General features: G+C 30.7%; 3 protein-coding genes and 2 long non-coding RNA genes across 5 annotated transcripts; 3 read left to right on the forward strand and 2 right to left on the reverse strand.

Annotated features, from left to right (window-relative positions):
- Positions 1 to 3338: 3338 nt before the first annotated feature.
- On the forward strand, positions 3339 to 4446 carry LOC112796408 (uncharacterized). The gene is made up of 2 exons (XM_025838839.3): positions 3339 to 3649; positions 3735 to 4446. Exons 1-2 carry the CDS (start codon positions 3578 to 3580, stop codon positions 4218 to 4220), a joined length of 558 nt encoding a protein of 185 aa, XP_025694624.1. The 5' UTR covers positions 3339 to 3577; the 3' UTR covers positions 4221 to 4446.
- A 17483-nt stretch (positions 4447 to 21929) lies between these two features.
- LOC112796409 (protein GAMETE EXPRESSED 2-like) lies at positions 21930 to 27491 on the reverse strand. Its single transcript, XM_025838840.3, has 16 exons — positions 27356 to 27491; positions 26943 to 27266; positions 26418 to 26765; positions 25992 to 26318; positions 25675 to 25881; positions 25505 to 25593; positions 25237 to 25381; positions 24787 to 25095; positions 24483 to 24607; positions 24092 to 24309; positions 23779 to 24006; positions 23430 to 23659; positions 23038 to 23276; positions 22377 to 22533; positions 22147 to 22267; positions 21930 to 22065 (listed from the first exon to the last, which is right to left on the reverse strand). Exons 1-16 carry the CDS (start codon positions 27444 to 27446, stop codon positions 22002 to 22004), a joined length of 3222 nt encoding a protein of 1073 aa, XP_025694625.1. The 5' UTR covers positions 27447 to 27491; the 3' UTR covers positions 21930 to 22001.
- Positions 27492 to 30514: 3023 nt separating this feature from the next.
- LOC112796410 (uncharacterized) lies at positions 30515 to 32990 on the forward strand. Its single transcript, XR_003199152.3, has 4 exons — positions 30515 to 30708; positions 31029 to 31119; positions 31478 to 32567; positions 32758 to 32990. It is a non-coding gene; the product is annotated as an uncharacterized lncRNA (long non-coding RNA).
- Positions 32991 to 33216: 226 nt separating this feature from the next.
- LOC112796411 (uncharacterized) lies at positions 33217 to 34914 on the reverse strand. The gene is made up of 2 exons (XR_003199153.3): positions 34535 to 34914; positions 33217 to 33739 (listed from the first exon to the last, which is right to left on the reverse strand). It is a non-coding gene; the product is annotated as an uncharacterized lncRNA (long non-coding RNA).
- A 19030-nt stretch (positions 34915 to 53944) lies between these two features.
- LOC112796412 (protein DETOXIFICATION 55) lies at positions 53945 to 56693 on the forward strand. The gene is made up of 2 exons (XM_025838843.3): positions 53945 to 54217; positions 54938 to 56693. Exons 1-2 carry the CDS (start codon positions 54170 to 54172, stop codon positions 56492 to 56494), a joined length of 1605 nt encoding a protein of 534 aa, XP_025694628.1. The 5' UTR covers positions 53945 to 54169; the 3' UTR covers positions 56495 to 56693.
- The last annotated feature ends 15396 nt before the right edge of the window (positions 56694 to 72089 follow it).

A 72089-nucleotide genomic window follows, 5' to 3' on the forward strand; every position in this document is an offset into this window, starting at 1 on the left:
TTTGGTAGTTATACAAACGCGGGATCTTTGTATGGCGCGTGTAAGTGACGTAGGAGTTGCAGCGTGTTTTAGCGGATTAGGCGTTAATGAACTTGTAATAGTTACAAGCCCTAATCGCTTGTATACTAAGCTTTTCTCAAGAAAGAAAAAACAAATTAAATCATATATATTCTTTCAAGATCAAAATTAACATACATTATCTTTATTATGAACTATAAAAAAGTTGACCCTTATTAAATAAGAGAGAATAATATCGTTACTAAAATTAAGAGATAAAATACATATACACTATAATATAAGAGGAGTAATAAATTACAAAATTTTCAATAAATATCAATAATAATGCAAGTATCCTCGTCTTACTCGAAGAATTATGCCCTGGACAACATAATTGATAACATAGACATACATTATCACTTTTAATATATCTTGATTTAATTATGTTGATCCACAATTAGTATTCATTAAATGCTCATAACTTTAATAGTTTGATCAGTTACCTAAGGTATAAACAGTGACGGACCCATTCATTAAAGTCTTGGGGCATTTGCCCCCCATTAAGTTCTTAGATAATATATATATATATATATATATATATATATATATATATATATATATATATATATATATATATTGTAATGTATATGCATTTGCTCTTATATTTAAAAAAATTATTTATGCGTTAAAAAATTTTATATTATTAAATATTAACATAACAATAAAAATTATTGTATTATATAAATTTAATTTATTCGTATTCAAAAAATCAAATTTACTCATAATAAAAAACAAACAAACAATAATAATAATAATAATAATAATAATAATAATAATAATAATAATAATAATTGCCACTCTAGCCAATCATAAGTTAATTAAGTAAAGCTAAGTTTAACTTTTCAAATGTAAAAGATATTATTAGTATTTTTTTAAAAATTATTGATTTTTATTATTTTATTTAATTTAATTTTAGTCTTACGTATAATGTTATTTTTGTTGAAAAATTTTTTACCATAAATTTTATAGAGTATCAATTTTGTAATTAAATAATAAAAATTGAATGATTAATTAAAAAAAGCCATTTGATTATTTAGATCAAATTTAAAAAAATTATGATTGTTTGGTTTGAATTTTTGTTTTTTTATTATTATATTTTTTTATCTCTCACAATTATATATTGAGATTTGAGATGTAATATTCTTTTAAACATAATATATAATCTGGTTGGTACGAAATATTTGATAAGGTACTAATATTAAATATTAAATGTAATATTGTCAAAATATTGAAATAAGAAAAAAAATACTTCTTAATTAATATGCTTTTTGATATATTAATTAAAGTATTAGAATTTTGTTAATATACTTAATTTATGATATATAAATATATTTAACTTAATTTTTTATATACTAATTTTGTCCCATTAATAAGATTTTCTGGGTCCGTCACTAGTTATATACTTATATAAAAATATGTTTTAAGTAGATATTTAACCAAAGACCTCTCATTAAATACAAAAGATCTTTAGCCCATAAAAGAAGATCATTAATTGATAATTTAATACATGTTTTTTTTATATAAAAATCATATTTATTTTAAATTATTTGTATCTTTTTTATAATCCGCAGGTAGGATCGGATACCCACGGATAAAAAAAAGATAGAGTTAGAATTGAGATATTCTCAATCCACAAGTAGAGTAAGATTAAATTTATATAAAAATCTTAACTTGCGAGTAGAGATAGGGTTGGATCCAAACCCTACCCTATCTTATTTATTTATTTATTATTAATGATAGTGATTGTTCATGTGTGGACCTAAAAAATATAAGTCCAGTTCATATTTTTTTTGGCACGTAAGCTAAGTATGAAATTTGGCCGCTTAAAGTCAGCTTAATAGTTCCCCATTTAATCCATCCACATGAATCGGATTAATTTAAATAGGACTCTCTAAAACTACATCTAACCCGATTTGGAGAGCAAGTCAAACACTCTCCCACTACTTCGATTATCGCCATCTAAATGGTAACCAGCATAAAACATAGGATAATTTGAGAATAATCACTTATAATCTTCAAAGGTCATCTCTAAAAAAATAATTAAGTTCTATATTATTACTTTATAAATACCTTAACGCTTAAATATTTTTCAATTTAGTCTCACTAAAAAATTTGGTTAAACTCTTGTTAACTTAGCCATTAAAATATTTTGTAGACACTTTTATCACTGTTCAGATAAAAACATTGAATAAACTACCGTCCTAGCAAAAAAAGTCAAAATAAAACCTTTACTCATAAGAATTTGGACCTTATGTCTAAATCCAAATCAACCTTTGTTTTAGGTAATATCTGGGAACAATGATTATGTTTTTTTTTTTTTTGGACATGATGGTAATTATGTGTGATCGGTTAGAAAATTTTTTCTGTTTTTTTTTTTTGGGTTTGAAAAAATTCAGTTTTGTTGATACATGGCTTTTTTGGGTCAGAGTAGTTCGGTGTTTCAAATAGTAAACTAAGGAAATGGGTAGCAAATAGCAATGGAGACCCAATTAATCATGGGCCCAACCTGACTACGAGTATACCATCACATCTGTCAACTTTTATCATTGGCCTAAAAGTTTACCACAACTATTCTTTTATTTATTTATTTATTTATTAGAGAAATATTCAAGAATATGGGCAAATATTCCAGCAATTTTTTCAAGAGCAATATTATTATCTTTCTAAAAACAAAAGAGAGTGATATTACTTGTATATTATAGAGTAGGTATGATAATTACGAAAAAAATTTGTACTGAGTATGCCATATAGTTTGATACACATTTCTTCTTTTTTTTTGTGGGGGTAAAATTATGAGTATTATTAGACAAATTCATATACATGACTTCTTGATACGTGGCACAGGGGAAACTATTTGACACCAACAAGACTCTCTTGTAAATTTAAAGAATTTGTTTTTTTTAAGTTACGAGTCATAGTCGAACTCGCGACTTCTAGGTAAGTATGAAAACATTATGCTATTTGAACTATAACTCATTGGTAAAGAATTTGCTTATGGAATAAGCATAGTATCAAAATCTTATTAAAAAAACATTTTAATACACCAAATTCTCATGTATCATGTTAATACTTATTTAGTATTATTAACAATTCATGCAACATTTTTTTGGATAAACACCATTCCTGCTATCATAAAAGAAATAATTTGCATAGAAAAAATTTGTATTTGGCAATTTCTACGGATGAAATAACTTGTTGTGGATAGAAAAAATTGGTCATAACTGCTGTGAGAGAGTATTGTAAGAGGTATACGTATAGCATATTATATTAGTACTAGTTGTGGTGATTATTAATTATGGGCGTGACTCTCACATTTGTGGGATGAGAAAATTGACCCAAAGTTAGTAACACAGGGATTCACTACTTGCCCTGTGTTTCCGCGTAATGAACCTTATTCAATTCTAGGCACCAAATTTGTGAATGTGAACCCACCCCACCCATTATTAACTAATGCTTTTCTGTTCTCTTTTCTCTCTCTCCACTCTCCTTCCTCAGCTTCTGCTCATAACAAACAAACATAATGTCTAGCAAGTCCCCAGACCCTCAACATTTCAGTGACTATGGCTTTGACCCTCAAATCAACTATCTCCAAGTAAGCACTATCAAAATCTCTATTTTATTTTAACACCACAATGCAATAATTACTATTATTTTAATTTTTTTTTTAACTAAACCAGGTTTTGGAGGAAGCCATGAAGCACAAGCGTGACACATCTTCATCTTCGTCAAGATCCATAGACTCCATACACTTCAAGCTTCAAAAGCCCATTTCCAAGGATCATGACTCAAGGACCAGCAGGCTTCACAAGCCCGCCAAGAAGAAGCGCTGGTGGAGAAATGCCCTCTTCTTCTTCAAGTTCAGGTGGGCCCACTACCACCAAAACATCAACAACGTTAATGATGTTCACCAGGCCCGGGCCCGGGCCTTCCGGGCCTCAATGTCAGGCCCGGTGTACTTGACGGAGAGCAGAAGCGGGTCCTTCTCCCCTTACTACCGTACTGCCAGGCGGCCGTCCTCCGGGCCCCTGGCCGGAACCATGATGCCGCCGGCGAAGGGTGACGTGGAAACACCTTACCTGAGCCTGAGGGACCTGAACATGGAGCAGCAACAACTCCAACAGAGGGTGTCCACCTCAGCCAAGCCCATATACTTGGTCACGTAATAATTAATAATAATAACACACTAATTAGGTTGTTCTCCTTACAACTTTGAAATCTCATGTCTTAATAGTTAGCTAATATTAACGGGTAGGGTTTAGCTCTCTCGATTCTTGATGATGTCTCTTGCATTTATGTTAGTTTGGTATATTTTGGCTGAAATAATTGTGACATTTTTACTCACATTATTATTTCGTTTCCTATATGCATTATTGTCTCATTTTAGATCCATTTTTTTTTGTCTCTTAATCTGTATGTATGTATTGTATTCAAACTAACAAATGCATATTGAGTTAAATTAATATTCCAGAAAAGTGAATACAAAGATCATCTTTTATTTTGTTTTTATAAATTATCTTTTAATCTAACCGAAGGGGGTTTCAATTGTTTGGTTTGATACATTGGGGGAAAGGCCGAATCCTCCTTTTTGTGTTTGTGACACACTTTTATTAGGGGGAAAAAAGATTAAAAAATCAATATGCAAAGTGGAAAGGAAACTGACCTCTCGTGCTTTTGACCAAAAGTCCCACTTTCTTTTTTGTATTTTTCCTTTTCCTTTTTCTTAAGCTAGTATAGTAATCTAGTTTGTTAACTAATCTTGTTGGATCTGTTATGAAGTATAAAAATTGATTTTGTGAATTATATACATATATTTTTACCTGTTTCTACTCTCTTGTATCTTTGTCCTTAAAAAGAGGATCATGCCTATTGGATAGTTTAATATAGTTTGTTGGTAGCTGCACGTTACTAATATAGCGCCAAGGTTTGTGTCCGTTAATTTGGACCCATCTGGAAATCTTGGGAGTCTAGACAGAGACCGAGTTACACTGTCACAACCCCCAAGATCCAATCTAAGTTTAGCGTTGTTTTTTTTTTTTTTGGTTGCCCATGTTATTTTCCATTTCATGTTACAATGGATTAATATTTCGTATATTTGAATTTTATTTAAAAATTTATTATTAATTATAAATTATTACATATAAAAAACAGAATTTGATTATTAATACTTATTTAAATAGATGATTGAATTAATTAATTAATCAACTAAATTGAATTTTTTTTTTTTTGTTATACAACACATTTACACACACATCCCACATACACACTAACCTAACAACTATACTAGGATTCGAAGCTGGCGTGGCTTCATTTGAGTTTAGCCATTTAACTTTGCCTTGGGGCGCCGGGGTTCACCATAGGGCCCAAACGACAACGTTTAACAATGTGCACAAAAAGATGGGAAAGCTGCCACTAGCCCACAATTTATATTATTTCTATCTTGTATATTAAATTTACACGCCTTTTTTCATTGGATGAAATTGTGTTATACTTATATTCAATAAATCGTATAAGTTAGAAAAGAAACTGAAAAAATTCAACTACTAAAGAATCATGAAAAAAGAGAGAAAGATGGAGGATTCAAGAATGGTTTGTGTAGACGTGTAGTTCTTTTAATGTTTGAAATCTGAGTACGAGCTAATGTATTTATAGATTTCTTATTGAGTTATTGAATCACATGAGTTACTAAAGAAATTGAATGAGAAATTAATGCGCAAAATAAAAATAAAATTGCACTAAAATGGACGGTTATAAATTAGTACTTGAATAAGAAAAAATATAGGTAGATAATGAAAATACTAAATAAGGTGAATAATTAATATATTAGATGTTCGATTCACTAGATGTGCAGATGGTTATCTAATATTACGATTTAGGTAGGTAATTTGAAAGTATAGTGCATTTTTACTTTATTAGATTAATTTTAAAGTTTATTATTCACATTATTCACAAAATTCATTGTCTATCTAACAAAGTCTTTTTGAATAATGTTATAAGACCAACACAATATATTATTTTCAATAATAGGTAGCCAGTAATAATATTTAAAAATGTTGGTTAAAAAAATAGTGTTAAACTGTTAACTAAAGATATTAAACTACTATAAAAATATTGAATAATATAAATTAAAATTATTGGCTTTAAACTTCTTTTTATATGATATAAAAATATAAAATAATCCTAATTTAATGGTTAAGACTTAAAAGTTGTGTTTAAACTTCATAATTTAAATGTACTGGATTTTGCCTCCGCCGTAATAATCACTTTGGAGTTATTCATGGTCAGCTTAATTTATCTAAAGTTAGACCTAGTCATTATATATCTATAAAGTTGTCTTTAATATATATTTGGGATAAGTCCTAAAGTTGTTCTTAACATTTCAATCGTCCTATTTAAGTCTCCTGCCGTTAGAGATTCATTAACAGAATTGACAGCGGGACAAAATTGAGACGATTTTAAAACGTTGAGGATTTAAATAGGACAAAAATATTAGGGACAAAAATGATACATAAAAATAAGTTTTAATTTTATCTTTCAATAATATCAATTTTTTATTGTATATAATATTTAATTATTTTTTAATCACATCTAAGTAAATTACACTTAATCACATTACTTTAATTCAAAATAAAGTTATTTTTTTATAAATAAATAAATTTTACACTTTCATTCTAAATAATTAATATATTGTGATTAGAATGAAAGTGTAAAATTATAAAAAAAATAAATAATGTGATTAAGTAATGAAAGTAAAATTATATTATTTAGAATGAAAGTATAAAATTTATTTATTTATAAAAAATTACATTACTTTAAGTGTAAAATAATAAAAAAATTAATTTATTTAGAATGAAAGTGTAAACTTATAAAGAAATATAAGTAATGTGATTAAGTAATGAAAGTAAAATTATATTATTTAGAATGAAAATGTAAAAGTTATTTATTTATAAAAAAATTTACATTACTTTAAGTGTAAAATTATAAAAAAATTAATTTATTTAGAATGAAAGTGTAAAATTATAAAAAAAAATTATAAGTAATGTGATTAAATAATGAAAGTAAAATTACATTATTTAGAATGAAAGTGTAAAAGTTATTTATTTATAAAAAATTATATTACTTTAAGTTTAAAATTATAAAAAAAATTAATTTATTTAGAATGAAAGCGTAAAATTATAAGTAGAATGATTAAGTAATGGAAGTAAAATTTGAAAGTGTAAAATTTATTTATTTATAAAAAAATTATATTACTTTAAGGGTAAAATTATAAAAAAATTTAATTTATTTCGAATGAAAGTAATGTGATTAACTGTAATTTATTTAGATGTGATTAAAAAATAATTGAATACCATATATAGTAAAAAATTGATATTATTGAAGGATAAAATTAAAATTTATTTCTATGTATCGTTTTTGTCCCAAACGTTTTTGTCTTGTTTAAGTCTCTAACGTTTCAAAATCGTCTCGATTTTGTCCTACCGCCAATTTTGTTAACGGATTCTTAACGGTAGGACAACATTGAGTCAATTTTAAAACGTTAAACACTTAAATAGGACAGTTAAAATGTTAGGGATAATTTTAGGACTTACCCCAAACATTATAAACAAAAACGATACTTAAATCAAATATAAAATAGCCCTAATTTAATGGTTAAGACTTAAGACTTAAGAGTTGTGTTTAAACTTCATAATTTAAGCGCACTGGATTTTGCCTCCGCCATAATAACCACTTTGGAGTTATTCATAGTCAGCCTAATTTATCTAAAGTTAGACCTAGTCATTATATATCTATAAATTTATAGAATAAAAATAAATATAAAAATAAATTTAAAATAGTAAAAGAATACGTTTCATGAGCTATATATAATAAAAAATATTTTTAAAAAAATTATATATCAAAAATTTTCACATATCCCTATTATATGGCCTATATTTTCGCTTTTTATTTTTGATATGGAGAAGAGAATGTAATAATACAACATTGTGGAGAAAAGAGATGTTTTTCATATGTATGGTGTCAGCAGAAAACAGACCCTCCATTTTGAGTTTGGAAAAAAATAAAAAAAGTTAAAAATCCTAATCAAACGGTCCGATTTGTAATTTCGAAAATAAAAAAAATTAATATTAAAATCGGACTGTCCGATTTTCATTTTAACAAATAAAAAAATAAAAAATACAAATCGGATCCTCCGATTTGGTGTTTATTTTCTTCTTAAAGCAAATCGGACTCTTCGATTTGTAGTTTATTTTTTTCTTCAAACAAATCGGACTGTCCGATTTGAATAAAACACTATATAAAAAAAATACCTAATCTTCTAATATCAATGTATTACACATATATTTAACCAATATAAAAAAATAGCCCTATATTTCATTGTCAGAGAGAAATACAAAAGTAGTAAAAATAGGCAAAGTATTTGATGGAGCTTTATAAGAGAGTTCCATCAAATGAAATCATGCAAAATATTTATAAAATTGTTCTAATTTACTATATATAAAAAATATTTATAAAATTGTTCTAATTTACTATATATATATATATATATATATATATATATATATATATATATATATATATATATATATATATATATCTACCATAATTTTAACTCTGCACAACTTAACTTAAACACTACTACTACAAACTCATAATTCTCAATGTTATTTTCACTAACCATACATTCTCTCTCGACTAATGCAACTGTACAAATGTTATCTTCTTCTTTTATGTTCTCATAAGAAAATACGAAGACTCCTTTTTCTTTTTTCTATAACTTGAGGTCAATATTCAGATACTCAATGGTACTTATAGTGACTCTACCTCTACCCATTGTTCTCGACAGGCTCAACAAATTATTCTTAACATCGAAAGCTAATTTTTTTAGATTCAGTGTCACAAGAAAAAGCCGTTAAGCAACCACCACCTCCTCTAACCCTCCCCTTTTTTGACCTTTCTCTCTCTTCAACTTTCTCTCTACTACGCTGCATCCACCCTCTTTGCAAGTCTCAAATTCATAATTTAACTTTCCCAACCTCTTGAGACTAGAACCGCCTCTACCACTATTCTTATTTCTACAATGAGGACAATCTCGTCTGTGAGAAACTATCCTTCACTCCTTCTCGTTTTATTAAGGCAGATCAAACCCATACCCGCTTCAACCGGATCTTTCTACCTTGGTAACAAATATTTTTGGTAGTTCAATCAAATAATGTATAATACTAGGTTTTTTAGTTAATGTCTATGAGTCTCTATTCAAGCCATGTGTATGCTGGTTCTAGAAATTAAGTAGAAACGAATATTGTTATTTCGTTTAAAAGTTTCTTGTTGATAGAGGGGTTATTAAAATTATATAAAATATCTGTTGACAATGAGTGTATATAAAAATATAAACTGTTACACATCCAAGCATTATTGCTATCCAAGTTTAATCAAATAGATCCAACACTAACAAAAATTACTATCATTAAAAGAGCGCGATTAACGTGCAGGGCTTTACGATATTATCGTCGTCATCGTCGTCTTCTTCTTTTTTGCGTTCCACCTCCTCCTCCTCCTCCTTCTCCTCCTTTTCCTCTTTCTTCTTCGTGTTCCTTCTCTTTCGTATGTTTTTTTCATCGTTATTCTTTTGTTGTTGCTGTTGCTGTATTTTTTTCTTTTCTTCCTCCTCTCCTTAGTGATTTTACAGTATTATGTGTTTCTTCTTCTTTTTCTTTATTTGATTTTTCTTCTCTTTTTCTTGGTTTTATTCCTCTCTAGAGAATGAAACAAGAAGAATTATATCAAAATGAAATAAAAATAAGATAAAGAAAAAAAATAAAAAAGAAAAAGAAGAAAAAAAAGTAGAAGATGAGAAGAAAGAGTTTTGAATTGTGCAGAATAACAAGACCAAATGTACCTTAATTCACTCAGAAATGAACCGAAATTACATCCAAAATGAACCGAAAATTAAATTTTGAATGAATCAAAATTATTTAATGATGAGGATACACAATCAAACTCGTTTTAAAACAAGCACAGACCAAGTGCACCTTATTTAAATCCAGAATGAACCAAAATTATTTAATGATTGCGTTCAAAAACAAACATACAAACAAAATTGAATGATTAGAAATTTTCTCAGAAATGAACCAAAATTACATCTAGAATGAATCAAAAATTAAATTCAGAATGAACTGAAATTACTTAATGATAATGATACACAAATAAACTCGTTTCAAAACAAGCACAGACCAAGTGCACCTTATTTAAATCCAGAATGAACCAAAATTATTTAATGATTGCATTCGAAAACAAGCACACAAACAAAATTGAATCATGAACAAAAACACATCCAAATTCATCAAGTAATTTTGTAACATTATGCGTTTCTTTTTCTTTGTTTGATTTTTATCATGTTTTTATTATTGTTAAGAGGGTAAAACAGGAAGAATTATGAGAAGGAAAAACAAGTAGGAGAAGATGAATAAGACAAGAAGAAGAACATGATGAGGAGTTTTGAGAAATTTTTTTATTCTTATTTCTTCTTTTTTGTTTAATTTTTTTTCTCTTTTTCTTGGTTTTATTCCTCTTAAGAGAGGACGTGAGGAGGAAGAGTTTTGAATTATGCAGAACAAGGAGACCAAATAATACACCTTAATTCACTCAGAAATGAACCAAAATTGCATCTAGAATGAACCGAAAATTAAATTCCGAATAAACTGAAATTACTTAATGATGACGATACACAAACAAATTCGTTTCAAAACAAGTACAGACCAAATACACCTTATTTAAATCCAGAATGAACCGAAATTACTTAATGATTGTGTTCAAAAATAAACACACAAACAAAATTGAATGATCAGAAATTCACTCAGAAATGAATTGAAATTACATCCAAAATGAGCTAAAAATTAAATTCCGAATGAACTGAAATTACTTAATGATGATGATACACAAACAAACTCGTTTCAAAACAAGCACAGACTAAGTCAATTTTGAACAAAAATACATCCAAATCAATTTTGGATTAGACAATGTCATCAATATAGCAAAATTCGATGATAACAATAACAATAACGGTGATAACGATAATGACGATATGTATTAGAAGAAGATGACAATGACAATAATGATAATGATCATGATGACGATGATATGATGGAGGAGATGGATGAAAAGGAAGGAGGAAAAAAAGAAGAAGAAGAAGATGTAGCATCAAGAGTGAGTGAATTTAAAACAAGGAGAAGAAGCCCGTGAATCTAAAAGAGTTGATTGAACTTGGTTAATTAAATCACTTGAATGTGGAGCTTTATTAAAATACAAAGTAATAAAACGGGATAATTTTGTAAAATATTTTGTGTAACTCCATTGGATGGAACCCTCCTATGAAGCTCTTGGGATTATAGAAGAATAAGGCTTAGTGAGGTTGATTTAGTAAAAGTGAACTCTAATATAGTTGTTTAAATTGTAAGAGGCCTAGGGGTGGCAAACGGGCCTAAACCCGCCGGGCCGGCCCGCGTAACCCGCCAAAAAAGGCGGGCTGGGCTGGAAAATCGGGACCGCCGAAAAGCAAAAGCCCGCCTAACCCGCACCGCTTAAACCGCTGGTTTTGGCGGGCTTTGGCGGGGCGGGGCGGGCTTCCCCGCCGGGCTAAAGTTTTTATTAGTGAGGGAGTATTTTTGCAATTTTTTTGCCAAAACTTAACTTCCCCCAACCTAACTTACAAGAGTATGAAGATAAAAATTGAGTGTTTTGAATTATGTTTATGTTATTTTAGAGACAATATTTATAATTATGTTTTGGATTATATTTATTTTACTTTGGAGAGAATATTTATACTTATATTTTGAATGAAAATTTGGTTTATAATTATATTTATTAGATATTTATAATTACAAAGACTTTAATGTTTGTGAATATAAAAAATATAATTTTTTATACCATTAGAAATTATAAATTTATTAATATGATTGTAAAATTATATAATTACTTAGTAGTTAATAGTAAAAAAAAAAAGGAGCTTTGGCGGGCTTAGCCCGCCAGCCCGCCAGCCCGCAGTTAGGCGGGGCGGGCTAGGATTCTAGGACCACCTCACTAGGCGGGGCGGGGCGGGGCGGGCTTCCCCGCTTGCCACCCCTAAAGAGGCCCAATAGATGTGCTCAGAATAACAAAGAGAAGAGGTATGGTATGTATGGGCCAATACCAAACAAGCCCAACTAATGGAACTGAGCCTGGAGCCCTAGCGGGTTGGGTAATCACAACTAAAAGTAATTCAGTGGCGTTATACACGGATAGGAGAGATCAATAGATTCTTGTTGGGGATGGCAATGGCTTCATTTGCGCCACTGGGGATTTTGAGGTGGTGTGCGACGGTAGGTACATTATTCTGCATATTCCTAAGTTTCCTTTGGCGGAGGTCGCAGGTGTAGTTGAAGGGCACTGCATGATCTTGGGTGAGAGGAAGGTGGAAGGTTCAGACCTTCGTACAGGGGTTGTGGAGTCCGCGAGGCCCAACAGTGACGAGGAGAATGGTGGGAGAATATGAGGGTAAGAAGTAAGATGGCTGGCTGTTGGTGGCGGTGGCTGTGATGATCGTCAGGCAAAGGACAATGGTGTAGAGAGTATTAAAGTGTGAGGAGCTTGTCGAGCCACTACTGAGCTGAATGGCAACGGGAAGGAGTTGGTCGGAGGTACCAGGCAAAAGGTGAGTCTAGTGGCGGAGAACCATATAGCAAACAAAGAAAACGGTGTTGGGATGAGGACAATTTCTGATGAGGAACTAACAAAGAAGATATATGAGATTGGTACAGAGGGTGACACTATTAACAAAGGGGAGGCAGGGAAAGCAATATCTAAGAATGAGCTAGGCAGGTTGAATAGATGCTGTGCCAAAACAAGTGGGGTTAACGTAAGTGGCAAGATGAAGACTAGAGCAAGCTTGATGAGGGATGATGCAGCGGAGAAATCAGATTCAGGGGGTGAAAATAATTTGCTGGAGGAAAATTGTTTCCAATAGGAAGGGACTGTAAGGGACTTGGAAGACAATAAGTCGTACCAGGTAAAGCAAGGAGGAAGTTAGAATGAAGAATTGGATGAAAACAGAGTAGCTTGGGATTTGGCCGTGAAATTAGGAGATGTTCCTTATGATGAAGAAGAAGATATTATGGCTGCTCTTCATGCTCAGAATGAAGTGATTGCACTGAAAAGAAAGCAAGCAAAACAAAAGGAGAAAGTAAGAAGGAGTCGTCCTAAAAATCGGAATAAGGTGTGTAATACACTGTTTTAAAAATTTTTAGTTTTTGAAATGTTAGGGGCTTAGAGGGTGTTGGAAAATTGGATATGGTAAAAAATTTTAAGAGAAAAAATAGTTTGAACATGTTAGGATTAATAAAGACGAAGAAGAAGGTGGTTACTAAGTTTGATGTAGTGCAAATTTGGAGAAATGATGCAGTGGGTTGGGAATTTGTGAGCTCGAACGATGACAAACAATAGTTTTAATTGTGTGTTCTACTTGGTGTACAGTGCACATGCCAGAGGGGACAAACTGATTGTATGGAAAGAGTTAAGTTTTATTTCTAGATTGTGTCAAGTCCCTATTTGCTACATGGGGGACATTAATGAGGTTGTGCAAGTGGAAGAAAGGAAATGAGCTAGTACGTTAACAGCATCAACAGAGGATTTTAAAACCTGGATACAAGATATGGAGCTAATGGATTTAGATTTAAATGATCGGAAGTTTACTTGGTTCAGGGATCAATCGTGCAGTTGCATTGATTGGGTTTTGGTTAGCTTGGAATGGGTTGAAGGGTTTCCTGAGACACAGCTGAAAGGTAGGCAAAGAGGTTTATTTGATCAGTGTCTTTTGATTGTGGAGGATAGTAGAATGCAAGGGGTCCAAGGCCGTTCTGAAGTTTAGATCATAGTTGTCAAAACCAAACCGATAATCGAACCGGTAAAGTTACTGGATCACTAGGTCACTGGTTCAATCGGTGGACCACTGGTCGAACCGGTTAATCCGACATAATTAAATAATTATATAAAGTTTAATTATTTTTTATTATAAGTACTTTTATTTTGTTTTTATAAAAATAATTATTATTTTCAAATTTTAATACTTTATTAATTAGTTTATATGAGCTAAATACCAAATCAGTAATCGAAAGATTCTGGCAATGACAAAATGGTATCTAACTTTTGTTATTGACAAAATAGTTCCTAAAAAATTTTAAAATTTGACAAGTGTATCTCTGAGTTTGCCGGAGCTAATCTCCATCGCAACCCCCTTCCCTCCCTTTACCCAACAGACACTTCCCCTTCCCTCTCCCTCCCCATCACAGCCCCCTCTCCCTCCATAACACACTCCCCCTCCCCTTTCCCAACGGTTCCCCCTGTCATTGGTGCTATCGCCGCTAGCGCAAAACGTGAAATGCTGAAGATGCAGGCTCATCAACGCTGTTAAGTTCAGCGATTTCGGGAACAATGTACTTTCGTAGATATAAACCCTAGGGCAAACAGAGAGCTTCAAAGACGTCAACGTCTTGCATGAGAAAATCACCTAAGGAATGTGAACAATATCGCATTTCACTGAGATACCTAAGTTGCGAACCTTATGCGAGATCGCATAATTGGCAATTCTTTTGAGGACGTGAGGCTCGATGCAACAATGGCGCTCAAAATCGAGGTTGAGGACGGCGGAGGAGGTGTCGCGGCGGGTGAGAAGCGTGGAGACAAATTTTGTGAAGGTTTTGAAGGTCCAGAAGTGGGAAGAGTAAAGAGTTAGGGTTGGGAGAAGCTTCCAAAGATTCCTCCAGCGGCGCTAGAGGACGCAAGTTTGGATGGCATGTTTGGTGTTCACAAAGGAGAGCACGTGGAGGAGACACAATGGGGCAAATCGCTAAGTCTGTCTTTGGGTTGCGTTTTAGTGTGCCTTGGTCCTTTGCTATTGGGCGAAAATGGCGTTTCGTATTCTGAAGAAGACGTTAGTGTTGGTTTCTCAGCTGGAGGGAGATCGGGGACGGGGTGGGGGATAGCTATACTGTTTTGGCTGACTATTGTTATTACTGCAAATCACTAATAAAACAAGAACTAGAATAGCAAATCGGTAGGGAGAAGGGGGAACCATTTTCGGCATGTGAGAGATTAAGGAGAGAATCGCTGAGGAGGGAGAGGAGTGGAGTGCGTTAGAGTGGGAAGGGTGGGGACTGCGTTGGAGAGGGTTTGCCAGGTCACCAAACCACGGTGACCACGTCAGGATTGTGTTCACTGGAGATGTGTTCCGGCGAGCTCGAGGGCATGCTTGTCAAATTTTAAAATCTTTCAAGGATTATTTTATCAATAATAAAAGTTAGGTACCATTTTGTCAGCGTCAGAATCTTTTGGGTACCGATTTGTTATTTGCCTCTAGTTTATATTTATTGCATTATTATATTATTATAGGTGAAAACTCACATACAATTATTTTCATGTGAAGTTGATATTTAAGAACCGTTAGATGATTTGACAAGTTTGACTAAATATCAGCTAACAATTTTCAATTATTAACTTCATATGAAAATAACTGCATGTGAGTCATTACCTATTATTATATACAAGTATTTATTTAAAAAATAAATTGTAATTAATAAAATTTTTTTGTTTATCTTTTTAATTTGTGTATATTTAATAAAATTTATAGTTAAATAAAATATAATTAATTTTAAAATGGGTGACTTTAAAATTAAAATAAATTGAATATAAGTAAAATAAAAGATATATATATATATATATATATATATATATATATATATTATAATTTGTATATATATTAGTAAGAAGCATTCCAGCTCAGCGGTATGATTATCCTTCTTGTATCCTTGGGGGCAAGGGTTCATATGGAGTATGGTAGACTTGCAGAAAGTTGGAGCGTCATAGATTCGCCTTCAACCTTCAACTGAGAGGTTCGATTCAGTCCAGTTTCACCGAATTTGACCGATTTGTGCTGGTTCACTCTGAGTTTGACCAGTTCGTGCCGGTTATCTACCTTAAGCGGTTCTAATCTTCAACCGAATCGATGTTAAATCCAATTTATCGATTTTTTGGTCGAACCGACTGGTCCAGTCCGATTTTAATAACTATGATTTAGATTCTTGGTTCACACATAAAAGATTTCTCAAAATGGTAAAGGAGGAATAGAGGGGCTAGGAGAGGGTCAATTTACTGAAAATTTAAAGGCTTTGACAATATCATTGAGTAGATGGGATAAGAAGAAGTTTGGTGATATTGATTTGAGGATAAACAAGCTAGAATATGAGATCCGAAAGGTAGATGATATGTATAAACTCCGGGTAATGAGTAAATAATTAGTTAATAAATTTATTATTATTTTGAAAAAATAGGAAATAAAATTTAATAAGTTAGAAGGTGGAAATAATTAAATTATGAATTTTGACACTAATTTCAAAAGTTTTGGCCTAAAATTGGGCCAAACAGACCGAACCAAACGAATCGGGCCCAAGGCCCAACCCAATAGCCTTTTAATGAAGAGCTTCAGCTCTTCTTCTTCCCCAATTCATATGGGTTTCACATTGAAGACACAAGGAGGGAGAGGAAGCCATAGCCAAACCCTTGATTGGGTTTCAAACCCACACAACTTTTGATTTGAATCTCCGATCGCCGCACCGTTTGCGACCATGCAATCACGTCGAGCTCTACAAAACACACTGAACAAAATTTTTGGTAAGCCTTATTCTCATTCCTAGCTTTCCAACCATTGAATTCGAAATTTATTGAGCTTTGGTATTAAGATTTTGTGTAATTTCGGTGTTTAAAATCAAATTAATTTTGTGGACTTGCCCGGTTTTGTCCCAAACCTCCGTTGGTAAGGTGAGAATTCTCTAACACTTGTGTAATTATTGGTATAGCAAATACTATGTTGATTTAGTGATATTTATATGGTATTAGATTAAAATCATGAGTTTTGGAGGCTAATTGGTGGTATTAAAAGCTTGAATTTGGGTGACGGTGGCTGAAATTCTATTTGGAGAGGCTTCGGGACTTTGGACACTTGACGAATGGGAACATCTGTGGCGCTTAGGCATTAGGGGGAAATTGGCTAATGTATGGTTTTAGTTTATCGTAAATAATGTATAATGTAATGTGAAAACTTAGGCTAGGTAACCATAGGATAAGTTAAACTGCGTGAATATGTTGAGGCTTAGTGGTTTCTACTAATAATATTCAGTTCTTATTAAAATATTGTGATTATTGTTATGAATAAGGTTGGTGATAGTTAATGATATATTGTTGTTGATGATAATAAGTGATGATGATAAGAGTGTGTGGTAGGGTGTTACAATATGGCTAGTGAGGGAGTTTATCATGGAACTATGGAGGCAATGCAAGGAGGAGGGCCTTTGTTAGCTTATGTAAGAAATGGTATGTTAGGAAGGAAATATATTTGAAGCAGATGTCAAGGTCTCGACATGCTAAAAAAATGGATAAGAACACTAGATATTTCCATAACTTAGCCTCAGCAAGAAGATGGAGCAATCGAATTGACGCTTAGTGATAAATGGAAGATTGGAGAGGAGCAAGGATTAAGCTCGCCATAAGAGATTTTTACAGGAACTTGTATCATCAGGAAGTGTCACCTTTGATAGGTTTTCGTGATGGACTAGTTAATAAGATACAAGAAGAAGAGTTTGTAAAATTAGAGAGGTTGCCTTTGGTTGAAGAAATCAAAGATGCAGTTTGGGATTACAAGTCGACTAAGGCTCTTGGTTATAACAGTTACAATATGAACTTCATCAAGAAGTGTTGGGAGAAATTAGGTCTGAATTTACGAAAGTTGTTATAGATTTCTTTCAGTTAGCTGAGTTACCAAGAGATTTTAATGTTACATGGGTGGCGTTGGCTTCGAAATTTGTTGAAGCTAAGGAGATTAAAGATCTTTGGCTAATTAGCACGGTAAGATGTGTTTTCAAGGTCATATCAAAGGTGTTAATTTGGAGAATACGAAGGGTAATGCCAGAATTAGTAGGAAAAACTCAGAGTGCTTTTGTGTAGGAAAGAAAGATACATGACAAGGCTTTGATTGCGTATGAAATTGTGCGGTGGCTGAAGGCGAGTAAGAAGAAATCAACGATTATTAAGCTGGATTTCCAAAAAGCTTATGATAGAGTAAAATGAACCTTTGTGGATATTGTACTTCAGAAGATGGGTTTTGGACAAAGATGGAGAGGATGGATCAAAGAATGTGTTTGTACGGCGTCAATGTTGGTTCTGATAAATGGTTTACCTTCTAAATCTTTTAAGATGGAACGGGGCTCAAGACAAGGTGATCCTCTTTCTCTGTTTCTATTTGTTCTTGTTGTTTATAAGATGGTAGGAGAAACAGTAAGACATGGAAGAATTGCTCCTATGTTGGTTGGTAAGAATAATATTGAGTTGTCACACTTACAATTCGCGAACGACATCATAATTTTTTTCCCACAGAAAAAGGAGATTGTCAAAAACTATAAGCGGCTTCTGTGGTGCTTTGAGTTGATGTCTAGATTGAATATTAATTTCTATAATCTAGCTTGATTCCGGTTGAATTGCAAGCAAGAGTGGTTCCAAAGGATGTGTAAAGTTCTGGGGTGTAAAGAGGCTTCGTTACCAATCAAATACCTTGGTATTTCTTTGAGAACGAATCTGAGATTAGTCAAGACATGAAAATCAATACTTGGCAAAGTGGAAGACAAACTCAATTTGTGAAAAGGCAAAGTGCTTAATAAAGCTGGTAAGGTGATCCTTATCAAATATGTGCTGAATAGTCTGCCAGTTTACTACCTTAACTTATATAAGATACCCAGAGCAGTAGTAGACAAGTTGATCGCTTTGCAGAGGAGGTTCCTGTGAAGTAGAGAGGATGGCAAGTAGGGGATAGCTTTGGTGAAGTGTGAAATTGTGCAAGCTCCAAAATGATTAGGGGGTGGGTGATGCAGTGATTCGAAATACAGCGCTGTTATTCAAATGGTGGTGGCGATTTTCGAAAGAAGATTGCTCATCATGGAAGAAGATTGTGTGATCTTGCAATGACTTAAATCTAAATGTCCTAATCTCTTGTCAGCTTGTACCTAAAAGAGGAGGTCCATGGAGGGATATCTATCGCTTGCAGATAAAAGAGCAGCAGGAGAAAGATAAGATGGTTAGAGGGCTGGCTTTGGAGGTCAGGATGAAAGAATTCGATTCTGGGAGGATAATTGGTTGTCCTGTGGTGTGCTGAAGGACTGTTTATACAGCTTTTCTCGGTTTCAAACTAAAGTGGATCTATAATAGGAGATTGTGGGTTTTGGAATGGGTTATAGTGGATATGAAATTTTCAATGAAAAAGAAAATTATTCTAATAGAAGTTGGAATTAGTGAACCAACTTCATGGGGTGCTACTATCTGTCAAATTAGCATCTAAGAGAGAGGATAGAATAGTGTGAAAATTTGATAGGTCAGGCATTTATTCTACTAACTCATTTGTGCAGGTTTTGCAGGTTGAAACTATTCCGGAGGACATTACAAGTTATAGCTTTACTAGTTCTATTTGGAAGGGGTTAGTACCACCAAAAGTTGAGTTATTCACTTAGTTTATGTTAGTTGGCAGCAGGGACAGACACAAGGAGGGGGGGTTGCGAGTGGAGGCCTCGCTCCCAGCTTTTTTTTAATAATAATAATAATAAGTTATTAAGTGTGATTTAATTTTTTAAAAAATATATTTAGTATTTAGTCTAGTATAAATAAAAGTCCCATCCAACCAAAATATTAATAATCTCTAATATATAAAATAAGTAACAATATTAAAAAAATCTTAAAAAGATATTATTACTAATATTTTTTAATTAAATAAAATTTTTTAAATCCTATAAAGTGGATTCTTTTTCTTCTTGTGACTGTCCTTCTTGATTCGTTTGGTATTAATTCTCTCTATTTCAACTGCTACAACTGAGAGATCTTTTTCAGTTATGAATATTGTGAAGACTGAGAGATCTTTTTCAGTTATGAATATTGTGAAGAATAACTTAGAAACAAAATAAAAGATGAATTCCTTGCTAATTGTCTTTTAATTACATTGAGAAAAAAATTACTGAAAGATTTGACACAAATTCTATTATCAATGAATTTTATGATACAAAAAATCGGCCATTTCGTTAGTAAAAAGTACACATATTTTTTGTACTTTAAAATAATTCTTTATCGGTATATTTTTGTAATACACCTTACATCATATAATTTTTTTTACATATTTTTTTAATATTATATGTATTATTGGCTCTCCATAGTTATATTCCTGAATCCGTCCCTGATTGGCAGGGTCAATACGAAGGATAGATTGAGTAGATTCGACATTATTGATAAAACTGATAATCTTTGTGTTTTATGTAAAAAAATTTACTAAGAATGATTACCATTTGTTCTTTGGTTGTGAGTTTACTTAGCAAGTGTGGTGTGCTTGGTTGTTTGTCTATAATAAATTATGATCTATTGTAAAAACAATTAAGTAATACTTTAAGAATTGAATAAATACTCCTGTAAAAAAGCAACGGCATAAGTAGTTGATTGATTTTTTATTATAAATTTAGAATAGTTGACTGAAAAAGAATAATAGAATATTCAGAGATTAAGAAGTAGATACGTATTGCAGAAGTTATCAACAAATTGATTAAAAACTATAAAGATTGGACTAATTTTGATTATTTTAATTATTGATGACCTAGAGATAATTAAAAAATAATATCTTTTTGTCTAGCTAATAATTTTATTGAGTTGAACTTTTTGGTTGAAAAAACTTTGCCGTAAAAGTAAAGATATAAACAATAGCAGATATAAGTGGAGCGAGAAAGACTCAAAGACAAGTCTATTTCGCAGAAAAGTCCAAATTAGTGAACGGCTATAACAATCATGTGCCAAATGCAAGAAAAAAAAATTGTGAAACCTGGTAACATTGCATGTTAGTGGTGCACTTTTTATTGTTGATATTTAATTCAAAAGTAGAGTTTTTTTTACTGTAGATTATTAGGATATTAATCTCAAATTTAAAACGGTTTAATTTAAAGTGTAAAAATAAAATCTAATTTTTAGATTTTAGGGTATAAAAATCAGATTCTTCAATAAATATTAAATAATTTGAGTTATAAAAATGTGATTCTCTAATTTTAATTTTTTCTAAAATTTTAAAAAGTACTAAAAATTATAATATTTAAATATATCACTTATTTTTTTTCTGTAAAAAAAAAAAAGTCCTTAGTTGTGGCCTTCTTTTGATACTTTGTTTAATAGTTAATACTTAATACAGATTCTTCTACCGGTATTTTAACTACTAATAGTTTGGAAAGAAAAACAAAAGTTTTTATATACACTAAAGAAAAATGTTTACTTTTTCTTGCTTTATTATTATTATTACTATGACAAATATTAAAAAAATGAAAAAGATATAAAAAGTTATGAACAGAAATACATGAGTGCAATGTTTTAAAAATTTAAAAATAGTTATAGAATAGAAAATTTTTTAAATATACTGGTACATTAGTATTTTAATAAATTTTAACTATGATCATAATTATATATATATATATATATATATATATTATATTTTTTATAATTAAAATTAACGATTAAAAATTACTGAAACACCATCGTATGAGCATATACTTAAAATTTTTTTTATAGAATAATAGGATTAGGTGGAAAAGTGCTGAATTCCGAATGGTGTGTGCGATGAGCAGGTCGTTTTCAGAAGTTACTGTTGCGTGCCGTTGTTGTTGCTGCGTTGTTGGTTTGCATTTTATATTATTTAATTAATATTTGGACACTCCAAAGTCCAATTCACACCAACCTTACTGTTAGGGTGGGGGAGTATGTATTGAAGATATATATATATATATATATAATATATTCAACAACTCATAGAATCAGTTACTAATAGTGTTTATTTTGATTAACTACCTGTAACAAATGCACTACAAAATGCTTAAATGTTGAGTTTGAGGCATGCTGGATTTCAATTGTTGACTTGCCACCATGCTGCTAGTTGATAATTTAAGAAAAATATTAATCAATTTCTCTAATCTGTAAGCAAATTATAGTTGATCAAAATAGTTTTACCTTTTGTGACGATTTCTTCTTTCATGTAAAAGGAGAATTGCACATTTGCATGTGAAGTATAAAAGCAGCACTCCCAGTGAGAACATGACAACAAATTCAATGACAATGATTGATCCTAAGCCTGTATCCACAAAAAGAGAAGAAATATCTTGTTGACTCATTCATATAAACAAAATCTAAAATACCATTATGCTTCGGTTTCTTATGTATCAACTGATTTTGGTACTTACTGTGAGCAACAAATGAACTCATTAGTTGCTTTCTCATTAAAATAACCATAGCCTCAGTATATAAAGGCATTGACATTCCCTCTGCACAATTAGGATAACATCCATGGTTTCCCATGTCATTCAATGTCAATGTCAAAACACCTCCATGCTCACCACCCTGTTCAAAATAACAACAAATTACACACAATTTACTAACAAGTTTTTTTTTTTTCCTCCAAAATTAGGAGTGAGACTCGAACTCATGACCTCTAGGTTTTTGAATTGCTCACACCTCACATTGTTCCAACTCGACATATCAAGGATTAATCTACCATGAATCTAAATTCCATTTAAGAGTTTATCACTGGTCAATGGATTACTACGAGATTTGAACCCCAATATTTAATAAAGCAGATGGTTGAGTTACTCATTCGACCAACCCAAATTGATTAAGATTTTATATCTTTACAATACTCTTAAGATTCTATTTTAGTTTAAATTTATACTTAATATAATACTCTTGGATATTAACTATACTTAATAAATCTTAGTATTTGTTATATTAAAGGAACAAATAATAGTGCATCTGCTACTAGTCATAAACTTTTGTGTAGTCTTTAAATTTATATTGAAGAGCGTGATTAGTGCTCCAACTTCAAGTTTAAAAAGAAACACAACTCACATGAAAAAACAGTTGCTCCATAACACCATTGCAGTCGTTGACTGTGCCCTGAAATCTGATTCCAGTAGCTTTGACCATGAAATGCTTTGAGATTGTAACATATGTCTGAAGAGGCTGCCATTGATAACTATCCTTGTGCTTCACTTCAGTTGTGTTGATCAAGTTAGATGGAAGATTTGTTACTAATAAACCATCATTTACTTCCATAGAGAAAGTCAACATAAAATTACTTTGACCTCCTGATATATATGATCCATCAGCAAATTTGAATAATGAATTTAAGGTTAAATCTTATATAATTCATAATTTATGTAAAGCAAAAAAATTCTCATAGAGACTAGTTATCTTAATTAATAATGATATAAGACATTAATAGAGCTTCCAAATCATACCAGGGAAATTAGGAAGATCAGGATCTCCAATGGAAAAGTTGAACTTATCTTTCTCTTTGTCAAAAATAAGGGTCTCATCTTCATTACTCTTCAATACAATGAAGTTGGGAACTCTAATATATGGAGGATCATTGACAGGGTCAATGAAAATGGGAACACCCAATGAATTCATTCCATTCTTATTCTTAGCAGAAACCTGAATAATATCTCCACCATAAAAGTTCTCATTTCTGAAGAAAGAAACACTGAAGTTAATAATAATAACAAAAAGTTTAGGAGGTTAAAATGCAATTAATTTTCTTAGTAGTAGAAAATACAAACTGATAAAAGTATGTATAAGAAAACACACCCCAGATACTGAATTGAGTGAAGAGCATAATTAATTACTTCCACAGTGCCTTGTAGTTGCAAACTGCTTGCAGTTTCATTCCCTGAATTTATGGTAAGTTCATTCCACATTGCTTGTCCAAATTGCATCACCATAGGAAACAAAAGTATACTTCCAAATTGTGCACTCAAATTAACTGAAATATTCTCTATTGGATTTGAATATGCTATCTCAAACCCAGAGAAGCCACTGCAAGAAGGCACACAATAAGATCACATAGGGAAAAAAAAGTGTAAAAATTATATTAATAAGACATTTTTTTTCATATGCTTACCCAAAACTAGGACATATCAAATCTTCTGTTGCTTGTAGTTCACTTGGAACAGAAGCAAATTGTGGTGGAACATTGAGAACAGATATGTTTACATAAGCATTAGCAAGGTTTTCATTCACATCAGATATTGTGTACCAAAATGAATCATTTCCATAATAATATTTATATGGAGTATAACGAAACATCCTTCCATTCTGTAGAAGTGAACCATGGTCTGGCTGAAAAAATAATAAACTCTTTCAGTAACCAATTATTGAGGTTTTAATTTGATTGATTCTGTAGACAAGTCAAAGCTAAGGATACTTAAAATGGTAGAAGAAAATGAATCCTTTTATTGTAAACTAATGTAATTGATAACTAATTAAGGATCTTCTCTAATTAATGATCTTACTTTTGAGAATTGAACTATAGTTGCATTATCACCAGCAAAGTAATCATTTGCTAAAGCATCAATGGCAATTGATTGATCCTCCCAAACAGATACTATATCATTGTTGGCTTTGGGAAAATACTCACCTGTGACATGAAAAATCAGTTTTACATCTTCATATAAATTTTATAGAATATAATTAGTAATAAACATTTCAGCTTTTCAAGGATCAACTACTGTACTATATAAAATAAATTGAGTTATAAATTAAAATCACTTAAAAAAAAAACAAGCACATCATAAGAAGAATGCAATTTGAACTTACTGCTATACACATTGATACTGAAGGGACATGGCAGAATATTCTTGCCATCAAAGGAAGCACAAATCTCATAAGTTCCAACATCTTTAGCCATGTAGCTACAATTGTATGAACCATCCTTGTTATCCTTAATGTATAAAGTTTGAAAAAGAGATTTGTTAGCTGAAGTAGTCTCCAACTTCAACCTTGATTGTTGTGCAAGAACAGGGTTTGAAAATGAATCCATAAGCTGCACTTGTATTTCATTTTCTGACATCTTTGCCACCTTAGAAGAAAACTTGACCACATTTGACAAGGAAACATTAACTTCACCTGCACCAAAATCAAGCAGTATAAAGTAGAAACCATTTCTTTCTACAGAAACAATTGATCTTTCCTAGCTGAACATTCTTATATGTTAAAGTTGAAATCTTTTCTTTTGGTCAAATGCAAAAATGCAAACTAATTCTTTACCTGCTTTTACTTCTTTTCTGAGTGTATGACCCTTATTCAATAAGACATTTCCACAATATACATGTATATCATAAAAACCACTTTTCTCAGGTGTGTAATCTACATGGAAGGCACTCATAGCTATAGAGCTTTCACTCCTGTTAATCTGAAATCAGGGTAAAATGACATTAGAAATCCAACTAATTATTTACCACAAACAAGGAAGCTATAAACAATTCGGTATGAGAAAAAGAAATGAGTACAATAACACTTAGCTTATATTTCATACATTGTTATTAAGGTCCATTGAAGGGGAAGGGGCAACATTCATCTCACTGATAAAACCATATTGTTGCACTCTTGAAATTGACACAGTACCTGATACCAAAACCATGTATGAGAGTTAATCAAAATTAGATTTTAGAAGAAAAAAATGATGAAATAGAAGGTTGATCATACCGTTTTTAGTTAGGATGGGATAAATGAATGGAGAAACACTATACGAGTCATTTTCTTTTAGAATTTGTACTTCAACTATGTCTACTTCAACAGGAGAAGGATATTCATAAACATCATTCAAATAAACAGAGAATTCTTGCTTTATGCCGGCTACTGAATCATTCAAACCAGATCCATTAACAATACTTTTTATTCCATCACAATAACCTATTCAAAGAACAAGAACACAAAATCAGAACTACATTAAAATTGAAAAATAATCATGCAAAAAAAAAAAAATCAAAATATAATACTTTGGAATCTGGATAAAATTTTACCTACAAAAACAGAATAAGCATATGGCATATTGGAAATGCTTTTGTTATGCTTGGCATCATATAGTGTTAAGAGGAACTTTCCCGGTTCCCAATTTCCAAATGAAAATAATTGAATTCCAGCTTCCACTTCTTCAAAATGTTGATCTGATATTGGTATTGACAAGTTTGTATCTCTTTGGACGACTTCTGCATCGAAAGGATACAACCCTGAAACTAGATTCCCATACTGATCTAATTGATGAATGAAGATTTCCATCTTAGAAGACAATTGCCATGCATGTGAATCAATGTTCCATTTGGCAACACATTTAGAAACATCTACAGGTCCTGGTAGTACAAAATAGGAGAAAAAGTGATATTTATTGCAAAATTAAAAGTAAATATAACTACTAATATAATTGTTTATTGATATTTAATTACAACTACCTGAATTCACTTTCAATGGTAATGGAGAGCCATTCAAGGTTTGATTCCCTCCTTCTATGTACAGTGAGAATTTTCCAGCTTTAATAACAACAAACTCAATGATAACATAATCAAACTCGTTCCATCCAATATTGGATATGTCTGGCATACTAGCAATAGAACCATTATTTTCATATAGCGCAAACAACTTAAAGTCAGGCAAATAAGACACCTGAGTTGTCTTGTTATTAGAGATACTGTTCCCAAATGCATCTTTGAGGAGTACCGTGATGGTAGCTTTTGCACCAGCTTCGTACTCATGTTTCATGCCATTCCATGATGCAACACACACAGAAGGGTACATATTCCCTTCAATCACAACAATATATTTTAGTGTCAAAAATTATGTGCACAAATTTTTAAAATGTCAATCATGTCCTCAACACCTTTTAACATTTCTACGCCAATTCACATTGAAGAACATATAACAACAAAGTTTCAAACCCAACCTAAGAATACACAATATTAAAGACCATTGTACTAAACCTGGCTCAACTTGAAAATGCAAGGATGAGTCATAGACTTGATAATGGTCATCTTTGATGAATACATTGAACACTCCAACCTTTATGGGAGTGAAATAGATCTTCCAATCATCACTGGGTTTACCTTTGAAACTCAACAACACAGTAGACACATAAGAACTGTTCCCTTCTTTCCCATTAACACTTACAATAGGTTTGAAACATTTTTTATCAATCATATCAGCACGCTCAAGAACTTTCACCTTTATGGCTGCAGTCTCACCGGCATGGAAGGTATTCTTATCATCCCACCAACTGAACACAAGAATGGGCAATTCCGCTCTATCTGTGACAAAAAGAAAATGAATAGAAATAGTAGAATAGTATACCAAAAATTAAATTTGTTATTACAGGAGAACCGAAAGTAATAACTACCTGAAGATGTAAATTTAAAACAAGAGAATAAGTATAAGAAGAAGAAAGCAAAAGAGAGTGAATTAATGGTAATGAGTTTGAGAATCTCCATTTGCACGAATGTGCAGTTTAGATTTTGGACAGTAAATGTACTCTCTGTTACATGCTATTGATCTAGAAATACTTTGGCAGTTACAAGCGCTAAACTTAAATGGTAACTAGTCAATAACTTTTCTTTTTTTCAATCACATTTTTAATAAATTAATTATCACATTAAAAACATTAATTTAAAATAATAAAATATTAATTTATAATTATTCTAAATTATTTATTTTTAATATGATTAAATATCATTTTTGCTACATATGTCTCTAAATAATTATTCAGCAATTTATTATTTTCTATTTCATTCCAAAATTTATTAAAATATTAATGATATAAAAAATTATCTTAACCAAAATAGTCAATAGAGATAAAAAAATTTTAGTATTAAAGTAAAGAAATAATATATAATTTTAAAATAAATAATATTAATAGATAAATAAAATACTTTATAATTTGAATCAATTTTTTTTACAAAAAAATCAATCATTTATGTTTAGAAATAATTAACCTTAAAATTTGGTAATTAACTAATTGATTAATATTATAGAATTTGTTGTTATAATTTATCATTTTAGTTAATATATTTATTTATTTATTTATTTTTAGTTTTGATATAAAATTAAATTTAATAAAATAACAATTATTATATATTGAAAAATTTATTTAACATAAATCTCAAAATTAAATATCATTCATATTTTATTATGAAACACGTGCAATACAACTATAGATATATAATGTCACTTATGTACTCAATGTTTTAAAAGTTGAAGTACTCCGTACTTACTTATGGAGTCAGTGTTTCAAAAGCACATTGCATTAGTAGTTAAAAAACAAACGAGTGTATAGGTTGGTGAATGTTATATACTCCTCTATTGTTTGGAATTTTGAAATTTTTTTACGTTATTAATATTATAATACGTATTAACACGATATTTTAGAAGACATTACATTAATGAAGTTTTTAATATATCTTGATAAAATTATTAAACAATTAATATATTATTTTTGTAAAACTACAAAAAAATATTTATATTTAAATTATAAATACTTAATTACAAATTAATATTTAAATATTTATTATACTATAACAAATATTAAACAGTATAATAAAATAATTACTTATTAATATTTTTTTGATAGAATTTGTTAATACTTTTATTATAATTTTAACATATATAATATTTTATTTTTCTATTTTATATCATATTTTTATTATACTATAAAAATTATTAATAAATACAATTAAATATATTAGTAAGTACTATAAAAAATATTATTGAGTGGTTATTTTATTATACTCATTAATATTTAAACATGATATAAAAAAAGAGTAAAAATAAATATAGTGTAAAATAGAAAAATTAAAAAAAGTCTAGCAAATCACCAAAATTTTGAATAATCTGTGTCCTCGCAAAAGAAAAATGGATTCATGTAATTAAAGATTTTTTATTTGTTTTGAAAATTAAAAAATTATTTTAATTCATTTAAATAATTTTTTCATATATTAGTCTTTTATAATTAAATTTAAATTTTGAATTTATAATATTAGTAAATAAAATTCATTATAAAAATTACAAAATTTAAATCCAAAAAATTATTTTTAAAAGAGACATCTTGAAACGAATATTAATTCTAGTAGATAAGTGTTTGACAATATTTTTTAAAAGGAAAACATGAAAATTTATTATTCTACGTTCTAAAATAAAATTTATTTTTATTTTAAAATTTTAATACATTAATATATAGTTTAATATATCTAAATGTATAAGCTTCATATTTCTAAAAAAAATTTTTGAAAATAATGTTAATAGAATGTTTATACGTATAAATATCTAAAAAATAATTAATACATAAAAAATATTATTTAATTTAAACAATAGCTCAGATTTTTTCTATTAAATTTGTACTATATAATCTAATTCAGTTTAGGATATTGGTGTAATTTTATTTAATTTATCATGTATATACTGTATTAGTAATAAGTTGAATAAGCCTAATTTAATTTATTATTGGTATAAATTATTAATATTTCTTACTTTTAAGTTAATTTTTTATTTATTTTTTATTAATTTTAAAACATAAATAATAATAAAAAATATTCACATTTAAATTCAAATAAAATATAAAAAAATTAAAATAAATAAGAATAAAAATTCAATTTTTGGCTTTTAATTCAAATAATTAAAAAAAAGAAAGACGGGTGTTTTTAATTAATCTTTAAATATATATTTTAAAATTAATCCTCAAAAGTAGTAATTTTATCATTCTAAATTCAAATATAAATTTTTTATATTTAAAATAATTAACTAATATTATAGGTTACTTTTTTAAAATTAAATCATATTTTTACTTCAAATTAAATAATTTTAATTTTAAATTATATTTTAAGCTTTTAAAATTAATTATAAAAAAGATATTCTTATTTTATTAGTTTTTTATTTTTTATTTTTGTTTTTATTATAATAGTTCGATATCATTTCAAAATAATATAGCCCAAAATAAAAATAATAAAACAAAAAAATTTTAATCCAAACAAATTTAATTAAAATGTTAAGAAATTATTTTTTTTATTTCTACAGTTTTTAATTTTAACTCACTATAATTTTAAATAAAAAGATTAATTATAACTCAAAATGAATTTGAGACAAAGATAAACGTAAAATAAATTTTAATGACCTATTATTAAAATATTATTGAATTTAGTCTAAAATAAAACAAAAATTAATAAAAAGTTTTTCTCTCTCTCTTCGTATTTAAGAGCATTTAATAAATATACAAACTTTACTCTTTCTTTTACTAATGGAGTTTTAAAACTCCATTCATCTACGGAATACCTAATCCCGTTCATGCTTATTTGTTATTTAATAGCTCTATTAACTTTTTATCTTTAATATTTGAAGACATTGTTGTATTTTTTTAGTTAATATATTATTATTTGGCTATGGATTTTTTGTTCCCATTTTTATGTGGAAATATGATTAACCACTAACAAAATATTTACAAAATAAACCCCTTTTTATTTTTAAATTAATTAATAATTAAATATTTATCCCTCTAATTTTTTTGTTTTACACATTTCTCCTGTTTCTTTCAATTCCATATTCAAAGAATAAATCCTTGGCTTTGCTAGGTTTTTGCCTCTTTTACTCGCCTTGGTTGTTCTATGTTCCTCTCTATCCGTGCTGCTTCCTCGTTCTCCCCTGCACCGTGTTTGTTTTCTGATCCTCGACGCCGCAACACGTTTCTGCCGCCGCCGCTACACTTGGGTATACCACTTTATCGTTTTCTGTCGCTTCTCTGTTCCCCTTCTTCACCAGCGACTCTGATCTCTGCTTCTCCCTCCATTTTATTTTTATTTTTATTTTACTTTATTTTCTTTTCTATGACAATTTTATGTGAATTTGAATGTTCTTCGTTTGTCACAGTATGGATTCTGAGAAGTGTGCAAATGTGCAATTTTCATTGGCAATAGATTTATTTATGTGTTTAATAATTTTATCTGAATGTTATTTTGATTTCAAAAGAATTTTATGCAGTCATATCATTACTACACACTCTCTTATATTTTATACTTGTATTTTAACAGGGAGATGGGAGGCCATTTTGTGTAATTTCTGAAGTCCCTGGTTCCAGTGATGAAGATTATTTTAAAGAAGTTTACAATGTGACCATTTTACGTAGGAGACTGCTCTATTTATTATATTAGTCCCAATTTATGATGATTCTCTTAATAAAGTTAATTTATCTATGAATTGTACAACCGTTTTGGAAAATTCAGTTCTTACCTATCAAAAGATTCAAAACCTTGAATACTTTGGTAATATCTATCCTTTTTAATTGTTCATCTTCTAGTCTTTCTTCTTGTTCATTCCTCAGAATTCATCTGTTGTTTCTATTTATCTATATACTATTGCATACTTATCCAAGAAAAATTAAATTAGTAGGAGATTTTAAAAGTACCTGACACATGCCTTCAAATTTCAAATATACAATATGACACATGCTTGTTTCTAAACTTAGCGTTATTCATGTCAGTATTGTGCAAATGGAGATGTATGGCATCTTTCAGATGGAGCTTATGAAACAACTACTCTTTTCAAGGATGTTGGAAGTTTCACGAATCAAATATATCTTTTTCCTCTTTAACCATTGTTTTCTTTTAAGTTTGTCCCTCCTATCATAGTAAGATGATAAACACTGGCACAGTTAAGATGACTGTTGTATCCAACTTTGATTCCCGCTTAAGAAAACTATTGAAGGATCTTAATGTTTTGAATCTGTGAGCTTCTGTAGTCCCTTCAATATGTTTTTACTTAACTCATGCATATTTTAAGGATGTATTGAAATCTTTGCATTAATGTTTATGCGAACTTGCTTGTTGAACTTCTCTTAATTTGCTCAAATGTTAGAGTGTCTGTGTACACCTTTCATAATGTCTGATTAATTATGGTTTTTTTTTTTTGCTTCAGTTTGATAAATTTAATATTTTTAACAAATAATTTCGAATAAAGATATCAAACTCTAGAGTTCATTTGAAGTCATGAAGCTTATATAAAATTGAAGTCATGAAGCTTTGATAAATTGGAAGTTTGGCATGGGAATGAATGATGAATTAGGTGTAAGTAGATTAAGTCTTGTTTTTATTCTATATCTTATGATATAAATCATTGTGATTATTACATAGATACTCTTAATTGCCTGACATATTCAGGGAACCTAAAAACTACTCGAATGTGAAAGGTGAAGAAGAAGCATCATAACAAAAATCATTGTGAATCTGTTTCTAATCAATTCATCAGTATTTTTTCATTGATTAAACTTGATAAAGGTGGTGTTGGATTAGCTTCACAATCACAAGTGCCACAATTCAAAGAAGCAATTGGTTCAACTAAGTAGGAAGGGTTTCCATCCCCTGCCATAGTCACAAGAATCTTGGACTCATTATTATCAATAACCACATTACTAGGCATTGTGCTTTAACAGGAAGAAGAGATTGGCTGAGACGAAGGAAGCAGCTGAAGTTGAGATTTGGATCAGTGGTTCCAATTTCAGGATCTGATTTTGTTTGAGAGGTTTCACAGGCTTCCTCTGATGTTTGGGTGATTGTCATCCTTTACAAAGATGGGTATGCTAGATGACATTTCTAAGTTCAAATTTTAGGAAATATTTCTGAACACCACACGTCCTCATATAATATCTATAAATTACTTGGGTAATCCAAATTTGTTTAATTTTATTTTTATGCTTCTTGTGCTTGTTATTGAAGTTTGTTGTACTTTATTTTTGACATTGCTGAATGTGGAATTTTGATGCAGTGCATTGAAGAATTTGTCACAAGATATCCTGTAACAAAATAAATTTGTTAAGATAATATCAACTGATTGCATTCCCAATCTGCCCACCGTATTGGTATACAACAAGATGCACTCTTGAAGGAATTTAATTGATTTTATCTTATGATGCCTTTTGTGAAACTTGTTAGTTTAAACTTTAAAAATATTTAAATTTCAGAAACGTGATATTGAATGCATATTTATTTTCTTTCTTCTCTCTTTTCTAATTGGAACTCATATGTATTATTGTATTTTTGTTGTAATTCTTTATTTTTCATAGCATTTTAGTTCTGTCACATAATCTTGTCTATGCTATTGTAGTTTGTTATTTGTGATGTATTTAAAAATTGACAAGATTAATTGCTTGCCAAAACAAGATTAAGACTAATTCTTTCACTGTGGACGAGTTCTTATGTATCCAATTCAATTTATTCAAACATAGAAGCGAAATATAATGTATCCAATTTTTATAATTCAACTATTCAACACTTTCTTATGTCATTTGCATAGAATCAACTACAAAATCACTTAGTCCTTGATATATTAGTGTATAATAAGAAACTTCATTCAAATGCTTGTTTATTTTGAATAAATGCATGAAATTAAGCTAAAACTACTTAAACTACCTAGCTAATCTAACTAAAATGTGAATGCATCAATGAACACTTCTGATCCCCAACAGCAAGGCACAGAACAACCACACATTGAGCCACACCTCCTTCAAAGAATGAAGCAAGAGATACTGTTTCTTCTGCTGATTATCAATCTGATCCAAGATAAATGGCAAATTTTTTGGAAGGTTGCCAACAGCGATATTACCAAGAGCATAAGAGGCAGCAGACTTTATCTCTTCAAAAGAAGATTGAAAGGATTCAATGACAATATTTTTTATATGAGCATGTGCACTAAGATCCTTCCTCCTACCAATCTCTCCCAAACATAGAAGGACAAGGTGCTGCTTGGCCTTTAAAATGGAAAACGAAAATATGATTAGTACATAGGAAAGTGCTGAAACAATCTGAAAGGGTAAGTCATGAGGATGTATAATGGAAAGTGTTGGACTAATTCATTCCGCAATATATTGAAAAGATATCCTGAAGTTATGGTATCTATTAAATTTCAGGGATAGCCTAAAATACTACAAATTTTAAGGACATCCTATCAGACTAGCCACAAAAAAATTTAAATAAATAAAATACCAAAAACAGCAATAAAGATTCAGCAGTCCATCATCCATATTTTAAACAAGATTTAATTGGGGAAGGCTGCAAAAGTAAGGAGACAGGAAACAGATTATCAGCAAAACATTTGCTATGCAGCCGAAAAACTGGAGAACATACAGAGTTAGAAATAAAGAGCATCCAGTCAATTATCAAAGCCTCATGAAAGATGAAATGCTAGAAAAAATAATTAAGAGTGAATTCAAAATCGAAATCGAAAATATTATTGAGAGAGGATGTAATTAGAATAATTAGCATATAACAATCATTGAAGTAATCAGAACAAGAGGATGTGAATTTAGTTACAGATCTAAAAGTGAGAAGTTAGAACGCAAATTGAGAAACAGATCGAGGAGGCGAAGGCACGTTAATGGATAAGGAGAAGCTACCAGAGCAAAAGCTCCAAGAAGGAGGAGAAGCTCGCAAGAGCAAAAAACGGCGTTTTGCGCGGCGGCAGATTAGACTCTTTCATATTATTTCCATTTCTTAATTAAAAAATTGAAACTTCGAGAAGAAAAAAACTAAATTGAGAGAGATACCTGAATTGAACTACCGAACTAAAGTAGAGAGCCAGAGTGAGTTCAGACAAGAGAAGAAATATTGCTTCGACTTCGAGTAGACACGGAAGCAAGACACGGCGAGATCACCCACCAACGACCGCGAGACACGAGGAGGAGCAGAGCAGTAGCGAAGGCACACGGTGAGGAGTAGAGAACCAACGACGGTGCACGATGATAAGAGATAGGGACCACAGAGGGAGAGGAATAGAGAACCAGTGACCTGGTAGAAGGAGGCAAAAACCCTAGCAGAGCCAAATGTCTCGTCGTCTTTTGGAACTATGATTAAAAGAAAAAGGAAGAATGTGTAAAAAGAAAAAATACAGGGGTAAATGTTTAATTATAAATTCTTCCAAAAATATAAAAACAGAGTGCTATTTATAAATATTTTTATGATGGTTAATGTTACTCCCACATAAAAGTAGGAGTAACGAATCCCTAGCCATATTATTTAGTTACTTTTACTTTTGGTATAGAATTAAATTTTAACAAGATAACAATTGTTATATGTTAAAAATTTTGTTTAACTTAAACCTCAAAATTAAATATCATTCATATTTTCTTGTGTGACACATACCATATAACAACCGTGGCAAACCATGGAATTCAATTTACTAACAACACTGAGTATTGCTTTATTTCTACAGATACAGACTGGACAAATAATCTTGATGATAAAAGATTTGTCATGTATTTATTTTAGTAGTAATTCAATCTTTTAGTTCAATAAAAAACAACAATTTATAAGTAGATCTTTCATGGTATAGATGCTTAGTCGATATTGTAGCCGATTTTTTTTAGATTTAAAAGTTATTTATAGAATTTAAAATTCAACCTTTCAAACTCTAATTTAGTGCGATAATTTGAATCTGAAAATTCAATTTTACATAATAAAAATAAACATTTCAAAATTAACATATTTTATAAAAAAAATTACTAAAAGTCAACTACACATCGTTCGTATCCCCTGTATTCAAATTGTTGATGTATTTAGGTCATGAGTATTTATTATTTAATAATTCTATTAACTCTATCTTCAATATTCTAAGACAACTTATTTTTTTTAGTTTGATACTACTAAATATTTAAAGTTGGATTAGTTTGTGTCTTATTAAGTAATAAATACTCTAATAAATATTTTTTTTAGTTTGATACTACTAAAAAATGTGATCTTAATATTATTTATATATTTTAAATGTTATCAAAATATGTTTGTCACAACAATTTAAGACGATTCTGAAACAAGAGAACCATTTTTTTTTTTGAAAAAACCTAAGTCTAAGCTTCTATGCTATCTTAGAAAATTATAAGTTAGGTTAATTTTTTTAAAAAATCAAAAGGCCCATAATAATATATAAAAAAAAATTGTTTCATCTTAAATTTATAAGTGTTTAAAGATGTAGTTTTCTTAAATTTAAACTAAGCATAGTCTTCACATACTCATCTAAGAGTTTGCGGGTTCGAATCTCTTTATCTTTGGTAAAAAAAAAAAAAACTAAACATAAAATTTAGAACTTTATTCTTATCAATTTTTTTATATTTTATTTAAATTTTAGAAAAAATATTTTTTTATTGATATTTATGTTAATATAAAATAAAATAAATAATTGACATAAAATAAAATATGTGAATAATAATAAAACTTGGAATTATTTGGTAGCTTCTACTTTAAGAAACTTCTATTTTAACCCTAATTGAAAATTACGGAAATTTTTTATATTTGAATAAAAAAATCTCAAGATGCATGGTTATTATTTCTATTTTCTAGATGTTTTATTGCAATGTATGGTTGAGTGTTTTGAGTGATATACAATATAGATAAACCGATTAATACAATGACAGTTGAAGCAACCATGTAATATTTTCCGATCCCTTGTTTTCTTTGCATTTTTAAGGAGCTATTTCGAATTACACACACACATAGTGTTAGTCTTTCTTAGCTTTGGGATCATTTGATTCTCTTGTACCTTTTTTGTTTCTCATCACTTTGTTTCAAGTGATGAGTCAATTTTTTATGTCTTGTGTATATTTTGTTTCAGCAGTTATATATTAAAGTCCAATTTCACATTCTTACAAATCCTTAAAATTTCATAAGACCATTTGGAATTTAAAGCTACAAACTCCTTTGTCCTAGTAAATTATTGTTCATAGAACATAGAAGATGCATCAATTTGACATATTGGAAGGCTGATAGCTATCATGGCCTTGGTCTATACACACACCTATGGGCTTTCCCTCCTTGTTTTGTGTTTTCTTCCTAAAAGTTTTTGTTTCCACTATCAACTACTTTGCAAACAACTTGTTTATCTTTATCATTACAAACAAGTAAAGCCTTGTTTGTAAATAATAATAAAATTCATGAAAAAAGAAAATGCCTTGGTTTAATCCTTTATCAAACAATTATTTGAAAGGATCTAAATAAAGGTCATACACAGAAAGTACAAGATCAAATTGTTCATGTGTTCATCAATAAAATTAACATATACATGAAGGTGAAAACTCAGGTGCAGTCAACTTCACATGAAGTTATAACTGAAAGCCATTAGATGATAGAAACATTTTCATCATACATAAAATAATATTTATATAACTTGATAAGAGCAAAGTTTTACGAAAATATTTGGTAACAAAAAAAAATTAGCCAAAAACAGTTAAAATTTGCTTTATTTAGTATTCATTAATTGTTGTAACAATTAATGAATATTAAATAAGATAAGTTCTGACTGTTTTTTTGTCTCCCTAACATTACGAAAGTTTTAATACATGTTAGGAAATAAAACTAAATGCATAAACTAAATTTCAAGAGGTAACTTCTTTATGCATACAAAGTAAAGAAAGAAAATTATACATTCTGATCTTGTGGTTTTAAGAGTTGTTTAGTCTTTAAATCTCTTTGATTGTCATTATTTGTTCATGTTCTTGATGAGAAGGATAAAAAGAGATCTTCTTCTTGTTTCATCTTCTAAAAATATTTAATTTGAACCAACTTTGTAAGAAGACTACATGTATGTGGAATGGAGAATTTCCCGTTCAGCAACAAATAAATATAATTTGTTTGAGACCAAATTAAACTTATGTACTGGTTAAGTTTGTATTCACCATTGAAAAGAAGGGTAAAATATAGTTATATAGTACTAGTTTGATAGCATACTAATAGCTATTTTGTTGTTGTGTTTATTTATTTATTTAAGAACTAACTCACTACTAGCAAGGAGACATCCAAAAAGCAATGAACAAGCAAGTGGTGGCATGGACAGATAGAATCTATTCAAAAATATCAAAAAATTGATTTAGAATGGTGCTAGCTAATTAATTAAGTGGATTAATTAATATCTTATATCTTTAGAGTGAGGCCCATATAAATATAATGTAATTGGTTATTGATATCTATCTGTCTATCTCTCTTTACCAAATGTTGAAGCGATTATTAGTCAATTAAACTTTGAATCTTTGATGAGAAGTGATGGAAGAAACTTGCAACCCTTTCCATTCATAGAGGGAGTAAAAGAGAAAAAGGTGTCGGTTGTTCGAATTTTTTGAAACAGTAGTGACCAACATTTTGGGACATTAACGAGGGTGTATATATCACATTTTAGTTACATCATTTCATATCATTCTAAATGTTCAAGGAATCCCATGAGAGATGTGTGACACTTTGACGCATCCACTTAAGTGTTATGATCGGATTGGTTTAATTTTGGAAGGTGTAGAATCCCATCTTAATTAGATATTTTATATTGGATAAAAGTTATGAAAGAGGTGCAAATTGTGTCGACATGATTATTTTGTGTGGGGATCTAATTAATTGATTATTACTGCTGAGGATATTGATTATTCAATTTCCATAGGTCATTTGGTGCAACTATATTGCACATGCATGGTCCTTGATTTTTAAGCTTAACGATGAGTAATAATCATATATCTACTATATCTATTTGTACCACATTCAAGGAATGGTGTGAGCCTGTGAGGTTTCATACACAATTTCTTTTTAAATATCTATATTTTATCATCATTATCATCAATGGTGGAACCAGGAATTCCATAGAGGAGGGCGACTCAAGAAATACTAATAAACTAAACCTAATAATATAATGAAAAGTTAATAACACATGATCTATAAAAGTATATCTTAAGCCAATAATTGCATTATATTATATCTTATATGTTAAAGTCAAGGTCTTTGAGACTTTTTTTTTGGTGTCCTCAAGGTCTTTGAGACTTTGATACTGTTAGATGTGCTCCTTGATATTTCATAAAATTAAAATTATCAATGTCAAATTTGAAATAAATTTTGAAGAAATCTAATTTTTAATATAATGTTGCTCAGTAAAATTATTTAATAGGCTGTTCAATAATATTTTGGATATTACTCCTTATTAAATTTTAAATAAGAGAATTAGAATTTGGTTCATCTTATATTCTCTTTTTTTTCCTTTGAAAAACGAGTTAATAATTATTTTTTTAACATTTATTTTTTATTTTTTACGGTATTTTTTAATTCGACAAACTAAAAAAAATTCTGCCACGAATCTAAACTCTAATTAAAGATCTGTTGCTGACCAATGAGTTATTACATACTTACTTAAACGGATAATAAACTAATTAATAGACTAACTCAAATTGGTATAATTTTTTAACATTATGCGTTAAAAATTAAACCAATTAAATTTTTTAAAAAATAGAACATATAACTACAAAAGATTGATATATAAAGCAATTGGGCAAGGAATACATAAATACAAAAAAATAAATAATAAATAATTAACCTTAAGTGTCAGTCTCAGTTAAAATATTGAACTAATAGTTTTACTATTTAATTCTCGAAATTCTTAATTTGAATTATTTTCAAATTGTTCATTATTCCTAAATAAACCTAAATTACTATATTAATTCATGTTAAATTATATAATATAATTCATTGAAAAGAAAATTAGTAAGACACCACTCACTCAGCAACACACATCACTACAACAAAAACGCCATTTAGCGGCGGTTCCTGGAGCCGTTTAGCGGCGGTTTTGAACCGCCGCGAAACATTTCGCAGCGGTTTTATGAAACGCCGGAAGATAGGGCGCGGCAAAATGGATAGCGGCGGTTTTAGTCAACCGCTGGAATAACCGCCGCTAAACATCTATCAATTTTGCGGCGGTTTGCAACCGCCGCTAAATAACAAATAAACGAAAACAACATTTGTTTTGCGGCGGTTCTAAACCGCCGCCAAATTTTAGTATTTCCGTTCATAGTTATTAGAATCGAATCGGACCGTCCGGTGGTCCAACTGACTCAATCGTTAAACCCGCGCTTCCACCATTAGACCCACAACGTGTGGATAAAGCCTCCCGCGCTTCCACCATTAGACCCACAGCGTGTGGATCACTGTAGAAGCCTTCCACAAACAAAGAAGGTAGGGCTCGAACTTGGAACCTTTGTAAAGCCTCCCGCGCTTCCACCATTAGACCCACAGCGTGTGGATCACTGTAGAAGCCTTCCACAAACGAAGAAGGTAGGGCTCGAACTTGGAACCTCCATCAACTTTGTAAAGCCTTCCACAAACGAAGAAGGTAGGGCTCGAACTTGGAACCTGGAGGAAAGAAAAGCTTTAACAATGTCATGTTACCACCAAACCAAATGTCTCTTCGATGTATATAGCGCTAATAATTATATATATCATATGAACACATTTAATTGCCACACAGATTTTTGTTGTATACTTTATATATCTGATCATTGTTATTATAGGCACCTTATATATTGGGTAAAATTCACAATTAAATCAAATGGAGGATTAAATTACACAATTCTACCAAATTGAAAAATATTACCAGGATCTCCCAGAAGCATATTCTTATGTAATTCGAATCAGTCTCATTTGAATTAGACAAACAAACACTACTTTGAATTAGTCCTATTCGAATTAATAGTAATGCTTGTAATTGGAATTTATCCAATTTGAATTATGCTTGCATATAGTCTTATGGTAGTTCGAACCAGGGTGATTCAAATTATGCACGCTAGGTCGTCCCTAGTAATTCGAATTAATTTTGGACCATAGTAGATCGAATTAATTTACGTCTATTTATATATGATCCAAGCATATATAAAGAGTACAATAAAGAGTACATCTAATAATATCCATAATAAATTCAATAAAGAGTATATTCAATCATAAATAAAAAACAATAATTATAAATATTTTTTATAAATTATCAAAAATAAAATATTTTCTAAAAAATGTTTGATTTTTAATTAGCCCATAATATGATTTTATTTTCTTCTTTTACATCCATATTTGAATGCAAATTTAAATGCCAATAAAGTAAACAAAAAATCTTATTGGTAAATTTGTTCACATGAGTTAACATATATAGCTTATTTAACTTGTGAACTTTTTATTTATGTAAAACGAATGTAGAAAAAGTGTTACAAGTTTAAGTAACAATGATTTAAACATATATAGTTTAAAATAGTAGTATTTACTTAACTAGATTATACCCAAATGATTATTACTAAAGAAAACATTGCAATATGTGGTAATACGCATTTTGCGGCGGTTTAAAAGTAACCGTCGCAAAATGCCTAACAAGAAGTCACCGGCGGACATATCGCGGCGGTTTTCGAAAAGAAGCCACGAAATACAAACCTGACCGGCAATATAGCGGCGGTTTGAAGAAAACCGCCGCGAAATGTTAACCTTACAACAATATAGCGGCGGTTTTAGCAAAACCGCCGCTAAATGTCGTCCTGATTGCAGCCCAACCTTTAGCCGCCGCTATATGTGCCGCAATTTGTCTTTTCGCGGCACATTTACAAAACCGCCGCAAAATAACCGTCGCTATCTTAAGGATTTGTTGTAGTGCATACACAACATGCATACACATATTTTTAAAACTTTTTGAAATGTTTCAGTTTGAAATAACAGATTGCGGAGGAATGATCGTGTCAGTCAAACATTATATTTTGACCAAGGGGTATTAATGAATTTAATTAGGAATTTTGTCAAATGTATACACATCACATTATCTAAATTTATATATCTATATATGTGGAACTTAAAAACTTCACTCTTAAATTCAAACAATTTCATCCCTTCTATATATATAGCCGGTATAGTTTGGTTGTTGTTCTAATTAATTAGACAATACCATGATGAGTCCAGACATTAGGTAGAAAAATATGTTTAAAGAAGAGAATGAAAAAGTTTAAAACTATTCTGAAAGGGATAACTTTGAAAGAATATGTATAATTCTAAAATTTTTTTACTATAAAATGTGTTACTTTATAGAAAATTTTGTGCAAACTCATATACATATAATGCAGTAACACATACTACAACAGAATATAACTTAAGTTGATTAGTTATTGAGTTTGTTATTATTATTACCATCTAAAAATAGTTAGTTAGAATTGAATTAGCACTATATAAACTTGTTGTCATAGCGATAGTTATTTTAGTTCTTTTACTGTAGATTGAGTTTATGTTAGTTTCATTTCTTCTCTTAATTCCTTCTATTCGTGTGTTCTCTTTCTACTTCGCTCACCTTTTAACATAGTGTGGTGAGTGTGGAGATCGAAGAGTGTTCCAAGGGATTGAGATTGAAGAAGGGGCTTAATCATTCAGACTTGATAATCATAAACGCAAGTTCTGAATCGCTAGTTAGCGTGCATTGATGGAACCAGTTTGCGGAATTGCACAACCAGAAGCACGATCCCCATTGGAGAACCTCGATCCTCAAGGAATTTCAGTATTTTTTAATCAACTTTCTGCAATTCAAGCGCACATAAACAAATAAGGGCCATGATGACTTGATGTCATCCTCACCTTCCTCCGGCTTATCACCGACAAAAACAACGGAGGACCAAGCCAAGATCCTACGAGTCCCTTTTACTTACATCCCTCCGAAAATTCAGGTATATCCATAACTCATGAAATTCTGAACGGAAGGAACTATGAAGATTGGAGTAGAGCTATGAATCTTGCTCTAAAATTAAAGAACAAACTTAGGCTTATTGATGGTAGTTTAGATAAGCCAGAAAAGCACGATCCCCTAATTGAGGCATGGGAACAATATAACACATATGTAGTTGCGTGGATCAATCGTTCACTAGAATCTGACATTGCCAAAAGTGTGAGTTAGAACATTATAGCACTGGATCTTTGGGAAGACTTAAAACACATGTACTACCAAAGTGACCGCTTCCGAATTGCTGAGCTACAAGAAGAGTTATATGAAACTAAGCAGGGAGAAATGAGTGTGACCGTGTACTTCACGAAATTGAAGACAATATGGGAAGATATGGACAACTTTAGAGCAATTCCATCATTCGAGTGTGGAAGAAATTGCAATTGTGGACTAGGAGTCATAAGGAACTTTAGAATTGAAGATCAGGTTACTCAAATTCTTAGAGGATTGAATGAACAATATGATGGGTTAGGTCACAAGTCATGCTCATGGATCTGCTCCCAAACGTCAACATTATTTTCTTTCTTCTCACATAACAAGAGAGATAGTTTCAAAGCCTAGATTTTGTCTCAACCAAAAATGATAGTTCAGACAATCACTCAACCTGCCACCCTCTTGAACACTGTAGAGGCCTCTCAAGACAGAGGGAGAGGGAGGGACAGATGAGGCAGAAATCCAGGCTTTGGAAGAGGACAGAGAGACAGAGACAAGATGCAATGTTCACATTGTAACAAGATGGGACATGTTATTGATACATGCTACAAAAAACATGAATTGCCACCACATCTTAAGCAAAGATATAATACAACATTCACCAACATAAGAGCAGCTGAATTTGAATATGAGGGAAGCAATGAGAATCTCAGAAACCCTTATAGTGGATATGATAGTGATGTAATAAGTTTTGATTTCACACCTTGAACAAAAATCAGCCTTATTAGCACTTCTCAACAAGAAAGCGCAAAAACCAAGTCACAGTGCTGATCCTCACAAAGAGCCTTTGCCAACACTTCATTCAGGTAAGTTGGTACATATTATGCATTTCACATCAAACATTCTCACATTAAATGTTTCAAATAAGAAATTTACATCATGGGTAATGGACATGGGGCAACTGACCATGTCTCTTACTCACTCAATGACTTTCATACATATCATGAGATAGCTCCAATCCTTGTAAAAGTGCCTAATGGTGCATTAGCCATTAGCAAAATTGCTGGAACTATCATATTCACAAATGAATTTTACCTTGTTGATGCATTATACATCCCTTCCTTTAATTTCAAACTAATTTCTGTTTCCAAGGCCACATCACATCTGCATTGTCATATGAATTTTGATGACCAAAAATGTAAGATACTGGATACCAACTTAGAGAAAGTAATTGGAGTAGCTAGAGCTTGTGAAGAACTTTACACACTGAATAATGAAACAGTGAGGCCTAACTTTGCACAAACAACAAGCATTCTTACCTTGCCAAAGTCAAAAATAATAAAAGGAATAAATATTTGGCATTTTAGGTTAGGACATTTACCTTTTGAAAGACTCCATGTAATGAAATAATCTATTTTTCTTTTTATAGATTGTAACACAAAAATTGATCCATGTGATACATGCCATTTTTCAAAGCAAAAGAAATTGAGTTTTTCAAACAGCAATACTATTTCAGCAAGCATATTTAAACTTCTTCATATTGATATATGGGGACCTCTTGTAATTCCTTCAATTGCTAGCCACAATACTTTCTAACAATGGTGGATGACAAATCTAGATTCACTTAGACTCATCTAATAAAAATCAAAGCTGAAGCTAGCACAATAGTAAAAATTTTTGTTCAATTTGCAAAAACTCAGTTCAGCAGCTAAGTAAAGTACATTAGAACAGATAATGGACCAGAATTTTCAATGAAAACTTACTATATTAAAACTGGAATAATACACTAAACTTCTTGTGTTGAGACCCCTCAATAAAATGGAATTATTGAGCAGAAGCATCAACATATTTTAGTTGTCACAAGAAGTTTGTTCTTTCAATCTGGAATCCCAAAATATTTTTGGAATTTTGCTGTCCTTCATTCAGTTTATGTCATAAATCGGGTTCCAAACACTTTTCTAAACAATCAATCACCATTTCAATCTTTCATAACACCACCCCTGATTTCTCGACCCAGTATTCGGTTGCTTAGCTTATTCTAGCACCATCACCTCAAATAGATCAAAACTTGATTCGAGAGCTCGAAAATCAGTATTTTTAGGATTCAGGGAGGGTGTTAAAGGCTATGTGCTCATGGACTTAAAAACTAGACAAATTTTTATTCCGAGACATGTACATTTTTATGAAGATCACTTTTCCTTTTCTCATGAAACTGACTCCTTAACTACAACTGCATCTAATCGGCAACAATCCATGAGTATTGACCCCTTTCATATGACATTTTTCAACCTCATGTACCCTCTAATATACACACAACACACCAAAATTTAGTTAATCTTGAGTCATACCCAAAGGAGTATGAACTCACTAGTCATTCTTCACATAATGATATTTTTCATAATGCAGACTCAATACCAATTGAGCTTTCTCACAATTCACCACCACTTACTATCTCTAACACTAATGCTAATAATAAAACAATTACTACAATACCTATTGTTGAGCAGAATGTGCAAAGAATGACCTCGAGAATAAAAAGACCTCCTTCTTATCTTCAACTCTATCAGTGCTTAAATCTCATCACCAAGGCCATCTCTTCCGTCAATACCTACTGTAAGTATCCTCTATCTAATTTTTGTCATATGAGGAACTTTCTAAAAATCATAGAGTATTTTTATTGCATTATTCACAAATACTGAGTCCAAGCATGCACTATGAGGAGGCTATGTCTCAACTTTGTTAGAAAAAAGCTAATAAATCTGAACTTGATTCACTTGATAAAAGCAAGATTTAGAAGATCACCTCTTTGCCACCTGGGAAGAAAGATATAGGATAAAAATGGGTTTTCAAGGTGAAATACAACCCCGATGGATCTGTAGAACGTCATAAGGCACGTCAAAATTGCCAAGAGTTACACACAAGTCCCTGGCATTGATTACAGAGACACTTTTAGTCCAGTCCTAAAGCAAACAAGCCTTCAAATGGTACTTGGATTAGCAGCAGCAAAAAACTGGTACTTGAAGCAAATAGATGTGAACACTGCGTTTTTTTATGGAGATCTTGATGAAGAGGTATATATGGTTGCTCCACCAGGGCTGAATGTTGGCAAGGGACAAGTGTGCAAGCTAGAGAAGTTGTTCTATGGATTAAAGCAGGTCAGTAGACAATGGAATAACAAGCTCAAATCTGTTTTATTAGAGCTTGGCTACAAGCAGTGCCGTTTTGATTATAGCCTCTTCAACAAAAAATATGAAACTGGTTTTACTGCAGTGTTAATTTATGTGGACGATTTAGTACTGGTCGGAGATGACATTCTTGAGATCAACATAATCAAAAGTGTCTTGAATGATCGGTTCAAAATCAAGGATATTATAGACTTGAAATTTTTTCTCGGATTGGAAGTAGCACGTTCAGATAAAGGGATCACGTTGTACCAGAGGAAGTATATTGTAGGCATGCTTACACTATGGCTTTGTCGATTGGAAACCAATCTCTACACCTATGGATTATAGTGTGAAGTTGAGCAAGGATAGTGAAACTCCTTTGCTCGATTCAACTGAATATTGGAAGATAGTAGGTAAATTGTTATATTGACCAACACACGACCAGACATTAGCTATGCCATTAGTCGGCTTAGCCAGTACTTAGACAAACCGACAAGCTTGCATCTACACGCTGCTCTTCGAATCTTGCAATACCTGAAATCTACACCTGCTCAGGGATTGTTCTTTCCTACTTCTACTGATTTATGCATAACAGGCTTCTCTGATTCTGACTGGGCAGCTTGCCTAGACACACGACGTTCAACTTCTGCCTATTGCTTTTATCTTGGCCAGCTTTGATCTCTTGGAAAAGCAAGAAGCATCATACTATTTCATGCAGCTCCTTTGAGGCTGAATATAGAGTCTTAACTACAGCCACCAAAGAGGTTATCTGGCTGAGATACTTGATGAAGGACTTTGGAATGCCTCTAACTAAATTCATCAGTATCTTTTGTGATAGCCAATCAGCTATTCACATTGCATCCAACCCAATTTTTCACGAAAGAACCAAGCATATTGAGGTGGATTTCCATGTGGTACGCGACAAGTTCATTGAAGGATTTATTCATTTGATGCCTATCTCGACCAAAGAACAAGTAGCTGGCTTGTTGACAAAGCCGTTGTCTCCTGCTGTTTTCTCAACACTTCACTGCAAGTTAGGACTATTGGACATCTACACTCCCAATTTGAGGGAGGGTATTACTTGATAGAGAACCTTGTGCAGATTCATATACATATAATGTAGCAACACATAGTAGAATATAACTTAAGTAGATTAATTGGTGAGTTTGTTATTATTATTGTCATCTAAAAGTAGTTAATTAGAATTGAATTAGCACTATATAAGCTTATTGCCATAGCAATAGTTAGTTGAGTTCTTTCAATGTAGATTGAGTTTATGTCAATTCTATTTTTTTTCTCTCAATTCCATCTATTCGTGTGTTTTTTTTCTTTGCTTCGCTCACCTTTTAATAAAATGATAGAAATATAAGACATACACGCAAGGTTATGAAAACCTAATTAATCATTGAGTTGATAAAAATACAAATTTAAAAATTCAACCGAGAGTTATTTATAATTAAATTAAATATAAAAAAACTTATATTTATATATATGTAATATATTTTTTTAAAAATTATATTTTATTTTTTTAAAACTGTTAAATTAAAAATCGAATAATTCGACCGAATATTTTTTTTTAATTTTTAACTCTTTTTTTTACAATTAATTTTTATTTTGAATCAAATTAAGGTAGTAATTAATTTCTATTCAATTTAGTTCAAAGAATCATGTTACACATGTCTACCATTTTCAATAGTCCCCATTATTCCTTCTATCCAATAAGGCAATAACAATATACATCAAAACTACTACCGGTATAATATCCAGTGCTCCTCCAAATTTACTCTTCTCTTTTAATCCCTGGGAATTTATTATAGGAAAAGTTTAGGGGTCAGCAATTTTATTGCATTTTGACCAGTATGTAACCAGTAGAGAAAGGTGAGCCATTGGATGAAATCTCACACCAATCTCACACCATCAAATTATCATTGATAGCTAATTAATAGCTACCAATCACAAATGTTGTTGGCCCCTAGCATTGCTCTTTATTATATTCCAAGGCATAAATAACAAAGCGCGCAAAGTACTAACTGGATTAATAATTTTCCAATAATTTATGTTAGGCATGCACCAAGACAAATAATGGCCATACACATATTGTGTGGTTAGGTAAGTAGCCAACTTTTTTTCGCACGTTATTTCTCAATTCGACAACTTAATGATTAGTCTGCCATAAATCTGAGTTTCATTTAAAAAATTTTTTTGGCCAATAAATTACTAAATGCACAAAATAAAATTTAAACTTTCAACATAACACTAACTTAAGTGAAGGAATAAACTAACCACACCACTGATTCAAATTGGTTAGGTAAACAGACAACTAATACAATGCAATCTAGAAAAGTATTTTATGCGAATCTTGTGTACCAAGATAAAAGAACATGGTACAGAGAGTGTGAACTGTACTGTACTAAATTTCTTTCTCATAAAAGGAAATCTATGAAAGATCCTTCTAGTGTAGCTAGCATGGGAGTAAAATAAGTAAAGAACTCACATATTAAAAAACAAAATTAATATGAAAAGGGGAAGGCAAGACCGTAAGGAAGCATGAAATTGAGTATTCTTAATTGGTAAAAGTCTTCGGTGCATTAATAATGTACTGTTTGAAATATGAACAAATAAATTATAAAAGTAAAAGCAAAGTTATTAGTACTTTGTGGGTAACAATGAAGCATACAAGTGTTGAGTCTTAAAGGGAGGTTGTTGATTTTCTAAAGCCCTCTAATACGGCGTTCATGGAGTTTGAAAGTAAATAGGCATGCCTAATTTGAAGTGAATTTTGTCAATATTCAACATTATTTAGTCGTAAAGAACAAGAAAAGACGCATGCACATTATAGCCATGCAGCTTATAGCTAGGGTTAGCACCAAATGCGTTACATTATTCAAATCTTGTATATTTTGTATGTCACCGTCTTCACCAACTTCTCATTGCGCCACAAACAGAAAAAATAATGATGGAAAAAAGGAAAATAGTAAAAAAAAGTTGCTTTTTGATATTTTATTTTATTTTATAATTAAACACTTAATTTTAGAAAAAAAATAATCAAAATATAATAGTTTAGTTGATAGACACTTATACGCTGATAGTTTTAAAATGACTACGACTCACATGTGAAGATATATAACACATGTTCATTTTAGCTATAATATTTACATTTTATTTTCATTTGAATAATCACGTAATTTTAATTAGTTCGCCAATCTCATGAGCAGTATTTTATTTACAATTTAAAAAAAAAAAGAAAATTCTCTGCCTGTTAAAGAAAAGTGATTGGCATGTCAAACGTACGTGGTGAACGAGACATGACCAAGATTTTGTCAAAGTCTAAATTTTGAGTGAATATATGTTAATGGATTCACTTGTGTGAAACCACCTTTTCCTGTCTTATTGAACCGTAACCTATTAAGGAACATGTGTGGTATATAGGATCACATCATCGAATCACCATGATGGAAGCTAATAAGAGACTAGTGAGCTTCAATTCTTTTATGTAATAAAAATTCTCTATCTAACCGTAATTATTCACGTAAAGATATTTTTATATACAAATAATAATTAATATATAAATATATATTATATTAAATAATTTATTTAATTATTTTTGTATAAAAATATTTTTATGGGCAAGGTAAATGGAGAGATATAAAATGCATGGTGGGGAACAACGTTACAAATATGAATGAATTAGAATAGCAAATTGCTTTTTGAGGACAAGGTGTTTGCTCCAATGAAAAAGGTGTGGTGAGGTGGCTTCAAGCAAGTTATGTGATTTTTTGGATCTATATATATCCCATCATAAAATATCTTGCCTGCCTCCAAAAATTAACATGTGATACATATATTATATATATATAATATTATTAAAGGAAGATATTTTTTTTGCTTACAATACAATCTAATTTTTATTAGTTAAACTTTCTGTTGTTTTTTGATGTGGACCTATCTCCCAATACTGTAATTAATTTCAAATTTCAAAGTCCCTACAAACCGAAAATGAATATTAATTAAAAATAATATATAGCAAGGTATTTATTTTTAATTATATGTTTATGTAGATGAAGGATAATATATATAAGTCTATAAATAAAGTTTTAATATAATCAAGGTTTTCATTATGAAATTGTATACCTCTGGTTTTAAAATTTTGAAATAATCCTTAAATTTTCATTTTGTATATAATTTTATTAATTTTTGTATTTTTTTATATATTAACACGTAGTAGTCTATAATGTAATATGTTATGTAATGAGGAGATATTTTAATTTTTTCAAATAATATTGTAAAATATAATATTTTATTATATAATATTTTTAACATATTCTTTCTTATTTTATTTTAAACAATATATGATAACAAATTATAATTTACATAATTTTTAAAAAAAATAAAGTTTAAAAAAATCCATCAATTAGTTGGGGTGACTCTCCATCAGTAGCTACGCAATTATTATTCCCCATCTCTATTCATTCATGTGATAGAATATTTCTATAATAATTTTTTTTAATATTCATACAAAATTATTTTTATATAAAAATAATTACATAATTTGATATATTTTATTAAAAATATTTAATATAATATATTTGTATTTATATTTTAATTATTATCATTATATAAATATCAGCAGTCACATCTTTAGAATAGGTAACAAGATTTTTAGTTTTTTACCATTCTATTTCAACAAATACTCTTGTGGTATATTAAAGTTATCTATAGTTATTCTAAAATAATTATGTTAGATATACATAAAATATTAATTATTTATATAAAATATATATAAAAATATAAATATATATTAAAAATAAATTAAATAACACTTATATATATATATAGTAATTAATTTTTTATCGATATATAACATTGTTTATTTTAAAAATATTATTTTAAATAGTAAAATAATTTAAAATTAAATATTTTAAAATATTATCAATTCAATAAGTATTTTATTATTACGTGGATCCAATGATCTTGTTCAGATATGATGGCTAAAGTACTCCTACAAAAGGAGTACACAATATATAATTAAATATTTTAAGATTTGATAATTTTATTTAATAATTATAATTATTGTTAATTTTGAACTAAGATAAGATTATAGCAAATATAAAATTATTATACCCAAATTTTGGGTACTAATTATCTCTAATTTAGATAGTATAATACAATCCAAATACAATTTTTACAGGCATATAGACTTTTGTTTACATCTACATCCATTACACCGGTGCGAATTCTTCATATTCAGTTATCTATATTTTCACAAATTTTAAAGTAGTCATTGTCACTTCTTAGTTACTAGTCATCAATGCACATGTCACATTGAGATATGACTTACTAGTGTTTTACTTAACAAGGTTTATCAGAAAATAACAACCACATTAATTTATATTTGTATTTAGATGGTTGGGAATTTAAATAACCTACAAATTTTAATTGATTCTAATAGCTAAGTTTACCGTTTTAGAACTTTATAACTTAAAATAATAATAAAATAATTTTATACATATATATATTTAATTATATATTATCACATATATAAAATAATTATTTTTTATTTTAACTATATATATAATTATTAAAAAATAAATATATAAAAAAATTTACACTATCAATATATTAAAATTAAATTCAAATTAAGCATGTTTACAATAATTTCATTGATCAAATTAAATTTTGGTATAAAATTATTTGTTTGCCTCCTAATAATTTACTTACAAAATTTATGATATGTAATATTTTTACGACAAAACGGTTTTAAATTTTTTTTGTTATTCGCATTTTTCCATTTGATTTTTTAAACAGAAAAAATAGAATATAAACACAATAAAAACGATTAAATATATTATTGTTAGGAAAAGTCTAGAGGGCGAGCAACTTTTGTATTTTTTGGCTAGCACTTAACTATCAAAACAAAAGTGATAAATCTCTCACCATTAGATACTATTAAATGTAAATTCACACCATTAAAAATATTATTGATGGTCAATTGATGGTTACAAAACACTAAAATTGTTGGTCCCTACCATTATTCTTCTTATTATATTATAATTGGTTCTTTAGATTTTTTTTAATTTTATATCTCACGCATGTGAAAAATTATTAGAGATAAAGTAGTAATAACAATAAGAGGAATGCTAGGGGCAGTAATTTTGGTATTTTGTAATCATCAATTTGTAACTAGCAATTTTTTATAATAAATCTATTTTTCAACTAGTTGATTTCACTTGACTATAATTCTAAAGATTCATAAAATTATTCACGTAATTTTTTTTATAAGCAAGCATTAGGTCAAAAGAGTTATATCGAACCTGTAAAGCATACATATGTTGTGCAAGAACTATAATGGTGATATTTACTACCACATGTATAAAATAGATTATTAAGAATATGATATGAGAAATTATATGTATAAAAAATTGAGTGGAAATAAGTAGAAGAAGAATAGTAGGCAGAAGTTTTGTTTCCGAAAAGATATATATTATTATTATTAGGAGTGTGTCACAGTGTGAGTTCCATCGAACAATTCGTAAGCGCCCAAAATTCGCCAAACATGATCTCAGTATACACAATGCAATAGCAATGAGTTCTGGGAGCACATGCACAAATTAGCAACACCTTCTTTTTAAAACGTGAAGTTGAAACTTGTGGTAATACAGCATATGTGTAATTCTTATGGAGCAGAGAATGTGCTTATGCCTCTTCATATTTGGAAAAGTGACAAAGATGGACTAAGATAGAAGAGAACTTTAGGTATTCCTATTCATTCATGTATATATCGCACGGTTTAAATAAGGTTTTTTAGTGCACCATTGCACCACTATATTACCTAGCCAGCTACTCGCATATTCTTAATTCCTATTCTCCAATTATATATGCATATCCTTTTTGTTTATTTCTAATTAATTAAATATGAAAAATACTATTTATACATTAAAATCAGCCACTAAAATTAGTTATCAATGTATTTATGTATAAATATATATGTGGTTTAATTTATTTTCATAATGTATTTATATTTCAGTATTTATTTTATACTGATTGCTGATTTTGGTGTACACATAACGTAAGCATATGGAGAGAATGATAATCATCTCACTTCTTCTAACATATTAAACTAAATTTTTGTGCACGTTATTCTTTTTATAAACTTTTTTTTATGTCTTATGCTATTTTCTTTTGTTTTGAAATTTAACAAAGATCGAATTTTAGATTCTTTGGTCATAGAAATTTTGATATCATGTTATGATATTATTTTTTTTTAATTTTAAGTTGATAAAGAAAGGTATATGAACGATTATATTTTTAACGCAAAGATATATATATATATATATATATATATATATCATTGTTTACTTAATGGAAATCATAAAAGATTTATAATTTTTTAAATCTACGTCTTAATTATCTTCATTCTAGTAATTATTTATAATAATATAGAGGAGTAGTGATGAACAAATTAAATTAATGTATTTGTGCAAATAACTTTATATGTCTCTTATACATTATATGAGTGAATGGAACAACTCATCTTCTAGCTAGTGATTGAGATTGAACAATTCCACTTCTTGTATATAAGAACGTTTGAGTGAGTAAAGTGACATATAATTAATTTGTATATATGTATATATATGGCCATGATGTAATTCATCATCACCTCTCAATATAGCTCAAAATATTTTAATTTAATATCCGAGTTTGATTATCCTACATTAATAAAACTATGAGTATTAAAACTATTAGACAAATTAAGTATTAAAAATATTAAAAATAATTAGTATTAACTTAAATATAAAATAAATATAAAAGGCAAATAAATATTGGCCCCTAATATTTTTGGACTATAATTGTTGAGCTTTTTATATTATTGGGATAATACTTTACATCATTGTATATTTAGAGCTGTGTATAAATATTTTATTAGAAATATAATTATTTGAAGAACTAATTTCATGACACACTTCAAATAATAATGTCGTATTAGTTTAGGCTTTTGAAATCATTATATATAGGCTCTTTAAATTTAATGAATATAATTCCAGCAATGTTGCTAACGTTAAGATACCCCACCATGCACCCTCCAAGACCTTATATAAAGGGTTATTCTTTATTGCTTTCTTCTCAACATCGCACATCATCACAAACTTAACACACTTTATTGCTTATTGTTCCCCTCTTCTCTCACTACACTTTTTATGGTCCCCTCTTCATTCCACACACTTCCAATTTAATTTTTTGTGCTTCTCAGAGACTGTTATAATATCCTGTGACACAAACATATCCACATCCACTATCATAAAACAAAGAAAGAGAAAAACTAGAGCCTTCCTTAAGATATGGTTGCCGTCGAGAAAACCTCCAAGCCATACCCTACAACCGCAGAGGTATCACTAATTCTCTTCTTCATTTTCATTCTTTAATTTACCCTTTTCATTATATATATATATATATATATACACAAATAGTTTTGAATTTTTTGTAAAAAAGATTACGGTTTGACTATTGACTGGAGAAGAAATATGGTACAAATTTATTTGTCAATAAACTCATTTTTTTACTTTTTCTTTATTCAAAATTTTCATCTCATTTTATTTAAACCATAAGAAGTATAGTGACATTTCGAAACTCTAGTAGTCTTCTAAACAAAAATAGAAAATATAAATACAAAGTGAGATAAACAAAAATAGAAAGTGTCTGTAGGACAAAGAGGTGGGAAGTGGTGATTACTCTCCGGCCATGATTTGTTTTTGTTGCACACAAGTTTTACTATTTATCAAAAGAGTAATACTAAAAAAATAATAATACAAAATTATCTTATCTAATTTAATACCGATAATTTTATATATGTAATATTTATAATTATATTTAAAATTATTTATTTATTTTAATAATAATTAAAAATAAATAAATATATTAAAAAGTAAAAAAAAAGTTAATTATAATTCTTTATGACTCACAAACATGATTATATCAAATAACAAAATGACGTTGCAATTATTAAAGTCCAATAAGGACAATAGAATAAGTATTTCAATTATAAGAATTTAAGTGTTTAAAACACTAATTAAAGTTAATTATGTTTTTTTTTTCTTGATCATGAGCAGGTAGTGGATGAGGTAAAGAGAATGGCAGACATAGGTTTCCCAATAGCAGCCATGAGCCTAGTGGGATACCTCAAGAACATGATCATGGTTGTATGCATGGGAAGGCTCGGGAGCCTCGAGTTAGCCGGTGGTGCTTTAGCCATCGGCTTCACAAACATCACCGGCTACTCCGTTCTCTCAGGCCTAGCCATGGGCATGGAGCCGCTTTGCACCCAAGCCTTCGGTTCTAGAAACTTCTCCTTAGTCTCCATCACAATGAAACGAACCATCCTAATGCTACTCCTAGCATCCCTACCCATTTCAATCTTGTGGCTAAAGCTTGAACCTTTGATGCTTTGCCTCCATCAAGATTCTGAAATAACACGAATTGCAAGCGTCTATTGCTTCTATTCTATCCCTGACCTCATTGCTAATAGCTTCCTTCACCCTATACGTATTTTTCTACGTAGCAAAGGTACAACTTGGCCTCTAATGTGGTCCACTTTCTTCTCCATTCTCATACATGTTCCAGTACTCGCTTTCTTCACCTTCAAACTCAACCTTGGTGTTCCCGGGATCGCGGTTTCGGCTTTTGTCGCAAATTTCAACACACTTTTGTTTCTTCTATCATACATGGTATACACAAATATCTCAAACAACAATAAAGATTCGTCGTCGTTGTCGCTTTTTTGTCCCTTGTCACAATCTCAAAAGGTTGTCCATGGTGATGCTATCTTCAATAATTCCTGTCCAACAACTTTGAGTCGCAAAGAATGGGGGATGTTGATAAGATTTTCGATACAAAGTTGTCTTGGCGTGTGTTTGGAATGGTGGTGGTACGAGCTAATGACGATTCTAGCGGGTTATCTTTATAACCCGCGTGTGGCTCTGGCAACCGCCGGCATAGTGATACAGACAACTTCGTTGATGTACACTCTGCCGATGGCGCTGAGCGCGTCCGTTTCCACTCGGGTTGGAAACGAACTGGGCGCGGGTCAACCCGAAAGGGCGAGCTTGTCCACGATGGTGGCCATAGGAATGGCACTAGCAAGCTCAGTGTTGGGATTATTATGGACCACTCTAGGGAGAGAGGAATGGGGTAGGGTTTTCACAAGTGATAGTGAAGTGTTGGAACTTACAATTACGGTTTTGCCCATAATTGGATTATGTGAGATTGCAAATTGTCCACAAACAACAAGCGTTGGAATCCTTAGAGGGAGTGCTAGGCCTGGGGTTGGAGCTGGAATCAACTTCTATTCTTTCTACTTGGTTGGGGCACCCGTGGCAATTGTTTTGGGGTTTATTTGGGAATTAGGGTTTGTGGGAATGTGTTATGGATTGCTATCGGCTCAGGTGGCTTGTGTTGTTTCCATCCTTCTTGTTGTGTATAACACCGATTGGGAAATGGAGGCGTTGAAAGCCAAAAGTTTGGTTGGAATTGGTTATGGTGGTTCGCTGTCACGTGACACAAATCATCATGGTTGTCGTCCACAACACCAAACAGTCAAATGTGAAGAATGTGTTGTCTTTATCCCTCACCACGGACAACATCAACAACAACCCAAACTCATTAATTGAGTTTAATTTCTATACACATTCTATAAAAGTATTTTAAACTCTCATTCCAATTGAATGTGAGTTTAATTTTTTTTTATAATTAGTCATGTGTATAGTAATTTAACTCCTTTTAACTGCTGTAAGATCTTATCAAGTGACTATATAGTTGATTAATATTTTTGTTGTGTATGTTTATATATGATTATGTATATGTATTTGCTTTATTATATTGTATAACCACGTATATTTATTATTTAATTGGTCTTGTAATTTTCTTCCCTCCTTTTCTGGATACAAGTATAAGATCTGGTAACTACTCTAGCTACTAGTATCAGATTACTAATTGATAATTAAGTAGTGTGTTTGGTTTAAATAATCCCAATCATATTTCCTTTTTCCTCTCTCAAAATTTCACTATCATCATACTTATATTTGCTAAATTAATTTATTAATCTAAAATATAAGTGACAATTATATTATAGAAAATTATATAGGAGAAATATAAAAATACTTTAAAATTTATTGGTTTTGTAAAAATATTTAGTACAAAGGGAGAATCATACATATAGGCATGGAATAAGTCACGTGTGTAAAACTTTGGAGTACATACTTTCTTGGAATCAATTAATTTTAATTTTATTAAAAAAATAATTTTATGAGATGATATTAAAAATTTTAAACCTTAAAATAAAATACAAAAAAATTATATAAACTCAGAAAATTCTTCTGTACCTAATTTCATTACAATTCTTAATAAAAAACAATTTTAATGTATTGATGATGTAAAAATATTTTACACAAGTATTTAATTACGTCTATTTTGGTTATTTATGCAATTAATATAAAAAATAATTATTTTTTATAACGTAATATTATATCATTAAACATATGTACAAGAAAAAGTATAAGGTATCAATATATTATCTGCCAACTTATTATCAATAATAATTAATTATTATATTTTAAATACATATATAAAGAGCACATCCAAAAAATATATTTATAAAGACACTTCTATTAAACACAGCTATAAAAAAGACATTTTTAATTTATTAGGCACATTCACAAAGACACTTCTACTAAACAAAATTATAAATAAAAATTGGCAGAAATTGACAAAAATACTATTAATAACAAACAAAATTGTATATATAAAATTATTTTACACTAATAATATATCAAAATTAAATTCTTCTTACTAAATATAATCTAGTATAGTTGGAGCAGATATAAGTCTATCTACATCACTTTTATATATAAATAAAAAGACTAAATATAATCTAGTATAGTTGGAGCAGATATAAGTCTATCTACATCACTTTTATATATAAATAAAAAGAAAAAACAGAGATAGAGAAAGAAGAAAAGTGCACTACATGTTTTAAAATTTAGAGCTCGTTTTCAACGAGCTGAATACATTGAATGTCTTTGACGTTGCATTTCCAATTTATGAAATTTGAAGCATGTGCTAACATGTGTTGCATACACGATGCCATGTAAATATATGAAGGTACTTCCATTTACCAACATAAACTTAAACATCATTGTCTTATGTCATTTACATGCATGACGTACACTATACGTGAGATGTTATATCTTTTCCGTCCTTTGTATTCTCAAGTCGTACTTCATCATTAGGCCACAAACAATCTATTCTTGATGCCATTGATTTATTATTATTATTATTATTATTATTATTATTATTATTATTATTATTATTCAAAGATGCCATATGATGAATAGACTACACATTAGACCTATGCAAACAAGTTTGGCAGAAATGTAGCAATTTGAAAGCAACCGAGATTTTTTCAAATAACTAACTATCACTATACTTGTTCTATAATTATGCATCAATTATTAAATGGTACTTTTTCCTTTGTCATGGAAATATATAGATAATGAATGGCCCAAAAGAATTATATATACACACCAAACCGACGGATAGGAGATTAGGAGGCACATAGAAAGCCACTACATCTCATTGTCTGGTAATTTCAAAAAAAAAATTCTAATGTTTAAATAAAATAATATTATTATATTTTAAATTTAATTTTTATACATTATTAATATAAAATAGCCTCACACATGTATTCAACTATATACTGATACATCAATAACAAATAATGCTACATGTACACCAAATCAATCACCAAAGTCAGCCATCAGGGTAAAATACATATTAGAATATGAATACACATTGAAAATAAATTAAACTATACTTATATTTATACACAAATATATTAGTGACTGATTTTAGTGATTAATTTTAGTGTACAAATAACATTTTTATAAAAGATTATTATTTTTCAAATTTATTAAATAAATAATTATCTAAAATAACAAATATAATCAGATGACTGTATTAAAAAATTAGATTTTATTTAAAACTTTTTAAATGTAATATATAAAAGAACTAGAATTAGAGAAAATGAATTTAATTAAGAAAAAATAAATTTTTGGAAAATAGGAGTGAAAGTGTGAGAATAACTAACGGTCATATATTATATAAAGTGGTGATCGGAAAGAGTTGACTTTAGGTATTTGGAGTTATAACTAAATAAAAATAGCAATTATAATACTCTTTTTTCAATAATATAATGTGTTAAACTCTAAACTTCAAAAGAAAAAGGAAAAAAAAAATCTTCCGAAAACTCAACTAACTCTTCTTAATACTATCTGATATGATAGTTAAGCAAAGGCTATAGTAGCCATCCTTGGGGATAATCGAAATCAGGTTTTACTTGTTTGTTCCTTATATAATTACCACTAACAAGTTAGTGGAACAAAGATAGAATGTGTGTAAATTCCTGTGATTTTAATTTCTTGATACTACCAAGCTTTAATTTTAAAATATATTTAATTGATTTCGTTCTTCTTTTATTAATTCACCATAAAATTAAAGTACAACCGATATTTTGTAAGACATATAACCTAACTGGTTAACTGCCACTTAATTATTTTAGGCCCCACACCCAGAAATAAAATAAGATAAGAAAGAGGCTTTTTCAAGCCATGAACAATCTAATTGATTAGTTGTTACTCAACTAATTGGAGCATAATTATGTGAACAAAATAATGGCATAATGGTCATGAACGAACCCATAAAGTTTTATGGGATAGGTCGCGGTACAATTAGAGTGGGGTGAGATTTGGATCGATTTTGAGTCAAAAATTTATTTGATTTGAATATTAATTTTATTTGTGGTACAGTTTAAATTGGATAATTTTTTAAAAAATTTAATTCAATTTTTAAGCAATTTGAATTGAATTAGACTGAATTTGTGGTTTTATAAATTTAAAAAATTATATATATAAAATAACAAACTTTAACATTAAATTTTAAATAACTATAATAATATAACAAATTTTAACAATATCTTAAGAAACTAATGATAACATAATAATAAAAATAAAATTATATATAGTTAAAATAAATAAATTAATTATATTTTGAACATAAAATATTTATTAAATATTAATAATACATGAATAATATAAAAATATATAATAAATTAAATATTTTAAATAAAATTATAAATATAATAATAAAATAATAATATTATAACACATTATGTTATTTGTACTGAATTGAATCGGTTATAAAGTCACAAAAAAAACATGATCGGTTATAAGAAGTAAATTTAAAATTTGATTTAATCTAACGCTTTGCAAAAAATAAAATCTAATCAAATCTACATTAATACTAAGCTTTTGATTCTGTACCAGCTTATTTTACAGAATCGGATTCAAATTGTGATGGAACCTTATCAGCAAAAAGATGATCAGCAAGGCCGTTAGCATTAATAACATGAAGGGCAAGCTTTTGCCAGGTTCGAAAAGTGTTTTCAGTCCATTTGTTAAGAATGGGTGCAGTAAAGGGTTGAGGAGAAGGGGAAGAAGAAGAAGAAGTGGGTGGGTTCTGATGAGAGATGATTGAAGCTATGAATCTATCACCTATGCTCTTGATACCATGAAAGAGTTTTCAATGAAACAAAAAGCTAAAATGATTTGATGATCTAATATTTGAGTAATTGGATCAGATTATATAGATGAGGCAACTCTGCTATATATATAGCAAGTTACCATAGAATTCTGTTATTAACACAAAACAGAAATAACAGATTTAAAAATAAATTAGGTTTGATTATCTCTTAACAACTATATCTTGATCTTTTTAATCATGATCTGTTATATTACATACTCTATCTCTATTACAATTTTAATTAATTTTCGATTTAAATTAAATTAAATAAACGATTTAATTTAAATAAGTTTGAATTTGAATACCCTATAGACAATAACACTGTTTAAAAGAATAGACTAAACAATATAAAAATATAAAAATGTAGAAAGATTCCTTTGAAGTGTAAACATAATACAGTGCTCAATAGTGATTATATACTACTATTGCATATAAAATGCATTCAATACTTGAATCGGGATTGTATGCCCTTAACCAAGTGACTCAAATTTAAATTTTGAGAATGAAAAAAATTTATAAATCGAAGTAAATTGATTAAATTCTTGTAATAGGAATTTAGAGTTGATGGGATTTCCCATAAGAGTAATATGAAACTTAATTATATAATTATAGTTACAATCCAACATCTAGATTGGGCTTAAAGATAGTCAAATGCCCAAGTTCCTTGTAGGTACATCTCATCGCGGTAGAGACACTAATCTATGAGCAAGGAAAATTTGCTACAATTTTATATTCTGATCCTCTAAATTTAAATTCCACAACTATAAGAGAGGTAGCAACCCTAATTTTGCATCTAAGTTTTTGATCCTATAAAATATCCATTTTTTTTTGTTTTAATTATAAAATATCCATTTAATTTTTTTGTTTTAATCCATGAATTTTTTATTTTAATAAATAAAATAAATATAATAATTACTGAAATAAATAATTTAAAAAATATTTATCGAAATAAATATCATTCTTTTATCTTGTTTACACTGTAAACGAGATATATATAATTTTTCAATTTTCGTATATCTCGTTTACACTGTCCATCTTCTCTCTTATTTAAAATCAATCGTTTATCTTTTTTATTATTTGAAACATTCCATTTTTAAGAGTATGATTCAAATTAAAAATATTAATATTTTTTATTATTTTCAAAAAATATATTAAATTATTTATAAATACATATATCTCGTTTATCATATAAACGAGATATACAAAAATTAAAAAATTACATATATTTCGTTTATATTGTAAATGAGAAGTAAATGAAATACATGCAAAATTATCTTGTTTACAGTATAAACGAGATACAAAAAATATTTATTTCAGTAAATATTTTTTAAATTATTTATTTCGGTAAATATTTTTTAAATTATTTATTTCGGTAATTATTATATTTATTTTATTTATTAAAATAAAAAATCCTTTAATCCATGCATTAGTTTGTTTCGTTAAATACTAGCCTGGCATGTAATACATGTCTTGTCATATCGACATTTCATATATTTTTTTAAAATATATCCCTAACATTTAATTATATTTAATTTTATTCTTAATGTTTTTAAATTTTAGCAAAATTACTCTTAGATATTAATTTCATCTAAATTACTAATAGATCTGAGTGATCTAACAATGTGAGAATCTGACGTGACAAACAGTAACGAATTTATTATTTTTTAACTAAAATTTAATTTTAATAAAATAAAAAATAAATTTAAACTATTAAAAATTTTTAAATCTCTCTCTCTCAACAGTTAAACTGGATAAAAAGTCATAATTTTTTAAAGTTCTATATCGTCACAAAAGAGTTATAGATGTCGAAAAATACTAATGTGTCATTATGGGAAACCTCTTGTTCTAAAGAAATAAAAAACTTCAAATGATCTAGGATGCAGATTTTGAGATTGTATAAATTATGATGTAAAATTTTCTATTCTTATGGGATTAGGATTTTTAAATTCTTGTAAATGGAGAATTTTGGTTTGGGTGTGGTTTAACTAAGTGTTGGATGATATTATTATAGATTGAAAAAGACTATTCTTTTTTTATTTGGGCAGATTGTGAGGTAGCAGCAAAAAAAAAATGATAAAGTTGTAAGATTGAAGATGAAAATTTGTACCTTGAAAACTAAATTAGCCTATACCAATTGTAAATGGAAGATTGTTGCTGTGTTTAAGATTATAGGGTGGATTATGATATTTTTCTTGTTGTATTTATTGTGTAAAAAGGGACCATAGTGAGGTTGCCATACTAGAAGAATGAGAGATTTTGGGAAGGGGTTGAGGCATAGAAAAATTGTTGTAATGAGTATTGTCTTTTGTCTGCAAATTTCAATTGAGCGGCATATGATGTTTTAAAAATGTTCTTAGGTCAAAAACTATTTTTTTTACTGTTATCCTTGAAGTTTGAAATTTGCTTTATTTATGTACCTGATGCAAAAACTTATGTACAATATTGTCTCTAAAATGTGACTTTTTTTTTCGAAAATGTCCCTGAACAATCTTAAGCGACATAATAAGTGTTTGATAGTCTATGCTAGTGTATAAAATAACCAAATTGACAATGAAAACTTTCTTAGAAATTGAAACATAATAACATCAGATTTCATAATAATGTTATTATATAGTGATAGTGATTCATAAAGTACATTTATAATCTATTATCCTAATGATGTGACATTGGATAGTCTATCCATAAATTACATTAGAAGCCAACATTCATGTCCATGAAGATAAGTAACTCATGAGTTTAGAAAATTCAGATTTATGTTGATGATGAACAAATATTATTGAAATGATTGATTACAAAATTATTAATTATGATTTTTATGTAACATGTGTTGATTAATAATTTTGTGATGCAGGTTTACTATTGGGCCGAAAAATAAAAATTGTTGCAGGCCCAAATCAAAATACACATTCAGCCTTGTTGAAATGTTTCTATATTATGTGGCTGAATTGATTGTTATGTTACTTGGGCCAAATTGATCCATTATTGCTACAAGCTCAAGTTAAACACATTTTGCTATCCACCCCAATGCATGATCCGAAAAATAATTCATCAGGAAAGCAAATGTTGATATTTGCCTTAAGGCTTCCAACGGATTCCATTTCTTATTGTGGGATGGATTTCAAATTTAATGTGCTAGCATTGGAAACATAAATGAGAGAGAGAAATTGATTTGATGGCTTCAGTAACTCTACACGCTACCTTATGCAAAGGAAGTTGAACTTTAATTTCACTTTATCATTACCCATTAGCTAGTGTTCAAATTTCTCTCTCCTCTCTCTCATCTTTGCTTCCTGTTTCGGTCTTTACACAGCAAACCATGGAAGTTCTTGTAATACATCAAGATGAAGTTATGAGCAAGCTAAAGACCATCATAATGATGGCAAGAAAACATAAAAAATGTAGTGGCTAAGATTCTCATTCACTTGTGGTAAGATATTGTGAAGAGATCTTGGCTTCTCCATACCAAAAATGGAAGAAAAGATTTCGGCCAACAAGGTAAAGATCCTTGGAGGAATGGCTTGTCTCTGATTCTGCTCAACCACCACAGAAAGTAGCTAGGGTGGCTACATGATGGAAGAGGCAGAGATTGGAGCAGATGAAGCCATCATCATCATGAAGCATCAAGGGCCAGAATTTTATCTTGGAGAGCAAGCCAAGGATGGAGCGCTAGGATTGATGAAAAGTGATGACCAAGGAAGAACTAGAGGTATTTGCATGTTGGGTTTTGCATGGGTTACCTCTTCTCTCTCTTTGGCCGAACCGGTTATGTGTGAAGGAAAAGAAGTTAAGATTGGTTTCTATTTCAACTGTGAAAGCTTCCCCCCTTCTATAAAAAGGGTGAACAGTCACGGTTTGATTCAAGGAGAAAGTTTGAGAGTGCAAGGCACAGTATTCTCAGAGCTACCTGAGCTAACAGATTTCTCTTCTCCTTCAATGTATTCTGTTTTGTGTTTTTTTCTGTTTAATTTTGTCATGTCTTGAGTATCACGGAAAAAGACAAACAGTGAGGTTTGTATGAAAAAGCCATAGAGCGAAAAAAGGCAAAGAGTGCAAAATTAAAAGAAAAAGCCATAGATGTTCTTAGATTTCCTTTGTACATCTGTGTTATGTATCATGATTCTGTGAGAATCTCCTTGTAAGTTGGGTTAGCACTTTACAGTCTGTAATCAACAAGATTATAGTGAAATTCCATCATTATTGTGATGAAGACTGGATGTAGGCTGCACTACACTTAGCAGTTGAACCAGGATATATCTGGGTGTAATTTTCTCTCTCTTCTACTCTACTTCTGTTTCCACTGCACAGGAAATAAAACTAAAAAATATCTCGTACCAAGTGACGAGACAAAAAGAAAAGTCTCGTAGTTAGGGATGAGACAAAAATCAAAAAGTCTCCTCAAAGATCAGCAAGTGTAATCAAGCAAAAAAAGGGGCTAAGATTCAACCCCCTCTTCTCTTAGCCACTGAAAACCATCAATTGGTATCAGAGCTTGGTCTTAAAGAGATCAAGCTTTGCAGATTGGAGAAAAGATCCACATGGCAGAAAGCAGTGGCTCAAATCTGGTGTCCTACAACCTTACAGAAGGACAGTCAAGCAACAGACCGCCTCTTTTCAATGGGAAAAATTATACCTATTGGAAGGAGAGAATGAAAATCTTTGTGCAAGCAGTAGACTACAGGCTTTGGAAGATCATCCTAGAAGGTCTTTAATTTCCAACCAACACAAGTGCTAAAGGAGTAGTCACACTTAAACCAGAAGCTAGCTGAACCAAGGAAGATAGAAAGAAGGTTGAGCTAAATGCTAAGGCTGTAAATCTACTCAACTGTGCTATCAGCTTCGAGGAATACCAATGGGTATCAAGATGCACAACGGCAAAGAAAATCTGGGACAAAGTGCAAATCACTCATGAGGGAACCACCATTGTGAAGAAGACTCGAATAGACATGTTAAACAGAGAGTATGAAATGTTTGCAATGAAGGAAGGAGAATCCATTGATGAACTATTCGAACGGTTCAACACCATCATTGTTGGCTTAGATACTCTGGGAATAACATATTCTGATTCTGTGCTTGTGAGAATAGTGTTGAGATGTCTCACTAAAGAGTGGGAAATAAAAGCTTTAATTATTTCTGAGAGCAGTAGTCTTGATTCCATGACATTTGATTATTTGAGAGGAAACCTTCTTGCTTTTGAAAACACTTATTTGAAAAAAGATTGAAAAAAGAAAGGAATTGATTTTTCCTCTGTAACTAACCCCCTGGATGATAAATCCAGTGATAATTCCTCTGAAAATGAATTTATATTGTTTGCCAAAAAATTCAGGAAAATGGTGAAGTTCAAAGGCAAAGGCGGCAGCTCAAGAAAAATGAAGAAAGACCTTAGCAAAGTAATTTGTTACAACTGCAAAAAAATGTGGCACTTCAAATCTGATTGTCCCAAGTTAAAGAAGGAGGAGAAGCAAAAAAGGGGGAAGAAGAAGGGTCTGATGGCATCATGGAAAGACTTGAAAAATGACTCAGACAGTGATGAAGAATCTGAGACCAAGTCACAGCCTTGTCTCATGGCAAATCATGTATATCAGGTATTCTTTCAAAACCCTGACACTGAAGACCTTCATCTTATGATAGATCACCTTTCTGAAAAAATAAGATGTTTTCTGCTTGATAATGAAGATCTTGAACAACAAATTATCATTCTTAAAGCTGAAAATAATTTTCTCAAAAAAAAGCTAAGGGAGGCCGAAACTGCTTGTGATCTTGTGGAAGAAAATAAGCAGTTGAAAGCTTAACTTAGAAGTTGTGAAAGTGATCATTCGGTAGTTGCATATGTAAACTGTTTCAAGGAAAATGAAGAGTTGCTGAAAAAGGTTAAAAGTCTTGAAAATGACTTAGCCAAGTTTACTCAAAGTTCTGAAAATTTAAATCAAATATTGGCTAGTCAAAAACCACTCTTCGTAAGGACAAACTGGCGTTATCACAAGCGATGGCCATTTCCAGGTCTCCCCAAATTGTCTCTACTGATCTGTCGTCCACCATGAACTTTATTATTAGGAATTTGGTGCAAATGACCACCATCAGGTCATTGATTGTTCTTCACCCGAGGATGACGTTATAGACCGTGGAGTCCTTCAAGACTACGAACTCGGCCATGGCAAACTTCTTACTCGATCTGGATCCTATGCAGATCGGCAAGACAATGGAGTTGTCTGGCTTAATGTAGTTATCAACTAACTCCACGACCATATGGCGATAGTCCTTGAGGTCACTTTCTTTCGGCCCCAAAGCATCGAACACATTTCGGAACATAATGTTCGAGCCGACCCCTGTGTCGACTAGAATTCACTTGACCAAATTTGTCCCAATTCTCGCAGTAACCACCATTGGAGGGTCCTCGGGTAGGTCGTCACACTACCAGTCCCCGAGACCAAATGATATTTCGGGAAGTTCCTTGGGGGAGGGTTTCCTCCCAGTCATAACGGCAAGTACCTTAGCTTCCTTCTTTGCCGTCAACTTCGATTTTGGTGGGGCACTTCTTCCAACCACAATATCCACTACCACCGTAGGACCCATGTGCGAGTTCTTCAGAACGCTTTGTTTCAGCTTGACAGCCCGACCTTGGTCTTCTTCCGACTGATCCCTTTCTTTCCTCTTCGGTTTCCGGATGAACCGAGAGAAGTCGCTCAACTTGCCTTCCCAGATGGCCTACTCTAATGCGTCTTTTAGGTCGAAGCGGTTTTGCGTCTTGTGTTTGAAGCCCTTGTGGTAATCGTAATAAAGGCTCTTGTTTCTCTTGTCATGTCTTTTAACTGCCTCGGTTTAGGCAAAATATCTTTATCAGCAATTTGCTGGAAAATCTCTGCTATTAGGGTAGCTAGGGGTGTGTAGTTCGTGAACTTTCCTATCCATAGGAGCAGTTTAAATGGCCTTCCAGTTGTCATCTCCCTTGGGGCGTCCCATGATTTTTTCAAGTTGGCGATCTGGTGGGAAGGCTGGGTGGCTAGCTGTCGTTTATTGGCACCCACCATCTGGCTGACTTTCTCATCATTTATGTATTCTCTCGCCACACATTGTATCTCCTGCATTTTCCAAATGGACTTGGTGGTTAGGTGCTTCTGGAAGTCCTCATTTCCTAGGCCATTCGTCAGGCACAAGCTGGCCACAAAGTTTGTAAGGCCATCGATTTCTAAGTATTCATCGTTGAAACGGTCTAGGTACTTCCTTGTAGACTCACTGACGCGTTACAGTATAATTTCACTTGTTTATTAATGTTTGACATTACTTTGGTAGTATGTTAATATATATATATATATATATATATATATATATATATATATATATATATATATATATATATATATATATATATATATATATAGGGGCTGTCACGCGTACGCGTGACCGACACGTGCGCGTCAACGCCCAAACTTGGCTGGTGCCCAAACCATGCTGGAACGGTGCGACAACGTAGTCTGGACAGAGAGTTGTGCCAGAACCGCGCTGGTGGGGTGGTAGGCGAATATCCAACCCCACGCGTGCGCGTCACTAACGCGTATGTATCATTTGCGTATTTTCACACCCACGCGTAGGCGTCGACGACGCGTGTGCGTGGCCTCAAAATTTTGATTGCCTAGTGTTACAAACAGAGAGTTGGGCTGGAATTATGCTGAAATCGTGTGTCTAGCACAACGAGTAGTCACGTGTACGCGTGACCGATGCTCACGCGTCAGTTTTCATTTTAGGGCATTTACGTGTACGCGTGGACGATGCTTACGCGTCGCATGGCTGTTTCTGTTTTTGCACGCACGCGTGACCGATGCGCACGCCTCGCGTTCGCGCCTTTTTGTGATTTTCTTCTTCTTTCCTTCTCCTTTCTTCTTCTTTCTTCTTCCTTTCTTACATTCTTCTTCTCTCACTTTTCAAAAGTTCACTTATCATTTTTCTTATCCTTCATTCGCTTTTAGAAATTGCATTTGCATACTATCATTCATTGCATTTTCACTTTGTGCATTTTTTTGTTTTCTTTTCTAAGTTTGCTAATTTTTCATTGGTGTTAACTTTTCTTACTAAACTGTTGCATATTTCTTACATTGTTTTGGGTGCTTCTTGACTTGTTTGGTATTTCTTTCCCTTGCCATTTGCCTATATTGTCTTCTCACTTACATGTTGTAGCTACCATGTGGTTGAGAACCTCATGATTACTTGGCATTAGCACACCCATATTTTATTTGTTTGCATATCTTTGTTTTTGGGTTACTCTTTTCCATTTTTCTCTTCTTTCAGGATGGCCACCAAGAAGAGAAATGGAACACGTCTGAATGGGACGGACAAACAAGTTCTTGTGCACCACCTTTTGAGAAAGTGCATCAGTTATAGCCACCCGTCCACTTGCACATCTTAGCATGCACCGAGGACGGTGCAATCTTTAAGTGTGGGGGGTCGATACCGACTTCTGTGGGTTAATTATTTTCTTCTCAACACCAATGTTTAATTTTCTTTGTTAGTTCATTGTTGCATCTGAATTATTGATTGCATGTTTGTTAGAGTTTGTGCATATTCTACCACTACTTGATCGAAGTAATATTTTCTTTTTCTAGAAACTTGTTAGAGCATATCACTAATTTGAATTAAAACTTTTTGAACATGCTTGAAGAATTTATTTTGGAACATGGTTTAGAGCTCGAACACACAAAACTAGTGAGATTTTGAACCTATTAGATTGGTTGTATTTTATCAACCAATGTTTTATTTTGGTGTGTGTTTTTTTCTCTAAAATTGTGATCTTTGTCTTGCTTGATTCTATATTTCCATTGTTTGATGTATGCATGCACTTATATGATTGAGACCCTTGTTTTGTTGAGCTTATATACCCATATGGCCTTACCCTTTCATTATCCTTTGCAAACCAATGTTGAGCCTATTTTACTCCATTTGTTCTTTACTTTAGCACATCATTAACTCTAAGCGGAAAACAATAATGTCCTTAATTTAAATCCTTAGTTATCTTAGACTAGTGAGAGTGCTCATGAATTTAAGTGTGGAAAAATTGGGTTTGGAAACATTTGGTTTGGAAATTGGATATTGTATCTTTTTATGAAAATGTGAAAAGAAGGTTGAGGACATGTTCATGCATTCAATACCTTAATCGTATGCATTGAGAAAAACAAAATAAAAAGAAAAATAAAAAGAAAAAAAGGAAAAAGAAAAGAAAAAGAGCAAATAATAAAAGGGGACAAAATGCCCAAAAATAGATGGTGATAGCAATTCATATGTACTGTACTAAAAATTGGGATGCATGAATATATGGCAAAACATAGTTAATGGGTAGTTAGATTTTATATTGTGATTACATGCATTGTCTTAAGTTAGGTGGGAAGTTCAGGTTAATCAAGGATTTAGATTTTAGTCCACTTGACCAAATACATTCTTACCTTGACCCTAACCCCATTACAACCCTTAAAAGACCTCTTGATATGTGTATTTGTGCATTAAATTTTTGTTGATTGGTAGAAGAAGAGCAAGCCTTAGAAAGCAAGGTTAGTAGAGAATTAAGAGAATCGAACCTTAAACACTTGAGTGATTAGTGTGTATACACTCCCGATGAGGGTTCGATGCTCGATTCTTTGTTCTCGGCTTTCACAAGCTTTCTTCTTGCAGGTCTATTTGTACTTCATTTTATGATTTGAATTAGTGGAATCCAATTCATATTTGTTCTTGAAAGATTTATTTACTTTTAACCAAGTAGGTAGAAGTATTTTGCACTTAGTCGTATTCATATAGATAGGTTGCATTTCTTAAATTCTACCAGCCCTCTTCACTCTCTTATAGTTTTTCTTGAGTTTAGCATGAGGACATGCTAATATTTAAGTGTGGGGAGATTTGATGCACCACTATTTCGTGGTACATTTTAGGCTGAATTGAGTGCATTCTATCCAGTATTCCCATACTTATTCATACAATTCGCATGTTTTACATTTTTCTTTCTAATTTTGTGCTGTGATTGAAAACATGCTTCTTTGGCCTTAAAATTGCTAATTTTAATTCTCTCCTATTACTATTCGATACCGTAATACATTTGTTAAGTGTTTTCATGGTTTATAGGGCAGAAATGGCTTAGAGGATAGAAAAGAAGCATGCAAAAGTGGAAGGAACACAAGAAATCAAGTATTTCAGAATCTGGTAGCAACGCGCACGCGTGGACAACCCGTACGCGTGACTGAGTCAATGTCCATACGACGCGCATGCGTGGATGACGTCTACGCGTGGCCAGTGAAGAAGTCCAGCGACAAGTATGCGTGGGCGACGCGTACGCGTGACAGAGCGTCACGTGCTGCAATTCACAGAAAACGCTGGGGGCGATTTCTGTGCTGCTTTGGACCTAGTTTCAGGCGCGAAAATACTGATTAGAGGCTGCAGAGTGGAGCTGGTTGGGGGATTCAATTATTCACACATTCATACACACAATTATTAGGTTTTAGATGTAGTTTTCTAGAGAGAGAGAGTCTCTCTCCTCTCTCTAGATTTTAGGGTTTCTAGCTTTATTTCTTCTCCAATTCAGATTTTTATCTTACTTTAATTTAGTTTCTATTCTATATTTATTATTCTAGCATCTTAGTTTATCTTCTCTTGTTGATTTATTTATCTTCCAATTTAGTTTATGAACTCTGCATGTTAGATTCAATTTCATTTTTTATGCAATTTGAAGTATTTCATGTTTATTGCTTCTTTCTTCATTTGTTGTTATTGATTCCTTGAAATTGGTTATTTAGATTTTATTATCTCTTATTAATTTTCTATGCTTTTATTTTGTGCCTTCCAAGTGTTTGATAAAATGCTTGGTTGGATTTTAAATTAGCTTTTTGTATTCTTAGCTTGGATTGAGTAATTTGGAGACTCTTGAATTATCAAAAGTTTTTTGTTGATTGGTGATTTAAAGTTGCTAGTTGAATTGAACCTCACTAACTCTAGTCTTTGATTAGGACTTGTGAACTCAAGTTGATTTACTCACTTGACTTACCTTCAATTGTTAGAGGTTAACTAAGTGATAGCAATTTGCAGCTACCATCACAATTGACAATGATAATGAAGATAGGAATTCCAATTCTCAATCCTTGTTAGGACTTTTCTTAGTTGTTATTTTATTTCCTTGTTATTTACATTACTTGTTCCTTATTTCAAAACCCAAAAATATACTTTCCCATAACTAATAATAAATACACTTCCCTGCAATTCCTTGAGAGACGATCTGAGGTTTAAATACTTCGGTTAATTTTATTGGGTTTGCTTTAGTGACAAATAAATTAAATATTGATTGAGGTTTAATTGTCAGTTTAGAACTATACTTACAACGCGATAATTTTTGTGAAAATCTTTACCGACATTTTTCCTCTGTCACCGGACTCTGAGGATGGAAGAATGGAAAAGGGTGGCACCGATCACGATGGGGTCTCGACGTTTCCTTCTCCACTCCTCCCTTCATTCCCAGCTTCTCGACTTGTCTCAGGAGTGATGGAACTGGGTGCGACCGTCAGTCTGATGGTGCTCGTCATTCTTCTCCCTCGGGCACTGCAGTTCTTTCGATCTCCTCTGCGGGGATCGGGTGCATGAATAGCTCGGTCGGGCCTCTGCATGCGA

The sequence above is a fragment of the Arachis hypogaea genome, chromosome 4, assembly GCF_003086295.3.
Source record: "Arachis hypogaea cultivar Tifrunner chromosome 4, arahy.Tifrunner.gnm2.J5K5, whole genome shotgun sequence".
NCBI classification, from domain to species: Eukaryota; Viridiplantae; Streptophyta; class Magnoliopsida; order Fabales; family Fabaceae; genus Arachis; species Arachis hypogaea.

What these genes read in the sequence shown, in the direction of transcription:
- LOC112796408 (XM_025838839.3), top strand. Translation starts at nt 3,578, where the DNA reads ATGTCTAGCAAGTCCCCAGACCCTCAACATTTCAGTGACTATGGCTTT. An exon ending in CTCAAATCAACTATCTCCAA is followed by an intron (nt 3,650 to 3,734) that starts GTAAGCACTATC and finishes TAACTAAACCAG; the next exon opens with GTTTTGGAGGAAGCCATGAA.
- LOC112796409 (XM_025838840.3), bottom strand. Translation starts at nt 27,446, where the DNA reads ATGGAGATTCTCAAACTCATTACCATTAATTCACTCTCTTTTGCTTTC. An exon ending in CAGTATCAATGTGTATAGCA is followed by an intron (nt 24,608 to 24,786) that starts GTAAGTTCAAAT and finishes TTCATGTCACAG; the next exon opens with GTGAGTATTTTCCCAAAGCC. An exon ending in TGGAGCAACTGTTTTTTCAT is followed by an intron (nt 22,534 to 23,037) that starts GTGAGTTGTGTT and finishes TATTTTGAACAG; the next exon opens with GGTGGTGAGCATGGAGGTGT.
- LOC112796412 (XM_025838843.3), top strand. Translation starts at nt 54,170, where the DNA reads ATGGTTGCCGTCGAGAAAACCTCCAAGCCATACCCTACAACCGCAGAG. An exon ending in CATACCCTACAACCGCAGAG is followed by an intron (nt 54,218 to 54,937) that starts GTATCACTAATT and finishes GATCATGAGCAG; the next exon opens with GTAGTGGATGAGGTAAAGAG.